General features: G+C 43.0%; 1 protein-coding gene across 2 annotated transcripts; it reads left to right on the top strand.

Moving 5' to 3' along the window:
• Positions 1–2,500: 2,500 nt before the first annotated feature.
• On the top strand, positions 2,501–36,533 carry LOC137637705 (uncharacterized). 2 transcript variants are annotated; one of them, XM_068369857.1, is made up of 3 exons: positions 2,507–2,627; positions 3,363–3,468; positions 34,193–36,533. In XM_068369857.1, the coding sequence occupies exon 3, from the start codon at positions 34,220–34,222 to the stop codon at positions 36,068–36,070; it is 1,851 nt and encodes a 616-aa protein (XP_068225958.1). In that variant the 5' UTR covers positions 2,507–2,627; positions 3,363–3,468; positions 34,193–34,219; the 3' UTR covers positions 36,071–36,533. The 2 variants fall into 2 exon arrangements, with proteins under 2 accessions (XP_068225957.1, XP_068225958.1); XM_068369856.1 differs by lacking the exon at positions 3,363–3,468 and having other exon boundaries at positions 2,501–2,627.
• Positions 36,534–55,000: the final 18,467 nt, after the last annotated feature.

The raw sequence follows: 55,000 nt of genomic DNA on the forward strand, positions 1-55,000 counted from the left end.
ATGTTGAACAAGCTGACATAAGTCTATTTTTTTTTATAGTTGTTACTGTTCTTACAATATTTTATTTCAATTATTCATTACTTATCTTGTAGTTTATCTATATCCTTATTTCATTTCCTCACTGGGCTATTTTTCCTTATTGGAGCCCTTGGGCTTATAGCATCCTGGTTTTCCAACTAGGGTTGTAGCTTAGCTATTATTATTATTATTATTATTATTATTATTATTATTATTATTATTATTATTATTATTATTATAAGTAGTAGTAGTAGTAGTAGTAGTAGTAGTAGTAGTAGTAGTAGTAGTAGTAGTAGTAGTGGTGGTGGTAGTAGTAGTAGTAATAATAATAATAACTTCAGGAGTTCAAACTTTCAGCAAATCATTTTTTTTTGCACAGTTTGGCATAAGTCTTTCTTCATACTTTATTACTGACCTTATATTATTTTATATTCTACAAATATTTTAATAAAATTTAATAGGAATTGTAAGATGTAATGACACATAATATAAATAACACGTTCTGTATTTTTGTAGACATCTGAAACTAATTATAAAGATTTTTCGTAGGGTTTTGAAAGATATTTTTTTTTATTATTGATAAACACTGTTTGAACTTTTGACATTAGATTTACCATGTAAAAACAATCTTACACACACACACACACATATATATATATATATATATATATATATATATATATATATATATATATATATATATATATATATATATATATATATATATATATATATAGGGTATTTATATCGTATGTTAATTAGGGTATATTTTGTAATGAATTAAATGTATTATATTAAGAATAAATTTCTTCCATGACATGTAGACCAATAAAACATTTTAGGAGAATATATAGGTTCTATTTTCACAGAAAAAAAAACTTTTTAAAATAAACTTTACACATTAAAAGTTTCTTCACGTAAGTTTTTACACAGAAAAATACTTTTTTATATAAACTTTACACATTAAAAGTTTCTTCACGTAAGTTTTTACACAGAAAAATACTTTTTTATATATATTTTACACAATAAAAGTTTCTTCGTGTTAGTTTTTGCACAGTGCTCATGCTGGTGTAAGTAAATTTAATTACATAGTTGTAACTTACACCATACTTCTAATAGTCAGGCGTTCTAATGAGGCTCAATACTACATAATATTCTAGAAGTTTTATTCCAACTGTGACCAAGTTGTGGAATGATCTTCCTAATCGGGTAATTGAATCAGTAGAACTTCAAAAGTTCAAACTTGCAGCAAATGTTTTTATGTTGAACAGGCTGACGTGTCTTTTTATAGTTTATATATGACATATCTGTTTTGATGTTGTTACTGTTTTTAAAATAATCTATTGTTATTTTTCTCTCATCGTTTATTTATTTCCTTATTTCATTTCCTCACTGTGCTATTTTTCCATGTTGGAGTCCTTGGGCTTATAGCGTCATACTTTTCCAACTAGAGTTGTAGCTTGGCTAGTAATAATAATAGATAATAATAATGAACTACCTGTAAAAAACGAGTTTATTTTTCAGTAAAAGGCAAAAGAAAAAGAGTAGCTGTCATATTAAGTATTTAGCAATGTTCATCATTATCAGCATTCAAGTATCATTTTTAAGATTTTTAAGTTACATTCATATAATTTTGTAATTTCTTTATATTTTCCTGGAGCCTTGTACCTAAATACTATCATCTTTCCCATCTAGTTTGTCAAATTTGTGACCATTTTGGTCATAAATTTGACAATCTAAGTCACGTAAAAGAAAGAAAAGAATATCTACTATGGCTATATGTTGATGTTATATTGTAAACAAACAAAAATTAGTAATAACTCTAACATTAGGGATTTTTTATAAATTATTTATTGTATTTAAGATTATACAAATATAATATATGTTGAATTATTATTATATCTTCAATAATTTAGTTACAAAATGATAGAAATACAAAGTTATATATTAATTTTAAAATGCAGATAATTTGAAACACGACTATTATTCCCAGATGAGTTTCGTACATTGATGTTATATTGTAAACAAACGAAAATTAGTATTAATTCTAATATTAGAGATTTTTAATAAATTACTCGTTGCATTTCAGATTATAAGAAAATAATATATGTTAAATAAACTATTTATACTTACTTATTTTATTACAATATAATAGAAATACATAGTTATATTTTATTTTTAAAATACAGATAATTTGAAACAATACCATTATTCCTGGACGACTCGTGTCCAGAGTTGCCAGGTTTTCTAAATGAGAAAAGGTCAAAAGGTCAATTTCTAATCAACAGAGGCTTTAAAAGGCCAACCCATTAATAGAAAAAGGTCAAAAATATAGTATTGAAGGCTCGGATTTTTTCATATTACTAAAGGCCAACCTATTTAAATACAAAAGGTCAAATTTGAGTATTTTTTGGCCGGTAAAAAGGCCAAACTGGCAACCCTGCTCGCGTCCATTTGACATGTGGTGTCTATCCAATCTTTGAAATTACTTCAATACGTATTCGTTGTTTTGATTCGAGTAATTTCACAGTAATTTCGTACAAATTACCAAGTCTCAAGAAATTATTAGGAAATTACACTAGTGGGGAACTAGTAATTGTGGTGTTCAGGTAAATTCATTATTTAAATGGTGGTAATGTGTGGTATAAGCTTTTTAATATTGCTTTTGTTAGCCTCGTATATCGAGCTATAGCTCAGCTGATATTTTTTTATATATTATTATTATTGTTGTTGTTGTTGTTATTATTATTATTATTATTATTATTATTATTATTATTGGGTAGTTTGTAGCACTACGGCCAAGCGTCCTAATTTGCTTATTATCGCTCCGTCTGTTATCTTGTATAGAATAAAAACGTTTGGAAATGATCTACGGATCTTAAATATGTTGTGTAAGGGGGGGGGGGTCCGGGGGGGCGCAGCCCCCCAGGGTAAGGAAACAGCTTTTAGCATAGGCTAGGTGGGTTTTTTAAGTTAGCTTCTCCCGTCGTACTCGTAGGTAAGGAAACTGTTGTGTAAGGGGGGTCCGAGGGGCGCAGCCCCCCTGCGTAAGGACACGGCTTTTAGCATAGGTTAGGTGGGTTTTTTAAGTTAGCTTCTCCCGCCAAAATTGTTTTTAGAACGCCGGCCACAGTTCAGAATATTCCAGTTTTCTACGAACTCTATTTTAGAATGACGGCCACAGTCCACCCCACTTTATAATATTCCCATTTTCTATGAATGAAAACGGATCTGGCCGTCACCCTACAAACGCTCCTAATATAGTTCACTTATCACTAGGTAGACGTTGAAGTCTTCCAAAATTGTCGTAGTTCTGGGTATTGAACGTTCAGTTTTGTTCACAGTTAATATTCTAAGAAGATGCCGGCCTTTCCACTGAGTACTTTTTATTGGAACTGTTCGCCGTGGCTGTGGTAACCTCGGAGGTAACTTACTTCTTACCTTTGACAGGTAAATATTACGCACGTGCAAACTCAAGGCCTATTAGGCAATTACTAATTTAAGTAATTTAATTCATAAGTTTAATTTTATTATTCATTTTACTTATCATTAACACTAATAGTTACTATATTAAGTAGCATTAAGTTATTTACTTTTAATTTATTAACCCTTTTACCCCCAAAGGACGTACTGGTACGTTTCACAAAACTCATCCCTTTACCCCCATGGACGTACCGGTACGTCCTTGCAAATAACTGCTATAAATTTTTTTTTTTCATATTTTCAATTAATTTTTGAGAAAATTCAGGCATTTTCCAAGAGAATGAGACCAACCTGACCTCTCTATGACAAAAATTAAGGCTGTTAGAGCAATTTAAAAAATATATACTGCAAAATGTGCTGGGGAAAAAATAACCCCTTGGGGGTTAAGGGTTGGAAATTTCCAAAGAGCCCGGGGGTAAAAGGGTTAAGAAAAATAGGTAAAGCTTCGAGTCGAGCTAACGACCGAACGGCTATTCCCCACAGTCGGACACAAATATTTACGTTAACTGTAATCCTTATAAGGAAACCGTTTTGCTTTCCATTTCTTTTGCAACTCGTACCTCAATAATTTATTTTTGGTTTCTAAGATATTATTATTATTATTATTATTATTTTTATTATTATTTGCTAAGCCACAACCCTTGTAGGAAAAGCGGGATGCTATAAGCCCAGGGCCCCCAACAGGGAAAATATCCCAGTAAGGAAAAGAAACATGGAAAAATAAGATTTTAAGTGGGCTGTATGTATGATAGCGGCCACCTGTATATTTGATTACAGCCAACTTAGAACACGGCTGTGTAAGGGGGTCGCAGGGGTGTGTTAGGCCCCCCCCTCCCCCCTCGGCAGGTAAGTAGGTAAGGACACGGCTTGTAGGATATATTAAGGGGTAAAGTTGAGGTTAGTTGATGTCTATTTTTAATCCAAACGGGAGGAGCTGACCGCTGATGTAAAGGCTCTGAAGAGAAATTAGATTGAATGGTGCGCCCGAGTGTACCCTCAAGCAAGAGAACTCTAATCCAGGACAATGGAAGACCAAGGTACAGAGGCTACGGCACTGCCCAAAACTTAAGAACAATGGTTTGATTTTGGAGTGTCCTTCCCTAGATAAGCTGCTTGCCATAGCTAAAGAGTCATTCTAACCCTTAACAAGAGGAAAGTAGCCATTGCTTTACTTTACTTTTAGGGGTTTATATCTCGCCCTCCATCAGACACTAAAAGTCTGTTCAGGCGGGCCTTGGTGTGTGAAAATAATTCTTTCCAGTTAATATTTTGCTCTGTATCATATCAGTTATTTCGTTAGCATTTGTATTCAAGCTTAATAGTTTTCAGATCACATTGCGAGCGTAAAATATGCGCACCGGTTAATGTGTAGGAGAGGGCCGCATGAAGATATTAGTGATATTCAATGTATTTTTACTAAAATGTGTAGGAATGTATGTAAATAGTGGTATACGATTGAGATAATGAAATTCAATAACAGTCGAAATATCGATGATGAAACTCATACTACTCTTGTCTTCCTCCCAGAATTTTTCTAAGCCTGTTGTTGTTGACTGTGTCTTGTTTTTAGCCCAAATGAGCCCTGTAACTACTATATTCCGCACACAAACTAATCCACTGTGCCGTCTTACACGTTTGGCCCCAAAAATCACTGTGGCATTAACCCTTTTACCCCCAAAGGACGTACTGGTACGTTTCACAAAACTCATCCCTTTACCCCCATGGACGTACCGGTACGTCCTTGCAAAAAAATGCTATAAAAATTTTTTTTTTCATATTTTTTATATTTTTTTTTTTTTTTTAGAAAATTTAGGCATTTTCCAAGAGAATGAGACCAACCTGACCTCTCTGTGACAAAAATTAAGGCTGTTAGAGCAATTTAAAAAGTATATACTGCAAAATGTGCTGGGGAAAAAATAACCCCTTGGGGGTTAAGGGTTGGAAATTTCCAAAGAGCCTGGGGGTTAAAGGGTTAAATGGGGTCGCAAGAGGGCCGAGGGGCCCCCCCCCCCCACCCCGGTTGGCCTAGGTAAGGGTACAGGGCACCAGGTTAGGTTAGGTGGTTGTATTAGGTTTGATAGTGCCCCGAAAATCACTTCTCTCCTCCTCCCCCCACCCAAAAACTCCGTTTCCCACTGGGGTCACCCGTAATTGTAGTAGTAGGCTTATGCTTACTTTTTTTTTTAGAAAATTTAGGCATTTTCCAAGAGAATGAGACCAACCTGACCTCTCTATGACAAAAATTAAGGCTGTTAGAGCAATTTAAAAAGTATATACTGCAAAATGTGCTGGGGAAAAAATAACCCCTTGGGGGTTAAGGGTTGGAAATTTCCAAAGAGCCTGGGGGTTAAAGGGTTAAATGGGGTCGCAAGAGGGCCGAGGGCCCCCCCCCCCCCACCCCGGTTGGCCTAGGTAAGGGTACAGGGCACCAGGTTAGGTTAGGTGGTTGTATTAGGTTTGATAGTGCCCCGAAAATCCCTTCTCTCCTCCTCCCCCCACCCAAAAACTCCGCTTCCCACTGGGGTCCCCCATAATTGTAGTAGTAGGCTTATGCTTACATTTCATGTGAAAGATTTAAGTCTTAGTTTCTTTTTTATTCATTTCCTCATGTTTTTCTTCGATGTGCAACAATAATCTGGTCGTTTTTTGCCGTTTTTCGTCGTTAATACTTGAAAAACGGGTGCGGCCTTCTCCTGGACATTTACCTGGACACCTACTAACCTAAACTCCCCCCCCCCCCTAACCTAACCTACAAGCCATGTCCTTAGCTACTTACCTCACGGGCGGGGCTAAGCCCCCTTGCGACCCCTTTTACACTGCCGTATTCATAGTCAGTCGTCATCATACATTCACCCTCAAGACTGCCTTTGCACCCGTTTCATAAGGATACAATGTCCTAGGTTAGGTTGTGCAGGAAATATGGTGCTCGGGTAAAAGTTTAAGGAGCCTTTGTATATCAGTGGCCAGTTCCTCCTGCGTGCATAGTAATTGGACACCAACTAACCTAAAATTCCCCACCTAACCTAACATATAAAATGGGTTCTTTCTTACTAACCTAATAGGGGGCTAACGCCCCACCTTGTGACCCCGTTACACTGCCATATTCTTTGTTAGCTGTCATCATACATACAGGTAACTATCATACATACATCCCAAATTTGCCATTAGCAAGTCTAGGTAGTAGGGTGGCCTGGGCACCAGCCACCCGTCTAGGTACTACCACTAGAGAGTTATGAGGCCTTTTGACTGGCCAGACAGTACTACATTGGATCCTTCTCTATGGTTACTGTTCATTTTCCCAATGCCTACACACACACACACACTGAATAGTCTGGTCTATTTATTACATATTCTTCACTGTCCTCATAAACCTGACAACATTGAGATTAGCAAACAATTCTTCTAAATCCGAGGGGTTAACTATTGCACTGTAATTGTTCAGTGGCCACATTCCTCTTGGTAGGGTAGAAGAGACTCTTCAGCTATGGTAAGCAGATTTTCTAGGAGAAGGACACTCCAAAATCAAACCATTGTTCTCTAGTCTTGGATAGTGCCATAGCCTCTGTACCATGTCTTTCACTCTCTTGGGTTAGAGTTCTCTTGCTTGAGGGTACACTCGGGCACACTATTCTATCTTATTTCTCTTTCTCTTGTTTTGTTAAAGTTTTTATAGTTTATATAGGCGATATTTAATTTAATGTTACTCTTCTTGAAATATTTTCTTTTTCCTTAAGTTTACTTTCCTCACTGGGCTATTTTCCCTGTTGGAGCCCCTGGGCTTATAGCATCCTGCATTTCCAAATAGGGTTGTAGCCTAGCAAGTAATAATGATAATAATAATAGTTTAAGTTTACTTTTCAATTGCATCGGTATGTATTTTAAGTATATGCCATTTTTTTTTTTACATCTAGTGTATATCAGCGATCATAATTCATATTTGAGTCGGGTCAAATGCATGTATGTTTGGCCTCGAGGGCATTGTGCGACTGCGGTTATTATTCCCTCGCTTCTGTTACATACAGTATAAGATATTCATCGGTAGGTAGGGGATTCAGCATTATGAAGCTTCATCTGTGGTGGAATTGTGGGAGGTTCGGCTGTGGCACCCTAGCAGTACCAGCTGAACTCGGCTGAGTCCCTGGTTAGGCTGGGAGGAACGTAGAGAGTAGTCCCCTTTTTGTTTCGTTTCTTTGTTGATGTCGGCTACCCCCCAAAATTGGGGGAAGTGCCTTGATATATGGATGGACATTAATTTTTTGAGATTTAATTGCTTTTATTCATGCTATGGACTGTGATGTAACTTAACCCCAATGGTATTTGATATTTATAACCAATAGTAATTAATCTATACTGTTATCCATTCTGCTATTGATTCATGTAGATTGGTCGAATTTTTTATCCCAGAATAAACTTAACCCTTTTACCCCCAGGCTATTTGGAAATTTCCAACCCTTAACCCCCAAGGGGTTATTTTTTTCCCAGCACATTTTGCAGTATATTTTTTTTAAATTGCTCTATCAGCCTTAATTTTTATCATAGAGAGGTCAGGTTGGTCTCATTCTCTTGGAAAATGCCTGAATTTTCTCAAAAAATTATCAAAAATATGAAAAAAAAAAATTTTATAGCATTTTTTTGCAAGGACGTACCGGTACGTCCATGGGGGTAAAGGGATGGCTTTTGTGAAACGTACCAGTACGTCCTTTTGGGGGTAAAAGGCTTAATTCTAAAGCAACAGCTAGATATATAATTGAACGAGCTACGATTGAATTACAATGACAAAATAAACTTGAATTCCAAAATAGCAGCCGAGTAAATAATCTTGTGCGCTATGCAGGAAAGGGACGTTCATAATCTTACTTGCCTTATCCTCTGCCTCCGCTGAGCCCTGGAAAGGCAATGTCTGCTATCTGCCTAATGGATCTATGTTTTTTAATGTAATCGATGGATAGGTTTGCTTAAAAGCAAATTGGTGTTACAGGCTAATCCACACACAAACAAAGCCACTCCAACACCTTAAAACTTAGCAGATACCTCACACGTCTCGAACTGTCGACCCAACCGCGCCAAGACTTCTCGCTGCTTGGAGGAAGGATGTTGGTGACTGGTGCAATACACGAACATACGTTACAAGGGTCTAAAGCGATATCAGGCAGAGCAGCCGATTGGGACTATGGTCTACCCCACAACCAGAGGAAATTCCTTCAAACAGAAGGCAACTGTGCTTACCCCATACAAAATGGGAAAAAGCACGTTAATAATATCTTGGGCACACAGGATTTGCATCCGTCTCCTCCATTATCTGGACGACTGGCTAATCCTAGCGAACTCGGTGGCAACCCTTCTTCAACACAGAGACAATCTTCTGAGGCTTTGCCAAGAATTGGGGATGATGGTAAACCTCGAGAAGTCCGCCCTGCTTCCTACGCAGAGACTGGTATACCTAGGCATGATAGTAGACACCAATCTCCACAAAGCCTTCCCATCAGACGACAAGATAATGAGGCTGAGAGTTGTTGCAAAACCCTTTCTCAGACGGGAAGAACTTCCAGCCCAGATTTGGTTACGTCTTCTTGGACACCTTTCATCTCTGACCCGTCTAGTTCCCAACGGTCGCCTCAGCGTTCGATCTCTCCAGTGGCGACTCAAGTCCCGATGGAATCGTGCCTTTGACTCCTCGGACATCTTGCGGAACAAACAAACCTACGAAAGGGAGTGGATCTTCTCGTCCTCCCCCCAGATTTGATGCTGTTCTCAGATGATTTAAAAAAAAAAAAGTGAGTGGGGGGGAGGTGCTGCACCGCACGACCTCAGGCATCTGGTCAGAGTCAGAAGAGTACAGTACCTCTACATAAATCTCTTAGAGATGAAGGCCATCTTTCTGGCCCTTCAATAGTTCCACCAGTTCCTGGCGGGCCACTCAGTGTTGGTGATGAGCAACAACACCACAGTAGTGGCTTACATCAACAAATGAGGTATCTTTACGCAGCCCCTATCCCATCTAGCAGTAGAGATGCCGAGATTGGTCGAGATTCACTCGATACCACAACCTGAGCAGAGCATCTCAGATAGTGAGCACCGAGTGGGCTTTGGATCATCTAGTAGCCAACAAAGTCCTGACTTTGTGTGGTTCTCTGACTGTGGATCTCCTCGCAAAGGCCCTGATCTTCAGACTCCCGTTGTACTGCTCCCCAGTCCCAGACCCCAAGGCTCTCTGGCAAGATGCATTCCAACAACATCGACGTTTACGCCTTTCCCCCGTGCTGTCTAATGAGGAGGGTACCCAACATGGCCAGAACATCGGTCAATCTCTCAATGACTCTCATAGCTCTGCTGTGGCATCATGCAGAATGGTTTCCAGACCTTCTGCACCTCCTGACGGAGTCTCCAAGAGAACTCCCTCCACGACACGATCTACTCAAACAACCACGTACCAACATCTTCCACAAAGTCATAGCTTCACTATGACTTCACGCCTGGAGACTATCCAGCATCTCACTGAGAGAGGATGTTCACCTAGTTGCGAGCAGGATGTCTTGATACCTGCGGAAATCATCAACATCAGTCTACCAGGCAAAGTGATTGGTGTCGTGGAAGGGGTATCTCTCCTCTCGATGCTACTATTCCAGCAATAGCAGAGTTCCTCGTGTATTTGCGTGAGGAAATACGCCTTTCAGTCTCGGGGGTTAAGGCTACCGCTCAGCCTTATGCCTAGCCCTTAGACTCAACAGAATGGATATATCTTCATTGCTAGAACTTACCTTACTCATATGGAGATATGAATGTACCAATCCTTAGTCTGAAGTCTGACCTCCCCCATGGAATGTGGTTCGAATCCTCGGGTCTCTAAAGAGACCATTATATGAACCATTACGCCAGGCAACAGATCGCTACCTCACTTGGAAGACGGTGTTCCTACTAGCTGTAGCTGTGGCCAAGCGAGTTAGTGAACTTCATGATCTCTCATCGACATCGCCCGTTGAGATACTACCGCTAGAGAGTTATGGGGTCTTTTGACTGGCCAGACAATAGTACACAGGATCCTTCTCTCTGGTTATGGTTCATTTTCTCTTTGCCTAACACACACCAAATAGTCTGGCATATTCTTTACACATCCTCTTCTGTCCTCATACACCTGACAATGCAGATTACCAAACAATTCTTCTTACTGCACTGTAATTGTTCAGTGGCCACTTTCCTCTTTGTAAGGGTAGATGAGAATCTTTAGCTATGGTAAGGAGCTCTTCTAGGTGAAGGACACTCCAAAATCAAACCATTGTTCTCTTATCTTGGATAGTGCCATAGCCTCTGTACCATGGTCTTCCACGTTCTTGGATTCGAGTTCTTTTGCTTGAGGGTACACTCGGACACAATGTTCTATCTTACTTCTCTTCCTCTTATTTTGTGAAAGTTTTTATAGTTTATATAGGATAGATTTATTTTAATCTCGTTGCTCTTAAAATATTTTATTTTTCTTTGTTTCCTTTCCTCACTGAGCTATTTTCCCTGTTGGAGCCCCTGGGCTTATAGCATCCAGCTTTTCCAATTAGGGTTGTAGCTTAGCAAGTAATAATAATAATAATAATGGGGGAGAGGTAATGTTCAGCTTCGTCCCTGAGTTTGTAGCCAAGGCTCAGAATCCGGGTGTAGCTGATCCCCGATTCGACTCCTTCCGGATTTCGAGTCTCCGTTCTGTAACTGATGACCCTGATCATATCTTACTCTGCCCAATGAGGAGTTTGAGGCTGTACCTCAAGAGAACAGCCGCAGTCCGTCCCTGTGTGTCTGTACTTTTCGTCAGCGCAGGAAGGAACAAGAGGAGGGTCACTAAGAATACCATCTCTGCCTGGATTCGCAAGGTCATAGACCATGCCTTGAATCCGGACCCTCCTCCTTCACTTCGCCCCAGAGCCCACGATGTCAGGGGAATAGCTACGTCTCTGGCCTTCAAAAGAAACTTCTCGGTGATGTAGGTTCTACAGGCTGGGGTATGGAAACGTCAAAATACGTTCACAGCCCACTACCTGTAAGACGTGACCCACAGGAGACGATACGTTCTCTATCGCCCCTATGGTGGCTGCACAACAGCCGGTTTAATACCCCAAGCTCCTTATTGAACAAGTAGAAGAAGATTGGGGGCACTGTTACCCGGTTTAAGTCTGCGTGAATGAAAATTTTTGACTGGCTCTTATTCTTTTCTTCATCCTTCCCTCTTTTGGGGAAAGCATTATCCTGGATTCTCTGCATAAGCTGACCTCAAACCACTGCAGGTAAACCATGCTCCCTTCTCCCCCCACCCCTGGGGCCCTCCCCCCACCCCTGGGGCCCTGCCCCTAGGGCCCTCCTCCCACCCCTGGGGCCCTCCCCCCGCCCCTGTGTTCCTAGTATTAAGCTAATACTGCTGCGTCCCTATGTCCTGGCGAGGTGGTATTGGGAAAGTCTTGGTTAACATGGTTATATCCTATAGACTCTGAATAACTTATGCATTGACAGTCGTATTGCTAGTATCTCAACACACAGCTTGTTTAGGCAGCAGACCATGCTTAGCAAGGTTAGCGAGATGTTAGGGTATCCTTATTTTTGTACTATCCTGCATATAAGGAAACCCTGGGTAAAGCTAAAAAGCCAGATTGTCAGGGACATTCTCCCTCCCTTAAGGAGCGAGTCAACCCCCTATAAATAGGGTTGGTTTGAATTCCAGTTACGGAACAAATGACATTTGGAAATAATTTGTATTTGTTCCAACACGGAAACTTACCTCGAACTACTTTCTTAGGAGTACCTGGAAATCTCCTCTCATCCGACCAGAGTTTTGTGTAGTTTACCCTACTTCCGTTTTCTGTGAAGGCTAACCTCAGGCGGAAGGATATGTGCCCTGAGGCTAGTCTCGGGTCAGAGAGCGTGCTAGCTTGGGTCTCGACCCTCAGTAAGTTCTCTGGTCGCATCGTGATATCATCTCGACGCTCTCCTTATCTCAGTGCGACCCTTTGTGTCCCCGACTCCATTGTGTCCCGCGTGGTTCCCACGTGTTATTCCCTGTGCTTTCCCTTTGTGTCCCCGTGTGGTTACCTTATCCTTCCCTCGTGTTATCACGTGTTATCCCTGTCCTTATTACCTTTTCCCGCTGCGTTCCTGTGTCTTGCGGTGTTGCGATAGTGCGTGATGGAGCATCCCCGCCGTTGTCCTGGGCTGGGAAGTCGTGTGGTGCGTTTCTTTCTAAGCCGGAGGTAGACCCTCATTCCTTGTGCTCGTCGTGCAGGGGTAGAGTGTGTTCTCCGTCGGACACGTGTCCGGAGTGCGTTTCTTGGAGTGAGGTCCAGTGGGTACGATTCAGTACCAAGAAAAAGAAGTCTGCCAAGCGTTCGCCCAAGAAGGCTCACACCTCGTCGCCCTTTACGTCTCCAGAAGGACCGTCGAGTAGGGTTTCCCTTCCATCTTCCCCTACCCAGAGTAGGGGACGAGGTAAGTCCGTTAAGGGAAGAAGCCAGAGGTTCTTCCCCAAGAGTCTTTTATCCATGATAGTGGGGTAGCAGCATCTCTCCAGCCAAGGGGGGGGGGGGCCTGAAGGTGAGTTTAGTGGGGGTCCTAGAGACGATGCCCTGGTGCACGCGGGTCACGTCTCTTCGGATGATCCCAGGTGGAGTAAAACTGTCCCTGTCTCTTCGCCTGCATCATGGGCAGGTTTTTCAGGTACCTCCGCAGCTGAAGGCGCCCCAGAGAAGGAAGACTCACCGGCGGCGGATCCCCTTGAATGGGTCCCTCCTGGGACGCCCTGTAGGTCCCCGTTGAGGTTGGAGGAAGGCCTCGGATCCTGGTTCCCCAATGTAGAGCTTCCACGTTCTCCCCCAGCACTGCCGTCGTCAGTTCCGGAAGTGTTCCTGCAGCCCGCGCTCTCCGTAGGACAACAAGCCGTTCAGACGACCACTCTCCGGGCCCCGGCCCCTCGGACGGGCTATGAAGAGTCCTCCGATTCATCGGTTGCTACAACCCCCTATTCCTTGCAAGGAGAAAACCGGAGGAATTCCCGACGGAAGCGTGAGAGATCCCGGAGGAGGCACTCCCGTTCTCGGTCACGTTCCAGGTCTCTACACGGGAGGAGGCGCTCCAGGTCTCCTAGGAGAAAATTCAGGAGGAGCAGATCACCAGAGGAGGAATGGGTGGTCATCCCCCGCAGTAAGCTTGTGGACCTTACTTCGGTCCCGAGCACTTCAGGCTGGCGACCCAGAGACAAGTCTCCAGGAAGGTTCTCCTCCAGCCACAAGCTAGAACCACGGAGGGACCCGGCCTCGCGGACCTCCTCCGACAGGCGTAAGATCGCGAGGGTTCCGACTCAATCCGCCCAGCGGAGGGAGTCGCCCCCTCGGACGGGCAGCCTCGTCGTGCCCTCAAAAGTGGCACCACGGACCCTGGAGAAGGAGAGACGGCTTCCTCCGTTGGGCAAGCCCATGGAAGCCGCGTCCTCCATGACTAAGGACAGACAGAGGACGGAGCCCCTCACTGCCACGGCAATGCCCGTCATGCGTCCAGAGCCTTAGGCGGAGGCATCCATCTGTGGGATTCCCTCTAGAGAAGTAGGCCGCCAGACGGAGGACATCGACGACGACGTGGAGGGCGCCCCAGCGGAGGACTCTGCTTACAGGAGGGTGATAGGCCTCATTAGACAACACTATCGTATTGAGGAGCCTGAACCCTCCGACGAGGATCCCTGGCGCTCTAGCCTCAATAGACTAATGGAGGCCCCCGCCCAGCGGAGGGCTCCGTTGGCTCTTCCAGTGGCCAAAGACGTGAGGCTCGGTAGAGCTCACGTCAACAAGATTGTGTCTCGCAGTGCAGAGGCCCCCAAGTCTCATAGCTCCTTGAAGTTGCTCCAGGGACTGAGGTCCCAGAGTAAATTCTACCTTCTGGAGGGTCAACGTCCAGGGGCCTGCAAGTTGGAACCCTCCCTCGAAGTTTTAGGCCAAGGGGCCCCGGAAGACAGGGCCTCATCAGCCCCAATCTGCTTCTCCCAGTCAGAGGCGACTATGATGGAGGAGATGGCAAAAGACCTTGCAAACGTCGCCTCTTGTCGTAAGTGTTCAATCCTCCTACGACCTTTCAGTTCCGGGGAATCAGGCTCTCCTGAAGGAGCTAATCATCTCGGGAGGTAGGGCATTAAAGTTCTTGTCCTACCAGTCCCTAGCCCAATCAGCCAACTGGGTACTCAGGAGGAGAGACACCGTCCTGAGAAAGCTGTCGAAGAGGATACCGGACAGGGAAGCGAGGGCCCTGAGAAGCCTGCCCCCATGGGAAGACGTCCTCTTTCCCCTGAAAGAGGCAGAGGAGATCATGGAGAAGGTCTTGAAAAGGAAGGAGGTGAGTGCTCCTAGACCTCAAGCACCGAGGAGGCCCATCCACAGGAGGCCCGCGTCCGATGGTCCTGCTACTCCTCGAGCCTCTTCTAGCCAGTACAGGAGAGACTCCCCAGCGGCTTCTTGGTCACAGCGGTCTCAGCCCTCCCGTAGGGGAGCAGCATCAACCCCAGCCTCCTTTAGAACTTCCTTCTCGGCCTCCAGGAGGGGGCGTACAGGTAGTTCCTCCAGAAGAAGATAGGAGAGAGGCCCAAGCCTCAGGTGGGGGGGATGCCTCAGACTTTTTTGGCAAGCATGGAAAACCACGGAGCAGACACGTGGACAGTAACAGTGTTGAAGGAGGGGTACAGGCTACAGTTTCTGGCAGAACCTCCGCCCCTGATCCCGGCCATTCGGGCAGAGTGGTTGGCTCCCAAGGACCCCTTGAAGAGAACAGCCTTACCTGAGGAAGTTTCCATGATGCTGGCGAAGGGAGCAATGGAAACGGTACGGGACCCGGGCCCGAGCTTCTACAGTCGGCTCTTCCTGGTGGAGAAAGCAACGGGAGGTTGGAGACCGGTCATAGACCTCTCGGCTCTCAACAAGTTTGTGTGCAAAACCGACTTCAAGATGGACACCCCGAAGTCGGTCCTAGAGTCCTTGAGGGAAGGGGACTTCATGATGTCCATAGACCTCAAGGTCGCTTATTTTCAAATCCCAGTCCACCCCTCCAGCAGGAAGTACCTTCGGGTGAAGTGGGGTGCCCAGACCTTGCAGTTCAGGTCCCTCTGCTTCGGACTATCCTCAGCGCCTCAGGTCTTCACGAGGATCTTCGCGACAGTCTCAGTGTGGGCTCACGAACGGGGCATCCGCCTGAATTGTTACCTAGACGACTGGTTGCTCCTTTCATCCTCAGAGGAAGTTTTGAGGGATCAAGGCGCGAAGCTTCTGCAGTTCTGCAAGATTTTGGGCATCACCATCAACCTGGAGAAGTCTCATCTGTCACCCTCCACCAGGATGACTTATCTAGGGATGGTCCTGGATTCCCGTTTAGTGAGAGCCTTTCCGTCGGAAGAGAGGCTGACCAACTTGGACAAAATCCTCCGCCCCTTCTTGGCGGGACAACCCAGGAGAGCAAAGGACTGGCAGAGGTTAATAGGTCACCTCGTGTCATTGGAGAAACTGGTTCCCCAGGGGAGACTCAAGCTCAGGAGCGTCCAATGGAACCTGAAGGGACTCTGGAACCAGACGGATTCCCTCCACAAGGTGGTTCCAGTTCTCCCGGAAACGGAAGAAGTCCTTGTGTGGTGGCAAGACCGGACAAACACCCTCAAGGGGATGCCCTTCGCAGCTGAGCCCCCCGAGATGCTTCTCTTCACAGACGCTTTCAAGGAGGGATGGGGTGCCCATCTCCTCGGAAGGTCAGCAAGAGGCAGTTGGACGGAGGAAGAAAAGGCACAACACATAAACATCGTGGAGATGAGGGCGGTTCGAAAGGAGTGCCTACAGTTCGTCAACCTTCTACGGGGAAACACCGTGGCGTTGATGTGCGACAACGCCACAGTAGTAGCATACATAAAGAAGCAGAGAGGACTAAAGTCGAGGGAGCTGTGCGATCTCACGTTGGAACTTCTGGATTGGGCCACGACAGAACAGATCACGATTGCAGCGAGGTTCATTCCAGGGAAAAGAAACGTCCTGGCCGACGGACTCAGCAGGATGGGTCAAGTGGTGGGAACCGAGTGGACCCTGCACTCAGAATCTGGTAGGCAAACTCATCATCCAGAAATGGGGTTCGCCAGTGATGGATCTCTTCGCAACAAGACTGAACGCACAACTCCCCGTATTCTGTTCTCCTGTCCCAGACACAAAAGCGGCGTTTGAGGACGCTTTCCAACACCGGTGGGACAATCTGGACGTATACGCCTTTCCCCCTTTCGCGTTGCTCAGACAGGTGCTCAACAGGGTGAGGACGGCCCACAACCTAAAGATGACTTTGGTAGCGCCCTGGTGGCCGGAGAGAGAGTGGTTCGCCGACTTAAAAGAACTAGCGTGTCTTCCCCCGTGGCCTCTTCCAGACAGACCAGACCTGCTGCGGCAACCCCACTTCCAAAGGTTCCACGACAATCCTCGATCCCTCTGCCTTCACGCGTGGAGGTTATCGAGCGTCTCCTGAGGAAGGAAGGCTATTCAGCTAGAACAGCCGAAAGGGTGTCGGGATATCTGAGGCGTTCATCGGCAGCGGTGTACCAGGCTAAGTGGACCACCTTTACGAAGTGGTGCTCCTCCAGAAACATCAAGCCGTTGAGGGCCTCTATTCCGGACATCGCGGACTTCCTGGTACATCTCAGGGATGTAGTCGGTATGTCTATCCCGGCCATCAAAGGAGTCCGTGCAGCTTTAGGACAAGTCTTCCTACTGAAGGGCATTGATCTGGGTTCCTCGAGACATATCTCAATGCTCATCAAGAGCTTCGAACAAGCATGTCCCCCTCAAGCCATCAGGGTGCCGCAGTGGGATGTGGCGTGGGTCCTGAAGATGTTAGTGAACCCCCGTTCGAACCCCTGAAAGACATGGTGGACAGGGACCTCACCCTCAAGACTGTCTTCCTGTTGGCACTGGCATCAGCTAAGAGAGTGGGTGAGATTCACGGGCTGTCTTACGAGGTCTCACACGCGAAGGGTTGGCGTGAGATTTCCCTCAAGTTCGTCCCGACTTTTGTGGCTAAGACCCAGAATCCAGCAGTTTGGGATCCCAAGTTTGAGGGCTTCTCAATACCAGCAATTCCTCGTTCGGGCAATCCGGAGGACTTGAAGTTGTGTCCTGTCAGAGCCATAAGGAAATACCTGGAGAGGACTTCTAATCTCCGTCCTGGTATCAAGAGCCTTTTTGTCTCCACAGGTACAGTGAAAAAGCCAGTTTCGAAGAATACTATCTCCTTCTGGCTAAGACAGGTGATTACCAGGGCCTATAGCAGTGCGGGCGTTCCCCTGCCGGGAAAACCCAGGCCCCATAACATTAGGGGTCTAAGTACCTCCCTAGCTTTCGGAAGGAACATGGCAGTGGCGCAGATCCTAAGAGCAGGCACCTGGTCTAACCAGTCTACCTTCACAACGCACTACCTGAAGGAATGCTCGAGAAAGTCCCTAGACGGGTTCTCTATAGGAACTGTCATCTCCGCGCTCTAAGCGATTTAACGGTGTAGCCCCAGGTACAATCGTGGGTAGTAAGACCAAGAGACACAGGTTCGTTTCCTTAAAAACCCCCTTGTTCTTCCTTCCCCCTCTTTCCCTTGGAGATAGACTCAGGTAGAGCCTGCACAAGACCTCAAGTCACAACATCATCAAAGGACACGTCTCCGAGGAATTCTTGCACAGGTGAGTTACTTAGACACTAACATGAGCTCTTTGTGTAGTTTTCTCCTATGTTTCGTTTTCTGACCGTCTCTGAACCTAGCTACCTATCTAGGTTCCATTGCATCCTGCTTAGCTAGATTTAGGGGTCAAAAAGGACACTCCCACCTCCTAAAGTGTAAGTCTCCTAAGAAAGTAGTTCGAGGTAAGTTTCCGTGTTGGAACAAATCACAAATTTTAAGTAATTTGTATTTTTCCTAACATACTTACCTCGAGCTACTTTCGGGTAATGGCCCGCCCTTTTGTCCCCAAGTGTCTTCCTGACCCTTTAAGTAATTAAACAACCAAGAACTTACTGAGGGTCGAGACCCAAGCTAGCACGCTCCCTGACCCGGGACTAGCCTCAGGGCACGTATCCTTCCGCCTGAGGTTAGCCTTCACAGAAAACGGAAGTAGGGTAAACTACACAAAACTCTGGTCGGATGAGAGGAGATTTCCAGGTACTCCTAAGAAAGTAGTTCGAGGTAAGTATGTTGGGAAAAATACAAATTACTTAAAATTTGTGATTTTTCCTAACAATACAAACCAGTAGCTATTTATACAAACTTACTATTATTATTATTACTTGCTAAGCTACAACCTTAGTCGGAAAAACAGTACAGTATATACTATAAGCCCAGGGGCTCCAACAGTGAAAGTAACCCAGTTAAGAAAGGAAACAAGGAAAAATAAAATATTTTAAGAACAGTAAAAACATTAGAATAAATATTTCCTATACAAACTATAAAAACAAAACAAGAGGAAAAGAAATAAGATAGAACAGTGTGCCCAATTGTACCCTCAAGCAAGAGAACTCTAATCCAAGGTAGTGGAAGAACCGCCAACCCTATCCCCCCCTTGAAGTCCTACCTCCAAGCAAAGTGAAGCATAGTCACAGGTACGTGAGGCCCCTACCCCCCCCCCCCCCCCCCCCCGCTAATTAGCGGGATGAGTAATTAACCCTTTTACCCCCACCGTAAGGTTAAATTTCGAGCACATTTTGCTATATAATTTTTTTAAATTGCTCTAACAAGCTTAATTTTTGTCCTAGAGAGGTCAGGTTGGTCTCATTCTTTTGGAAAATGCCTGAAGTTTCTCGTAAAATTATAAAAAATATGTAATTAACAGTGTTTTGCAAGAACGTACCGGTACGTCCTTTGGGGGTGAAAGGGTTAACCCTCGCTAAATTTTAATGGCTTGTCCTTTCAGCTTGGCCAAGAGTAACCCCCATAAATAGGTACAGGTTTTTTCATTTGGAAAAATACAAAATCCAAATTTATATTATTTATTGTATTTGTTTTAAACATTTCGGAAGGTATTGTCTGTCAAAATAACTATATAATGTTTAGGTAGTAGGGCCAGTCGACCCAACATCCTGTCAGCGACAGTATGTTTTCTTTAACCCTTTTACCCCCGGGGTATTTGGAAATTTCCAACCCTTAACCCCCAGGGGGTTATTTTTTTCCCAGCACATTTTGCAGTATATTTTTTTTAAATTGCTCTAAAAGCCTTAATTTTTGTCATAGAGAGGTCAGGTTGGTCTCATTCTCTTGGTAAATGCCTGAATTTTCTCAAAAAATTATCAAAAATATGAAAAAAAAAATTTTTATAGCATTTTTTTGCAAGGACGTACTGGTACGTCCATGGGGGTAAAGGGATGGCTTTTGTGAAACGTACCAGTACGTCCTTTGTGGGTAAAAGGCTTATCTGACGTTTAACGGAGGTAACTGTGTTCAGCCTAAAATCTTTGACAAGCTTCGTGATGGGTCGCCATCTTCTCACAGCTGTTTCATATACAGTTAACCCTTTTACCCCCCAAGGACGTACTGGTACGTTTCACAAAAGCCATCCCTTTACCCCCATGGACGTACCGGTACGTCCTAGCAAAAAAAATGCTATAAAATTTTTTTTCTTTCATATTTTTGATAATTTTTTGAGAAAATTCAGGCATTTTCCAAGAGAATGAGACCAACCTGACCTCTCTATGACAAAAATTAAGGCTGTTAGAGCAATTTAAAAAAAATATACTGCAAAATGTGCTGGGAAAAAAATAACCCCTTGGGGGTTAAGGGTTGGAAATTTCCAAATACCCTGGGGGTAAAAGGGTTAACATAACAATAATAAAGTAGACTATAGGAAATTATGACAATAATGTTTCGCGCCTGGTGTGCGCAGCACATTCATGTACCACCAGGATGAAGGATCAAAGTATTTGTTTATTCCTGGTTTTAACACATCCCTATCAGTTCACATTTACTTTTTTTTATTGTATTGATAGAAATTTATAATTTGTATTTGTTCTGTAACTGGAATACAAACCACGCTATTTATTAGGGGTTACACTTTGGGCGGAGCTGAAATGACGAGCCATTAAAATTTAGTGAGGGTTAACTACCCACACCGCTAGTTAGCGGGGGTAGGGGAAGGTAGCTTGCTACCACTCCCGTTCACACAACTGTGATTTAGTCCCTATACTGGTTGTTTCCGCTCTTCCTCCTCGCCTATTCTGGACTGCCATTAATTTTTGTCTTTTAACTTATTTTTTCTTATACATGTATATATATGAAAACATTCTTAATGTTTACGTATATGTATGTGTATGGAAATGTGATAAGTTTCCTTTTCAGTGTTTGTGCTGTGCCTGTGATACATATACGACAACGACACTTGCGTACATTAGCACCAGACCAAGGCCAGCACAGTTCCACTTCGTGGGGAACGACCTCTCCCTCCCTGGTCCATCAGTCTTCCCTTCGACATATAACTGTTGACTCGGCCGCCACAGGGGAATCGTCATCGCCTGGACCCTCTTCATTCAACTATTGTCTTCGCCTTTTCAATTGTCCCACGGGAAACATGGATTACTGAACGAAGGGAGTGTGGCCTCTCAGAGATTGACTACAGTCTTTCTCTCCTCAAGGTCGTTCACCTCAACAACAGTGTACTATTGGGAAGAGCTCCTTTCCCGTTCTCGGGTTAGTTACAGTTACTCCGCTCCCCCTGTCTCTATTGGATGTCGACTGGGGAAGGAAGGGCGCAATACTTATTTCATTTTGATTCCCTCGGGGTTCCTCTTCTGAGTTCCTCCCTAGAGAATTTTCTGTTAAATAACTAGTTGTTCCGTAACTGACATACAAACCACGCTATTTAATAGGGGTATTACTTTCGGCGTAGCTGAAATGACGAGCCATTAGAATTTAACGAGGGTTTACTACCCACACCGCTAGTTAGCGGGGGTAGGGGAGGGTAGCTTTCTACCCCCCCCACACACACCTGTGCTTGAGCTCACTTTGCTCTCGGCTCGGATGATAGAGGGACGTGTCCTCTCTCATCCTCGCCTCTCTCTTGGCAGCCATTAATGCTTTTTTGCTTTTTCTTTGACAGGTTTGTGTGTGAAGTTGGCCTCTGCGATTATGCGCACCTGTCCTGGATTACCCGACCGCCCCTGCAGAACATTCATGTCGGCGGTCTAGACAGACCCTCACACCCTTTGCCCTTACTGTAGAGGCCAACGGTGTGATAGTAATAATAAGTGTGGTGAGTGTAGGGAGTGGTCTACCTCCCGGTGGGAGAGGTTTTCTCGGCGACGTAAGAAGAAGTCCAGGCGGGATATTTCTCCTTCGAAGGTTTCTTTGAAAGGAGAAAAACCCAAGGACTCTTCTTCCTTTGCCCCAAACCTCCTCGGAAGCTCCCACTCGATCGGTCTCTTTCGAGAGACCGTCGAGTGGTAGCGTAGACCGTGGTTCTGTTTTCCAAACTCGGGGTTTGAGAGGTGGCGTTGCCTCCCCTAGCGAGGCAGCTCCACCTCCCCCCCGGGGGAGGATGTGTCATTAACCGATATATTTCAGCTTTAGTCTTCCTTGGGGCTCGAGGGTTCGCCCTCCAAAGAAGCTCTCCTTGACATCATCCGATTGGGTGCCGCTGTCAAGCAATCGCCGACTTTGGCACAGGTTGATCCTCTGTCAATTGTCGACGTTGTGGTGTCAGAGGTATCCAATGCGGTATCTCCTAATACCTCTGCCTCTTTACATCCCGCAGTAGCTGAAGGCTTAGTTTCTCCCGTTCCTGCTCAACCAACGAGGGAGAAACAAAGTCCAACAGTCTCTCCTGCCAGTGTTTCTTCCCCTCGGGGGAATTCACTTACAGAGACTCCTCTTCGGAGGACTGCAGAAGGTCCGCTTGCTAATCCAATGGCCCCCAGAGGGCGCATCCGTCGCAAGGCTGGCCTTCCCCTTCTCCAGAGAGGCCTTCCTTCACCTTTTAAAGCGGTGAGGAGGCGCCTCTTTGGTTCATCGTCGTCGTTGCAGTTCGCCGCATAGGAGCCTCGTCAATGTTCACCAACTGTTCCTGCTATGGTCCTGGACCTCTCAGCGGATCGTTCGCAATCCCCTTCGGTGGAAGGTCGTCCTTTCAAAAGACACATCAACCTTCCACCTGACAGACCTGTTGACCTGCCGTTGCCGTTCCTGAGTGCTGATGCGCTTTACGCGTCCACAAAACCTGACTACCATGCTCGTCAGGCACCGAACCCTGTTTCAGGGCATCAAGGGCATAAGCGCCATCGTGTGCATACTTCCCCTACGCGCCATGATGGACATGCGCGCCAACGTTCTCCTGCGTGCCAGGCAAAGCGCGCCAGCGCTTACCTGAGCGCCAGTGCTCACCTGAGCGCCAGTGCTCACCTGCTCGCCAGCGTTCACCTGCGTGCCAACAACCTCCTGCGCGCCAACGCCCATGCACAGCCGTCTCTCCAGCGCGCCCACGATCTTCGGATCTGGGTGAGGATACGCGCGCGCGCCTGCGCGCCAGGGGTATCTCTCTTGCATGCGCGCCCTACGACATCTTCTGGGTCGTGCGAACTCTCGGCCGCACGCCTGCGTGTCCAACGACCTGATCCTGCGAGCGCACGAACATTCACCCGCGCGCAATCAGTCTCCTGCGCAAGCTCCTTTGAGCCCACAGTCTCCTGCGCGTGCTCCTACGCGCCATTGCTCTCCTGCGCGCGCTCCTACGCGCCATTGCTCTCCTGCGCGCGCTCCTACGCGCCATTGCTCTCCTGCGCGCCATTGCTCTCCTGCGCGCGCTCCTACGCGCCATTGCTCTCCTGCGCGCCATTGCTCTCCTGCGCGCGCTCCTACGCGCCATTGCTCTCCTGCGCGCGCTCCTACGTGCCATTGCTCTCCTGCGCGCCATTGCTCTCCTGCGCGCGCTCCTACGCGCCATTGCTCTCCTGCGCGCGCTCCTACGCGCCATTGCTCTCCTGCGCGTGCGCCCTCGCGCGCGCCATCAGTCTCCCGTGCGCAACCCCGGGTATTCTCCATCGCGCGAGCACCATTACGCGCCCCCACGCGAGCGTCAATACCCTCCCGCACGCGAGGCTGCTGGACAGCGCACGGCAAGATCGCCATCGCCGCATTCCTCTCCCCGCAAGCGCAGAACAGCGTGCCCTGCGGCGAAAGGGAAGCATCCAGAAAGTTCCGTGAACCCTGTTTCTTCTTTTCAGGCGAACCCCCCTATGGAAACTCCTCCCAGGGATCCGTCCTCCAGAGGGATTGTCTGACAGCGCAGCTATCAGTCAACAGCCATGGTTCGGTGCGCTAATCAGAGCAGTTACACAGGCTGTCAAGCCTGTTCTCTCTTGGCTGTTTCTACCCTTCTGAAGAGAAAAAGGGGAGTTTCGGACGCGGTGACTTCTCCAAGAGCTAAGTTGTCTCCTCGTAAGCCTTCGATGCGAGCTCCTTCGCCCCCTCAGACTTTTTCTCCTTCCCAGTCGGACAAGGATTTCCCGTCCTCAGGGGAGTCACGTGAGGTGGGACATTTCCCCATCGCACCAATGAGGGAAACCCCACCTCGCGTTGAAAAGTCTTCCCGGGTAGGGGCGGAGAAGAACTTGCCTCCCTCCTACATCCTTCCCAGGAAGGAGTCGAAGGACTCAAAGACAGTGCCAAAATCCTCGTCAAGGGTTAAAACGGAGCCAGCTAGTCTCTCGGAGAACGTCCGCGAATCTCCCCAAGAATAGCATTTGGGGCCAGGAGACTTTGCTGCAAGTCCGACATCCGGAGGAGAACTACAAGAGTCAGAGCATGCATTTTGGCAGGTCCTGATTCTTATGAGGGCTCTCAATGGGTTTGCCGACCCAGAGATGCCTTCTCGAGAGGGCAAAGACACGGACTTGGACCGCGTATTTGGCACTCAAAAACCTTCTAAGGCCAGTGTTGCTCTGCCCTGGTCTCAGGGGTTTAAGAGTACCAGGGACAAGATCGCTGTCCAGCTCTCTGAGTTGGCCTCCTCCAACTGTTCCAGTGCCGGCAACAAGCTTCTCCCCCCTCCTTGCGTACAGCAGAGGAGGTACTTCGAGATCTTGGAGGAGCCTTGTTTAGCTCTTCCTCTCCACCATTCTTTGGAAGAGCTTACCAGGGGAGTCCCTCTTGAGAGAGACTCCAACCGGCAGGTCTCGTTCTCGGCAACCTAGATCCTTAACCAGGAGAAGGTTGCGAAGTGTGCTATGCAAGCCACTTCATGGCTGGATATCTGGTCAGGGACCTTAGGTATTCTGATACGCTCTGAGGACTTCTCCAAAGAACGTACCAGGAAAGCTATGGAGACGTTCCTCCTCTCAGGCACTCGCACCATCAAGTTTCTGGCCCACCAAGTCTCGAACTTGTGGGTGAATACCATCCGAAACGTCGGGATGCGGTGGCTGAGAGGTTACATCAAAAAGTCCCTAGCACCGAGATAAATAGGCTCAGGCATTCTTCCTTAGAAGGAACGAACTTGTTTGAGCCTAAGGATGTTGAACAGGCTGCTGAGAAGTGGAGGAAGTCCTACCAATACTCCCTCCTGCATAGGGCTTTGACATCCAAGCCCCATAAACCTCCAGCACCCCAGCAGTCCCTTCCTACCAAGACCACGAAACTGACAGTAGCAGCGAAGACATTGGTGTGTAAGCCCTTTCCTGTCAAGGACAGGAAAGGCAAAAAGTCCTCCAGGGGAGGTAAAAATCCTAGAGGGAGCAGCCGAGGCCGCAAATGCTAGGATTGGCAGTCCCCTTGCACGTCCACCAGTGGGGGGATGCCTACAAAGTTGCGCAGACAGGTGGCAGGAACTCGGGGCCGATTCCTGGACGATTTCCGTAATCAGTCAGGGATATCGCATCCTGTTCACAACTTCTCTACCTCCCCTGACAGCGGATCCAGTGTCGTTGAGCTCCCTTGCCATAGGATCAGCATGGGGGCAAGCCCTTCGGGCAGAAGTCCAGACCCTGTTGAAGAAGGGCACTCTCCAAGAGGTCCTCGACGGGTCCCCAGGCTTCTTCAGTCGACTCTTTCTTGTAAAGAAGGCGTCTGGAGGCTGGAGACCAGTTATCGACCTCTCGGCTCTGAACAAGTTTGTCAAACAAACTCCGTTCAGCATGGAGACCGCAGACACTGTCAGACTAGCAGTGAGACCTCAAGACTTCATGTGTACACTGGATCTGAAGGACGCGTACTTCCAGATCCCAGTCCATCCGTCTTCAAGGAAGTACTTAAGATTCAGCCTAGACAACAAGGAATACCAGTTCAAAGTGCTGTGTTTCGGTCTCTCCACAGCACCGCAGGTTTTCACCAGTGTTCACCCTAATATCTTCGTGGGCACACAGGATCGGCATTCGTCTTCTCCATTATCTGGACGACCTGCTGATCCTAGCAGGACACCGGGACAAACTTCTGAGACTTTGCCAATATCTGGGGATCATGGTAAATCTCGAGAAGTCCTCTCTGCTTCCCACTCAAAGACTGGTATAACTAGGCATGATCATAGACACCAATCTCCACAAAGCCTTCCCATCAGATGACAAGATAGCAAGGCTGAGGAAGGTCGCAAGCCCTTTTCTCAGACGAGAAGAACTTCCAGCCCAATCGTGGTTACGTCTCCTCGGTCACCTTTCATCTTTGACTCGTCTAGTTCCCAACGGTCACCTCAGGATGAGATCCTTCCAGTGGCGGCTCAAGTCCCGGTGGAATCAAGGTTACGATTCCCCAGACGTCACGATCCCTATGGGACCTACGGAATGGACGGACCTCCAGTGGTGGGTGACAGACGAGAACTTACGAAGAGGAGTGGATCTTCTCGTCCTCCCCTCAGATTTGATGCGGTTTTCGGATGCCTCAAAGAAAGGGTGGATGGCCCATGTACTGCACCACATGACCTCAGCCCTGTGGTCAGAATCAGAAAAGTGCCTCCATATAAATCTTCTAGAGATGAAGGCCATCTTTTTGGCCCTTCAACAGTTCCAACAATACCTGGCGGGTCACTCTGTGGTGGTGATGAGCGACAACACCACAGTAGTGGCTCACATCAACAAACAAGGAGGTACCTTTTCAAAGCAGCTATCCCATCTTGCAGTAGAGATACTGAGATGGACCGAAGTCCACTCGATTCTGCTATCGGCACGTTTCATTCCAGGCAAGAGGAATGTGTTCGCCGACAATCTGAGCAGAGCGTCTCAGATAGTGAGTACCGAGTGGTCTTTGGATCATCTAGTAGCCAAAAAAGTCCTGACTTTGTGGAGTTCTCCGACTGGATATGTTCACAACAGCTCTGAACTTCAAGCTTCCGCTGTACTGCTCCCCAGTCCCGGATCCCAAGGCTCTCTGGCAAGATGCCTTCCAACAATGGTGGGACAACATCGACGTTAACGCCTTTCCCCCGTTCTGTCTGATGAGTAGATTGCTCAACAAGACCAGAACATTGGTCAATCTTTCGATGACCCTCATAGCTCCGCTATGGCATCACGCGGAATAGTTTCCGGACCTTCTGCAATTCCTAACAGAGTTACCAAGAGAGCTCCCTCCACGACACAATCTACTCGGACAACTACATGCCAACATCTTCCACAAAGCCGTAGCTTCGCTACGACTTCACGCCTGGAGTCTATCCAGCATCTCCTCGCTGAGAGAGGATTTTCGCAACAAGTTGCGATTAGGATGTCTGTACATCTGCGAAAATCATCCGCAGCTGTCTACCAGGCAAAGTGGAAAGTCTTCTGTGGTTGGTGTCGTGGAAGGGGTATCTCTCCACTCGATGACACTATTCCAACAACAGCAGAGTTCGTCTTGTATTTGCGGGAAGAAATGCGCCTTTCAGTCTGGGCAGTGAAAGGCTTCTGCTCAGCCTTAAATCTAGCCTTCAGGCTAAAAGGAATGGACATTTCTTCTTCGTTGGAACTTTCCCTACTCATACGAAGTTATGAATTTACCTGCCCTCAGTCGGAAGTGAGACCTCCTCCATGGAACGTGGTTCGAGTTCTCAGGTCTCTTAAGAGACCTCCCTATGAACCATTACGCCAGGCTTCAGATCGCCACCTAACTTGGAAGACGGTGTTCCTACTAGCTTTGGCTTCGGCCAAGCGTGTTAGCGAACTTCATGGTCTCTCGTATGACATCGCCCATTCAAGGGGATGGGGGGAGGTAACGTTCAGATTGGTCCCTGAGTTTATTGCTAAGACTCAGAATCCGGGAGTATCGGACCCTCGGTTCGACTCCTTCTGGGTTTCTAGTCTCCGTTCTGTAACAGATGACCTAGACCATCTCCTACTATGCCCAGTAAGGAGCTTGAGGCTATATCTTAAAAGAACGGCTGCAGTCCGTCCTCATGTGCCAGTTTTATTCGTTAGCACAGGGAGGAATAAGAGGAGGGTCACTAAGAACACCATCTCAGCATGGATTCGTAGGGTGATTCATCTGTCCCTGAATCCAGACCCTCCTCCATCACGTCGCCCTAGAGCACATGATGTCAGGGGCATAGCTACATCCCTGGCCTTCAAAAAGAATTTTTCAGTGACGCAGGTCCTTTAAGCTGTGGTGTGGAAGCGGCAGACAACCTTCACAGCCCACTACCTGCAAGACGTGACCCACAGGAGCCTCGATACGTTCTCTGTCGGCCCTGTAGTGGCTGCACAACAGCTGGTTTAAAACCTCAAGGTCCTTATTGGACAAGTAGCAGAAGGTTGATGGCATTGTTACCTGGTTTTAGTCTGCATGAATGAAAATGTTTGACTGGCCCTTATTCTTTTCTTCATCATCCCCTCTCTTGGGGAAAGCAGCATCCTGGGTTCTCTGCATAGCTGACCTCAAACCACTGTAGGTAAACCATGAACCCTTGTGTTCCTAGTATTAAGTTAATACTGTCACGTCCCCATACCCTGACGAGGTGGTATTGGGAGAGTCGTAGTCTAAGTTTCCATCTAAGGAACTTCAGGTCAACTTCCTAGGACGAGTCACACTTCATTATACCTTCACACACAGCTTGCGTAGGCCGCAGTCCTTGCGTAGCAAGGTTCTAGTGAGGTGCAGGGACTCCTTATTTCATGGGTGCTGACACACTCAAATAACAAGTCCCCGGGCAAAGCCAAAAAAGCCTGTACTGGCTGGGACGTCCACCCTTCCTAATGGGTGAGTCACCCCTATTAAATAGCATGGTTTGTATGTCAGTTACGGAACAAATGACAAATTCGTAGATAATTTGTATTTTCCTAACTATACAAACCTTAGCCCTATCCCCCTTGAAGTCCTACCTCTAAGCAAAGTGAGCTCAAGCATGTGTGTGGGTGTGTGGGGGAGGGGGGGTTGGGGGGGTAGCAAGCTACCCTCCCCTTAGTTAGCGGTGTGGGTAGTAAACCCTCGTTAGATTTTAATGGCTTGTCATTTCAGCTACACCGAAAGGAATACCCCTATTAAATAGCTAATGTTTGTATAGTTAGGAAAAATAAAAATTATCTTCGAATTTGTCATATTTTATTTTTTCCCAGGTAACTATTCAGTTTTTTCTTCGTTTGCCTAAGAGTGCCGACAAAGCAGAGCTGTTCTGTTCATGCCTGGGGAATCTGCTGTCACTGCCGTCCCTCAGAGGACGTTGTCATGGGCGTCATCCCTTTTCTTAGAAGTACTCCCGTGACAACACGACCAGCTCTTCAGATCATGTTAGAATGCTAACCAGGAGGTTCGCCTCCAGGGGTTGGACAACTTCCCTTCCGAGGGAACGTTTCCTCCCCAGGTGTGAGGGAGAATTTCCCACATCTGGATAAAAAAAAAGAAAAAAATTTCATCGTCTCCGACTGCTGTTGCTGCCTTCGCCCAGACTTCTCTCCCCCCTTGCTGGGTCTCTCTTCCTTCAGGGGCGGAGCACAGTCTTAGGCAAGTCTCTTCTACGAAGTGTTCACCTCTCTCGTTCGCGAGAGAGACCACTCATAGAGACTCCTCTTCAGGGGATCGCTACTGTTGAAGGTCAGCTTACTGATCCACTGGCCCTCATGGGCGTCATCAAGTCTCTTCTACGAAGTGTTCACCTCTCTCGTTCACGAGAGAGGCCACTCATAGAGACTCCTCTTCGGAGGATCACTCTGCTCATCAGTTCCTGATCATCCTACCAGCGCAACCTTGCGCTGCAACTTAGTCCGAGGACTTCGGTCCTGGACTCTTCCTAAGGCCAGCTTGCTGGTCCACCGGCCCTCATGGGCTTCATCAGTTCCTGATCATCCTACCAGCAGACCTACCAGCGCAACCTTGCCCTGCAACTTTGTCCGTGGACTTCGGTCCTGGACTCTTCTATGGATCTTTCACGGTTGCCATCAGTGGATGTTCGCCCTTCCAAAGGGCACATCCCAGTTCCTGATCGTCCTGCCAGCTGACCGGCCGATCTACCTACGCAACCTTACGGCGCTGGTACTCCTTTGGACTTCGGTCCTGGACTCCTCCGCGTACCTTTTATGGTCCCCATCGGTGGATGTTCGCCCTTCCAATGGGCACATCCCAGTTTGGACTTTAGTCTTGGACTCCTCCGTGGACCTTGTACAGTCTCCATCATGGAAGTTTGCCCTTCCAAAGGGCTCATCCCAGTTTCTGATCGTACTTCCAGCTGACCTGCCGACCTACTAGCGCTACCTTACGCTACAGTTAGTCCTTGGACTTCGGTCCTGGACCCTTCTGAGGATCACCAGCTCCCTCCTGCCAGCATTATCATGCGCACCATTACTTCCGCGCACGCGCCCCAAGTTCCACCAACAGTCTTCCGTGTGCGCACGCCGACAGTTTTTCACGCTCGCGCTGACAGTCTTCCAAGCGCCGATGGTCTTCCGCGTGTTCGCGCTAATAGTTTAGCTCGCGCGCCGACAGTCTTTCGCGAGCGTGCCCCGATGGTTTAAAGTGCACAGGCGCCGACGGTCTTCCGCGCGCCATTGCTCTTATGCACGCGCACGGGACGACAATCTTCCGCGCACGTGCGCCGACGGTCTGTTGTGCGCAGGCGCCAATGGTCTTCCGCATGCGCGCGCCAGCAGTCTTCACATAGTACTCTCACGCACGCGCCAATGCACCAGCCTTGCACAACCAGTCACACGTTTCGGCGCATTCTAGGGAGACTGCACAAACTACGCAGTACCTTACTGCGCGCCAGCGCTCTTCCTCACTTTCCTTCACCCTCCTGCATATTTGCGGTCTTGGATCCAATGCGCCAGCTCTTGCCAAAGAGCCAGTGCTTGCAGATCCAATGCGCCAGCTCTTGTCTATGAGCCAGCGCTTGCCTGTTCTCCAGGCAGAAATTGAGCACCAGCGTCATCCTGTGTGCCATCGCTCCAGTACTCTCCAGCACACTCGTGCAATAGGCAGAAAAAAGGAATTAAACTTTTTGGACAGGTCACCATTGCCCCATTCTTCCCCGCAAATGCATAACATTGCCACCGGGAAAAGAGGAAAGAGGTTTCACAGAAGGATTCAATATCACTAAGATTCCATCTTACAAGGGGAGTCGAAACGGGGAATCCTTGGTCCCTGTCTCTTCTAAAGTTTCTTTTTTCCTTGACAGACCATCTGTCTCCTCCGTTTCTGGACGACTGACTGACCTTAGCAGACTCAGTGGCAACCTTGCATTAGTACCGGAACTTCTGAAGTCTTTTTACCAAGATCTAGTGATCAGGGTAAACCTGCGGAAGTCTTCCCTACTTCCCTCCCAGAAGAAGACTTGTGTATCTGGGAATGATTCTAGACACCAATCTCCACAAAACCTTCTCAAAAACGAGAACAACTCCCATCCCAAAGTGATTTGAGTCGGACTGGAATTAGGCCCTCGATCCCCCAAACATTCTGACCCCCATGGGACCAGAAGTTTGGACGAACCTCAAGGGGTGGGTGTCAGTTGAGAATCTACAGAGCGATATAACCTTCTCATCCTTCCCCACCCCTCGGACTTGATGTTGTGCTTAGAACACATCAAAAGAAGAGAGGAGGGACCATAGTGCTGCACCACACGACCTCAGCCCTCTGGACAGAGTCCGAAAGTACCTTCACTTAAATCTCTTATGAGATGAAGGCTAACTTTCCGGTCCTTTAGCAGCCTCATCGATTCCTAACAAACCACTCAGTGATGTGATGGACGACAACACCACACACCACATAGAGACTCACATCGGCAAGCAGGAAGGAACTTGCTCGTAGCCTCTTCCCATCTAACAGTATAAACACTAAGATTGGCCAAATTCCGTTCGGTACCACTATCAGCCCGCTTCATTCCAGACTAGAAGAACGTGCTCGCCGACAATCGGTGCACAGCATCTCAGATAAGGTATACTGAATGGTCTTTGGATCGCCTTGTAGTCGACAAAGTCCCAACTTTACGGGGTCCTCCAACTAGGGATCTATTCGCAACGCTCCTGAATCTCAGGCTGCCGTTGCTCCCCAGCCCTAGACCCCAAGGATCTCTGGCAACAACGGTGGGTACAACAATGACGTTTACGTCTCGTCCCTGTTTTGTCTGGAGAAGGGCACTCAAGAAGGCTAGAACATCGGTCAGCCTCTCAAGGACTCCCCTAGCTCCGCTATGGCATTACGCAGAACGGTTTCCAAACCTTTTGCAGCTCCTGATAGAGTCTCCAAAAGAACCCTCTCCACATCACAGATAACCCACTTCGACATCTACCACAAGCTATAGCTTTACTATGATTGTACGCCTGGAGACTACCCAATACCTCTTTGCAAAAAGGTTGTCTAGGTATCTGAGGAATTCCTCAGCATCAGTCTACTAGGCAGTATAACGTCTTGTGTGGTTGGTGTCATGTGAAAGTGTCTCTCTCCACTCGATACCTCTATTCCAGCAATAGCGGAATCCTCGAGTATATATAAGAGGAAAAGACCCCCTATTCAGTTTCGACAGGTAAAGATTATCACTTAACCTTAATCCTTCACCTTCAAACTGAAAGAAAGGGACATTCTCTCATCGATAGACCTTTCTTAACTTATACGGACTTACAACTTGCCCTTCTCCAGTCGGAATTGAGACCGTCCTCTCGGATCATGGTTCAAATTCTCTGATCCCTAAAGAGACCTCCTTATGTTCCACTTCACCAGGCAACAAATTTTGTCCTGATTTAAGAAGACAATGTTCCTACACACTTGGACAGCAACCATACGAGTCAAGGAACTTCATGGTCTCTCTTTCGACATCGCCCATTAATGAGATGGGCGAAAGACAATGTTCAGTTTTGTCCCTGAGTATGTCACCAGACACAGTCTCCAGAGGTGACGGATCCTACACAAGTCTCCACTCGGTAACGGACGATCCAGATCATCCGTTACTGTACCCAGGGTAAGGTATGAGACTTTACCTAAAGAAAACGGCAACAGCCCACCTGGGTCCCTTCTCTTGTCATCAGCACTGGGAGAGACTAGAGGAGGATCTCCGAAACATCATCTCGACATGACGACTCACAGTGTCAGGGGCATAGCTATGCCCCTGGTCCTTCTTAGCAGATTACTCTGTGACGCAGGTTTTACAAGAAAGGATGTGAATGCTCCAGGTGACTTTTACAACCTTTCTCCTGCAAGACGTGACCCACAGGAACTCGATACGATCTTATCGGTCCGGTGGTGGCTGCACAATAGCTAGTTGTATACCTCAAGCTCCTTATTGGACAAGTAGCAGAAGGTTGAGGGCACTGTTACCCGGTTTTAGTCTGCGTGAATGAAAAGATTTGACTGGCTCTTATTCTTTTCTTCATCCTACCCTCTCGTGGAGAAGGCAGCATCCTGGGTTCTCTGCATAAGCTGACCTCAAACCACTGCAGGTAAACCATGCTCCCCTGTGTACCTAGTATTAAGCTAATACTGTTGCGTCCCCATACCCTGGCGAGATGGTATTGGGAAAGTCTTGGTTATATCAGGTTTTTCCTACATAGACTCGGAATAACTTTACCTAGACATTCACACTTTTGCATGTCTCAACACACAGCTTGCATAGGCCGCGTACCTTGCGTAGCAAGGTTTAAGCCAGGGCAGGGACTCCTTATGTTTGAGTACAGTACTAACATACTCAGAAAATGATCCCCAGGCAAAGCCAAAAGCCAGATTGGCAGGGACGTCCACCCTTCCTAATGGGCAAGTCACCTCTAATAAATAGCGTGATTTGTATTCCAGTTAAGGAACAAATGACAAATTCGTAGATAATTTGCATTTTTCCTAACTATACAAACCATAGCTATGTATACAAACTTGCCCGCCAACCCTATCCCCCTTGAAGTCCTACCTCCAAGCGAAGTTAATAAATCACAGGTGTGTGAACGGGAGTGGTAGCAAGCTACCCCCCATACCCCCGCTAACTAGCTCGTCATTTCAGCTTTGCCGAAAGTATAACCCCTAATAAATAGCTAAGGTTTTTATTGTTAAGAAAAATACAAATTATATACGAATTTGTCATATTCACTTTGTTCATTTATTTTGAATTTTCCTTTGTTTGATATAAATTAATTTTACTCTATAAGTCATCATCCCTCAGTTTTGTATTTTCCACATATGGATAGTCATGCTAATTCTTGTTTCCGAAGGTGGGTATGATGCATCTATGCTATAAATAATAACATTTCTGTGATTACCTTCCAATGTGTACTGTATTTTTATTGACCTGATCTTTTTTGAAGCATACTTATAGCAATCTGTGTGTGTGTTTCAGTCTCACTGGACCAAACTGATCTCCAAAATGCCCCAGCCAACCATCCGCGTTCGGCCCTGCAAACGGTTGGATTCTCTGAGTCTGTTGGCTTTGGAAGAGGTTCTTCTTCGAGGGCTTTTCTTGATGGGCAAGAAAGACCAACGTTTCGACACTGCAATCATCGCGGCACCGGCACACCAGGACGTCCTTTCTTACCTGTGCGCGAGGAGTCGCGCTCGCCCCTTCAAAGAATTCGAGGCCTTTCTGAGTCAGAACCTCCTGGAGTCGCAGTGGCAGACCATCGTCGACGACCTGATAAACCTGATGGCTACGCCCGTGTTCGATAGCAAACGTATCGCGTCGTGCAGTCAAGATGAATTTTTCCTGTTGTATTCTGATACAGAGTTGAAGTTCAAAGCCCTAGAAGTTACAGCAAAAGCCAAAGAAATGAGTGAAGTTATTTACTATTTTTTGAAATATTTACTTTCAGACTATGTTACAAAGCTTGATTGCAGTTGGTTTTACTCATTAACCAGGCAGTGGGTTGCTAGAAATCGGAGAATTTTCCTTTCGTGGCCTGAGATTAAACGTGGAAAACAAGATATAATGTTTTTTAGACACTGTGATTTTTTATCCGCAAGGACGCACTTCGATAGAATGCAGTTCGATTATTTGAATTCTGTGAGCTCGGGTATCCTAAAAGCCGTTCCTCATTTTGGCCGACTTAAAAAAATCAACATCGACCACGTTGCATCTGGGGAGCTGATGTGGGCGATTGGGTGCCATTGTCCTAATCTTGAAGACATAAGTTTATATGTTAAAGCGCATGATAGGACTAAATACAGTACTCTTTTTGAAAAAAAATTATTATGTGGAATGACGTCGTTGTACGCCCACAAAAAGATAGTGCATACATCTTTTCCGGGGAGACCGGTTGGGTGCCCCAGACTTCTTAAAATTTCCCTGCCCCGAGTGGAGGACGAGACAGCTCTGGCAAAATTAACGGGGCTGTTACTCTCTTATCTTCCTCACCTGGAAGAACTTACGGGTTGTAACTTGCCAGAGGCGTTAGGGGCGGCGTTCATGCTTGCTTCTCCGCCTACACTGCTGGCTCTGAGGAGCATTGAAGAGTTACGTTATCGTGAGGGTCTTCAGGCAATCTGCAGTTACATGGATGTGAAGAAGCTTCTTCCGAACGTGACCAGAGTCTCGATGATGTACTACAAAGGAGTGAGTAATTTAAGTTGGTTGAGCAACTTTCCGAAACTAGAATTTCTAGGGATGTCCAGCAACGATTCGTGCGAAATAGAATTCGGTCCTCATTTGAGACACTTGAAAGAATTGAGAAACAACTTCCTGTGGGACGAGAAGAAACTCGCCGGGTTTTCGCGGCGCGCTCCTTCCCTTGAAGTGTTCCATCTCCTCGAGGGATCCCTTGTGAAGCGCAAGAAGTCTAGGGACCCATTGTCCTTCCCAAATATGAAGGAGGTCAGGATAATAAAGCCATCCAGATGTGATGGCGACTTGTACGCATCACTCTTGAAAAGTTGCAAAAACCTAACGTGTATTACGTTAGAGATCCTCAAGTGTGAATATTTGGCTTGGTTCAATGATGAGCTTGTCGCCAGTGTCGTTCCGTCGCTGAAGAAACTACAAGTGATTACGGTTAGATTCCTCGCCTCGAGTATGTACGACCGTCATCCGAATAGTAGCACTACTCTTTCGAAGTTTGAACTAACAGAAGAGAGCTTTTACTGTTTTATTAAGGGGTGCTCAGATTTAATTTCAATAGGCAATATCTTCGATTGGACCATTCCCCACAAAAAGATATTAGACATAAAGAGGGAAGCCAAAGAAAAAAATTGGGCCCTTAACATATTGCCTTTGGATGACTTGTGAAATCTGCTTTTGTTGTGTGAATAACTTGCAACCATATGATTTACTGTGTTCATTTTGATTTCCCTCGGGTGTAAAATGTTAACAGCGGAGTTTCTGGCTAGAGATACTGTACTGTGTATGTATGTATGTACTGGGGTAACTTTTGACTAATTCCTTCAATATCCTTTGTGAAGTGTGCAGAGGATTCAACCTGCTTGAACTCTGAGAGATAATGTCCATTGTTTATAGGTCAGTGAAAAATATTTTGCCATTCAGAGGCAGCTTCTGTATTCAGACTTTATTACCACTGTAAAATTATCTATTTAAAATGGTATTCCAGTTTTCAGATAACTTTGGAGCAAAGAAATCTGCTGTCTTTATAAAACACAAAGGAAAAATATTATTTGGCTCTACACCTCAAGAAGCATCATAGTCCATCAACAGAGCTTTAATCTCACGAGATCGAAAAGCTAAACTAGTTATTCTAGCCTCAGGAAAACAGGAGTAAGGAAGTTCAAGTTTTTCAATATTTGTACTTTTCACTCAAGAGGGATGATTAGGAATAAAAGTTAGGTATAAAAGTGATCTCAAATTTCTTTAGTTCCGACACGAATACAAAAACCTCTTTCTTCACGTAGGAATGTGATTTCAGAGAAGCCGAAACACGGCTGTTAAAATTTCTAACGAGGTAACAACAATTGACTGGTTTGTTATCAGTCGGCAGTTGGAAAGCACTCCGCCCGTGCTGGCTCGCTGGAAAACCACTTTGACTTCAGCCGTTATAGAAGACAGCCATTTATCTACTCTTGCTGGAGACTGGGGAAAAATTCAGCTTTTAAACGTTACTCTTGGTGTCTATTGGTAAGACACTATGTACTCTCGGGGGATATTGTCCTTGAAGACCTAGAAGTTAGACTACCCTGAAGTTAAAGGACCAAACGCTGCAACGTAGGTAGACTGTTCATGTCTGTGTTTACATACGCTAGCATCTGGTGTCATAGCAAGTGATGTTGATTCAACGTTTTCAACCTTGCCTATTGGGAGCAGGTTGCACTCTAATGTCCGGTGCTAGATTTCATGTGAGACCAAGCATGAATACTACTTGCCATGCCCTCGTCCCTCTTACGGTACATTCTAGGAAATAAACTAGCCAGTTGGTTATGGGCCTTCCTCTATCCTTAGGATAAATCTCCTGTTAACCCTTTTACCCCCAAAGGACGTACTGGTACGTTTCACAAAAGCCATCCCTTTACCCCCATGGACGTACCAGTACGTCCTTGCAAAAAAATAATATAAAAATTTGTTTTTCATATTTTTTTATAATTTTTTGAGAAAATTCAGGCATTTTCCAAGAGAATGAGACCAACCTGATCTCTCTATGACAAAAATTAAGGCTGTTAGAGCAATTTAAAAAAAATATACTGCAAAATGTGCTGGGAAAAAAATAACCCCCTGGGGGTTAAGGGTTGGAAATTTCCAAATACCCCGGGGGTAAAAGGGTTAAGGAACTAGGATCTGTAACTTACCCCATCCCAGCTCAACTACCCCGTAAGTTCTAGGTTTAAGTTGCAAGTGGCTACTCTGTGTGTTGGCAAGGGGTAGTTCTTCCCTGCCGGTAACTAGTGCCACCTACTTATAAATTTTAGCAGCCTAATTCTAGCTATGCTGGAATTATACTCTTACTCAGGTTTGTTTAGTTAAGAATAATAGAAATTACTTTAAAAAAACAGAATTACAAATTACTTTGGGAAAACAGGAGAAATACAAATTACTTTAAGAAAACATGTGATATATCTTTGATTTTTACTTGCGTAATTTGCTTTGAAAGACATTCTTTTCCATTGAGAATTTGTTTTGTGTGTTTTTTAATATAAGTTGTTTATCAAATTGGCAGCATTTTGATATGTAAATACTATATACCTTTGGATTATGTTGAGTTCCAAATAACCTTTCAAAATTGTGATGTGGCGGGATGCACGCTAAAACAATCACCACACCCTTGATCTGAACAGACAACTTTCTCCTCAACACAAACTTCCCCCTTACGTTATGAACTGGGCTCTTGGACAGAAGGGAAATTAAAAACAAAACATAACCTTAATACTATATTTCTTTAAAACAAAAATGCTGGATACAGAAACCATCCACAGTCAAATAAAGTCCTCAGATCGATAACTAAACTTAACCTAAACACTAACTAAACTTAAACTTAAATTCACTATAACCTAAACTTCAAAACATAAATATTATGTGTGTGTGTTTGCAAACACTTTCGCAAATAAACAGCCTCGAGAAAAAACACTTTAAGCTAAATATACAATATCGGCAACAACATTCAATTAAACCCACCAAAATACACTAACGAAACTTAGAATTAAACGTATAACAACAACAAAATTAATATATGTTTACATATATTATGAGGACATCAACACTGTTGTCCACACAAAGCTGAACTCTTTCACAGCACACTACCATAGCTTTGTGGTTAACAGTACGCTGTGTGGTAATTTGCCATAACTACCTCCCTAATTGAGGTCGTGGTTATCATCATCATCAACAGCAGCAATCGAAACTTCAATCAGTCCGGGTCATCAACAATTATATGATTCAGGGCAGTCGTATCTAGTTCTTTATTATAAGCCAGGTCATCGACAATCAATTCCACATTCAAGAAAAAAAAAATCTCCAAAAGAGGAATTATGGCCTGAAAATAAAAAATACTAAGAACACTCCTAGCTAACTAAACTATTGCGCTATAATCAAAGATAAATAATAAACTTTCTATCTTTCAGAATCACCCCTAACAAATATAAACAAAATTGTACTTACTGTTATGAAAAATAAACGCTTCCAGCATTCACAAACACACTGCCTCTGGCTGCAGTCAAATCAAGAAAAATAGCATTCGCTCAAGACATTCACCACTGTACTAAGCTAGCTAAAAATGTAAACAAACAACCTCAATTATTCCAACAGTCTTTCAGCAGTTGAGATCTGTATGATGAAGAAAAATTTGTAATAGGAAAACAAAATGTTGTGGCAGACTGTCTCAATATGGAAGTACAGATTCTGTTATTGGAATACTTTTGATACTGCCCCAAACGCTTCAGTAACTGAAAGTTTTATTGCAGACTTCTAAAAGATTCATTTGCTATTAGTCTTAATCATAGTGACTTAGAGGAAATGTCTGAAGGTACATACACTTCCTCCTTTCAGTCATATTTACGAGTAGATAAAGTTGGAGACTCCAGGAAATGTCTGAAGGTGCATACACTTCCTCCTTTCAGTCATATTTACGAGTAGATAAAGTTGGAGACTCCAGGAAATGTCTGAAGGTGCATACACTTCCTCCTTTCAGTCATATTTACGAGTAGATAAAGTTGGAGACTCCAGGAAAGGTCTGAAGGTGCATACACTTCCTCCTTTCAGTCATATTTACGAGTAGATAAAGTTGGAGACTCCAGGAAATGTCTGAAGGTGCATAGACTTCCTCCTTTCAGTCATATTTACGAGTAGATAAAGTTGGAGACTCCAGGAAATGTCTGAAGGTGCATACACTTCCTCCTTTCAGTCATATTTACGAGTAGATAAAGTTGGAGACTCCAGGAAATGTCTGAAGGTGCATAGACTTCCTCCTTTCAGTCATATTTACGAGTAGATAAAGTTGGAGACTCCAGGAAATGTCTGAAGGTGCATACACTTCCTCCTTTCAGTCATATTTACGAGTAGATAAAGTTGGAGACTCCAGGAAATGCCTGAAGGTGCATAGACTTCGTCCTTTCAGTCATATTTACGAGTAGATAAAGTTGGAGACTCCAGGAAATGTCTGAAGGTGCATACACTTCCTCCTTTCAGTCATATTTACGAGTAGATAAAGTTGGAGACTCCAGGAAATGCCTGAAGGTGCATAGACTTCCTCCTTTCAGTCATATTTACGAGTAGATAAAGTTGGAGACTCCAGGAAATGCCTGAAGGTGCATAGACTTCCTCCTTTCAGTCATATTTACGAGTAGATAAAGTTGGAGACTCCAGCTAGAGCAAGATGGCATTGAGCACACGTCTGAGGTCCCAGCAGGGTGGGTTTGATTCTCTCGACCTATTTTGGTGGATTGCCTCTGGATGATTATTAAATGAACTGCATGTTCACGGATTCTGTCAACTCGGGACACTATCTCAAGGCCTTAATGGATTATTTTTCTTCTATTCAGCCCCATTCTTCATCCATGTAGACCCTCAATCACTCTTCTCCCTGCCCATATTTAGCAAACTTGTTAACTATTGCAGCCCATGGGGTGCCAATCCACTCAATGCCTCTATACCTTTGATTGCAAACTTTTTATTCATTTTCATCTCTGGGAGAAGCTGTTGATTTATGCAATCAAGGTCTTACAGATCAGCTGTTTCCAAAGTTCTTAAACTCTGGGGAGACCACGTACATTTGTTCCGGTCTTTTGAGTAAGGTCCTTCTCCTTTGATGATTCAACCACTGAAAGGGAAAGGGACCTTTTTTAACCCTTCTACCCCCACCATAAGGTTAAATTTCGAGCACATTTTGCTAAATATTTTTTTTAAATTGCTCTAACAAGCTTAATTTTTGTACTAGAAAGGTCAGGTTGGTCTCATTCTTTTGGAAAATGCCCGAAGTTTTTCGTAAAATTATCAAAAATATGTAATTAATAGTGTTTTGCAAGAACGTACCGGTACGTCCTTTGGGGGTGAAAGGGTTAATATTCATATACTGAACGGGGTTTTCCAGGAAGTGTGTTTCTGATGTTGGTGACTTTTTTTTTTTTATACTCTCCTTGGTAGCTTCACCAGCTCTCTCAGCTATAATGCTATACATCCTGGCAACGTCTCTCTGTGATTACCGGTTTCCTGCTGGCATTTTCTTGTTGAGGTAAATTATTTAGTTTTATGCTCTTTCAAGCAAAGTTGCTCAATACAGTGTCACAATACAATTGTCCAATACCCAGGGCCATAACGTTTTACACCTTTGTCCAATATGATCCTTAAACCAAAGTAGAATAGTATCACCGTGTAGCTATTCTAATGATGTTTGGAATTTAAAGGTTACCTTTACTCTTGAGGAACTTAAAAGAGGGCCTTGATCTCTTGCACAAGCAGACTCTCCTGTAAAGTTTCCTTATTACATACTTGAGGAGTCAGCATGCAAAATATAGAATGGCAGCTCCAGATCGAAATGAAACTTTTTTTTTTTTTTCTCGACGAGCAGCATCATCTCTTACACGGTGTTCCGTCCTCATGAGCTCTTGCTGGACATTACTTAATGAACTATGAATACAATCCTCCGAGTCCTCGGTTTACGATGATTTTGACTCGCAACTTTAAGTAGATACAACACAGCTCCCATGAAGGAATTGCATAGTTTTCTTTTGCGGTTTATTCTTATATTTACATGCCCTCCATGTTTTTATTATTCCTAGTTATGTCTCGTTGTTACAAAGTGTGATATTATGTAATAGATTAGTGTAACTTTACTTCTGCATTAGCATATGTGAGTGACTTTGGTGCTTCCATACAATACTGTATTTAGTTGTGTTCAGAAAATACTTTGCAGTACTAGCTCAATATGAAAATAATTTTACAACTTACGAGTTGATGTAATAGCTGACTTGCTGACATAGACTGAAATGTTATAGCTTTTCCATTTACTTATCAGAAATTAGAGTCGTAGGTGTGAGTGAACATTAGTCTGTCTGTTGAAAGAAGTCGACAGTGTTTCAATTTTTCATTTCTTTTGACTCGGGAAGGTTATTGTCCATGCTGTGAACTATATCATAAAACCATTGGCTTGAGAAAATAGCATGAGGTGTTTAGAACCTACCGTACTATAGTGTATTTTTTGTTCTGTAATTTTTTTTTATTATAACCTAAATGATGTTATAGTATGGTAACATTCATTGGTTCTTCAATATAGGATAATCTTTGGTTCATAGCTTTTTCCTACTTTGTATTGGATATGTATGTTACTGAACATTTCAGTTGATTGTTATGTAAATCAAAAGTGAATAGAATTTCTTGTACATGTTTATATAACTTTCATTATATCTATTTTTGTGAATTATGCATAATTTATAATTTATTAGCATCTAACAGATCTTATACATGTAATTTTTTGATTAGAATTTACTTCATCTTCTTCTTCTTCTTCTTCCCAGCTGGTTCCCATTTTTATATGGGGTCGCCGTTGCGGATGAGCCGTTTCCATCTTTTTCTATTCTGCGCTTCTGCCTCATCAATCCCTTTCTCCTGCAAGTCTCCTCTGACACAGTCCCTCCATCTCTTTCTTGGTCTCCCTCTTCTCCTTCTTCCCTGAACCTCCATCTCCATAGTATGTCTCCCAACGTGGTCCTCATCTCTCCTCATCAGGTGTCCATACCATCTCAGCCTCCCTTCCTGCACTTTCTTTGATATTTCCACCATGATTATCGATAATATGATTTTTCCTGTAGAACTTTTGTACAGTATTATCATTTAATCATTTTTATTTGTCTGTAACCCGAGGCATTGTAAAAGCCATGACTAAATCTATATACAGTGTAGCATTGTTTCCTAGAATTTATTATTGTGTCAAGCAAGGTACTTTTATGTTAAAGTCTTGACCTGTTGTTAATTAAATTTTCTTGTCTTGCATGATTAACCCTTTTACCCCAAAAAGGATGTACTGGTACTGTACGTTTCACAAAACTCATCCCTTTACCCCCATGGACGTACCGGTACGTCCTTGCAAAAAAATGCTATAAAAATCTTTTTTTCATATTTTTGATAATTTTTTGAGAAAATTCAGGCATTTTCCAAGAGAATGAGACCAACCTGACCTCTCTATGACAAAAATTAAGGCTGTTAGAGCAATTTAAAAAATATATACTGCAAAATGTGCTGGGAAAAAAATAACCCCCTGGGGGTTAAGGGTTGGAAATTTCCAAATAGCCTGGGGGTAAAAGGGTTAAGATGAACAATGAGAACAGATTACTAGTGACATGATTTATTATATCTTTAGATTCCAGCCGGATTTACTGTATCTTGATCTTGTGATGTAAATAAACAGGGTGGATTTATAAAAAGTATTTAAAAAGTAATCATATTTTTCTAGAATAAACATACAGTGATTTGAAGTGGTTTTTATTTCATTATCATCATCATCTCCTACTACGCCTATTGACGCAAAGTCCCTCAGTTAGATTTCGCCAGTCGTCTCTGTCTTGGGGAGGATAGGAGGATAGATGTGAGAGAGGCAAGAGAGCGTGCTAGAAATAGGAATGAATGGCGAGCGATTGTGACGCAGTTCCGGTAGGCCCTGCTGCTGCCTCCGATGCCTTAGATGACCGCGGCGGTAGCAGCAGTAGGGGATTCAGCATTATGAAGCTTCATCTGTGGTGGATAATGTGGGAGGTTGGGCTGTGGCACCCTAGCAGTACCAGCTGAACTCGGTTGAGTCCCTTGTTAGGCTGGAGGAACGTAGAGAGTAGAGGTCCCCCTTTTTTTTTTGTTTCATTTGTTGATGTCGGCTACCCCCCAAAAATGGGGGAAGTGCCTTGGTATATGTATGTATCATCATCTCCTACTACGCCTATTGACGCAAAGTTCCTCAGTTAGATTTCGCCAGTCGTCTCTATCTTGAGCTTTTAATTCAATACTCCATTCATCATCTCTTACTTTGTGCTTCATAGCTCTCAGCCATGTAGGCCTGGGTCTTCCAACTCTTCTAGTGCCTTAGTTCTAATGCTGCACTGAGCGACTATTTACAGATTGCTTCTCTGTTTTCAGTTATATTCATTTCTATTGTCTTTATGTCTTTGGCAGAATTGTGGAAGTTTATTTGATAGCCTTGAAGTCTCTTTTGAATGTAGACTATTTTGGATATCCTAAAATTCCAAATGAAAAGTAATGCAAGCAAGTGAAAGGTAAGAATCTGGTGCAACAGTTGACTGACTGCACTTCTTGTATCTACATTTTCTTTCAGATCAGTAGACATTTCTTCCAGTAGAATAAGCAAGTCATCAAAGTGGTGACTAATTAGTTAAACTGCTGCTTCTCTTGCACACCACATATTCTTTCCAATGATCCTACACCACATATTCTTTCCAATGATCCTTTGCTGCACACCAAATTTGTGCCCTGCAGCTTGTTGTCCTAATATTGTAACTGATACTACAGTACATTAGTGGCATAAGCCTTTTTTTTCTAGCTGATTACATATTACTTCAACTATGCTTGCTGCATATTATTGTTTGACTCCATTGAAACCAGGAAATGCCACTTTTACAGTTACTGTTTTTGTCTCAAAGTTTATATCAACAGATCCCAAAGTTTCATGCATCTTATCTATGGGCTTTGCCGGGAGTAGGAGTAGAATCAAATAAAAGCCCAAAGTACTTTGCTCGGGGAATATCATCAAATACTTTGTCCCTTGAAGTTGATGATGAGAGTTGCATAGAGAGTTGTTTCAAGGACTCTCTCTCTCTCTCTCTCTCTCTCTCTCTCTCTCTCTCTCTCTCTCTCTCTCTCTCTCTCTCTCTCTCTCTCTCTCTCTCTCTCTCCTTTCATGCAATCTGATGATACTTTCTATTTTTGCACAGTTAATCATGATAATATATATACACATAGATGTGTGTATTTGTGAAGAATACAAATACTACCTCTCTATTTCACTACCTCTACTCTCAATACCTCTCTCTTTCACTACCTCATGTCTCACTGCCTCTTTTCTCACTACCTCTTCTTTCACTACCTCTTTTCTCACCACCTCATCTCTCACTACCTCTACTCTCACTGCCTCTACTCTCACTACCTCATCTCTCACTACCTCTCTCTTGATACCTTTCTCATTACCTCTCTCTTACAAATTTTTCTCACTACCTCTCTCTTACTATCTTTTTCACCACCTCTCGCTTACTATTTTTTCTCACTACCTCTCTCTTACTCTCTCTCTCTCTCTCTCTCTCTCTCTCTCTCTCTCTCTCTCTCTCTCTCTCTCTCTCTGAGATCCTTAGAATGTTACTGTGTGAAATCCATTATAAGTATAACTTAACACACAAGTGTAGTAAGAGAGATAAATGATAAGAATATAATATTAAGTAATGAGAAGAAGCAAATGGAAATTAATATCATATTAGCAAAAGAAAACACCATTTCAAGAGTTTCATGATCAAACGAATATGTTTTTGAGCGAAACTTTCTGGGAAAAACCTTGATACAAATATGGCGTTTCATTGTGATTCAATTTTCTCATTTTACTTCGTTTAGATTTAGAGCATAGGCCGAAGGTAAGGGCAATCTTACCTCCATATGTAGAACAATCACGGTTGGTCTTTGGTCTATAGAAATTCTCTCTCTCTCTCTCTCTCTCTCTCTCTCTCTCTCTCTCTCTCTCTCTCTCTCTCTCTCTCTCTCTCTCTGTCATCATTATTACCTATAATTTAAGACCCAGGGCTAACAGACATGCAGCCTTAAGTCCGTATGTAGCCCAGGCCAGGGAAAGCAGGTGACATTGTGGGACAAGATGGAGACATTTCTCTTATGTTTGAAGTTTGCACGAAATCTCTCTCTCTCTCTCTCTCTCTCTCTCTCTCTCTCTCTCTCTCTCTCTCTCTCTCTCTCATTAAAGACAATAAATGCATGAATATGAATACATTTTGTTGTATATATATATATATATATATATATATATATATATATATATATATATATATATATATATATATATATATATATATATATATATATATATATATAAAAGTTATACACATCACTATCATCGAATTATCCTAATCTGCACCTGATCCCGGATATGGTTTTCCAAAAGTTAAACCTTTTATTTCTACAATTACGAACATTCTGACTTTAAACTATAAATACGAATTTAAAAAGGAAGGAGAAATAGAACATTTTATTTCAGAGACAAGAAGTCATGTAACAGTTGTTCTTGGTAATATTATCTCTCTCTCTCTCTCTCTCTCTCTCTCTCTCCTCTCTCTCTCTCTCTCTCTCTCTCTCTCTCTCTCTCTCTCTCTCTCATATATTATAATTAATCTCCTGTGTATTACCTTTATTGTAATTCATTGAGTAGTTTTAATTAACCTTTCCGTCACTTTAAAAGTTAAAGAGAACGTCTAATAGCATAGGCCTATTCACTCCTGCAATATGTAGTTCTGAAACTAAATATTCCAATATATGTTATTTAAGATGGTTATGTATATGAATTTAATCATTCATTGATATCTTATCCATATTTCCTATTAGTAAATGTAGAAATAAAAGATCTAAGGACCGATTTTCCTGTCATTTGGTTCAAGTTGACTAGGTGATATAAAAGGAGATTGGTTCTGTATAGCATCAGAGAGAGAGAGAGAGAGAGAGAGAGAGAGAGAGAGAGAGAGAGAGAGAGAGTTGACTAGGTGATATAAAAGGAGATTGGTTCTGTATAGCATCAGAGAGAGAGAGAGAGAGAGAGTTGACTAGGTGATATAAAAGGAGATTGGTTCTGTATAGCATCAGAGAGAGAGAGAGAGAGAGAGGAGAGAGAGAGAGAGAGAGAGAGAGAGAGAGAGTTGACTAGGTGATATAAAAGGAGATTGGTTCTGTATAGCATCAGAGAGAGAGAGTTGACTAGGTGATATAAAAGGAGATTGGTTCTGTATAGCATCAGAGAGAGAGAAAGAGTTGACTAGGTGATATAAAAGGAGATTGGTTCTGTATAGCATCAGAGAGAGAGAGAGAGAGAGAGAGAGAGAGAGAGAGAGTTGACTAGGTGATATAAAAGGAGATTGGTTCTGTATAGCATCAGAGAGAGAGAGAGAGAGAGAGTTGACTAGGTGATATAAAAGGAGATTGGTTCTGTATAGCATCAGAGAGAGAGAGAGAGAGAGTTGACTAGGTGATATAAAAGGAGATTGGTTCTGTATAGCATCAGAGAGAGAGAGAGTTGACTAGGTGATATAAAAGGAGATTGGTTCTGTATAGCATCAGAGAGAGAGAGAGAGAGAGAGAGAGAGAGAGAGAGAGAGAGAGAGAGAGAGAGAGAGTTGACTAGGTGATATAAAAGGAGATTGGTTCTGTATAGCATCAGAGAGAGAGAGTTGACTAGGTGATATAAAAGGAGATTGGTTCTGTATAGCATCAGAGAGAGAGAAAGAGTTGACTAGGTGATATAAAAGGAGATTGGTTCTGTATAGCATCAGAGAGAGAGAGAGAGAGAGAGAGAGAGAGAGAGAGAGAGAGAGAGAGAGTTGACTAGGTGATATAAAAGGAGATTGGTTCTGTATAGCATCAGAGAGAGAGAGAGAGAGAGTTGACTAGGTGATATAAAAGGAGATTGGTTCTGTATAGCATCAGAGAGAGAGAAAGAGTTGACTAGGTGATATAAAAGGAGATTGGTTCTGTATAGCATCAGAGAGAGAGAGAGAGAGAGAGAGAGAGAGAGAGAGAGAGTTGACTAGGTGATATAAAAGGAGATTGGTTCTGTATAGCATCAGAGAGAGAGAGTTGACTAGGTGATATAAAAGGAGATTGGTTCTGTATAGCATCAGAGAGAGAGAAAGAGTTGACTAGGTGATATAAAAGGAGATTGGTTCTGTATAGCATCAGAGAGAGAGAGAGAGAGAGAGAGAGAGAGAGAGTTGACTAGGTGATATAAAAGGAGATTGGTTCTGTATAGCATCAGAGAGAGAGAGAGAGAGAGTTGACTAGGTGATATAAAAGGAGATTGGTTCTGTATAGCATCAGAGAGAGAGAGAGAGAGAGAGTTGACTAGGTGATATAAAAGGAGATTGGTTCTGTATAGCATCAGAGAGAGAGAGAGTTGACTAGGTGATATAAAAGGAGATTGGTTCTGTATAGCATCAGAGAGAGAGAGAGAGAGAGAGAGAGAGAGAGAGAGAGAGAGAGAGAGAGAGAGAGAGAGAGAGAGTTGACTAGGTGATATAAAAGGAGATTGGTTCTGTATAGCATCAGAGAGAGAGAGAGAGAGAGAGAGAGAGAGAGAGTTGACTAGGTGATATAAAAGGAGATTGGTTCTGTATAGCATCAGAGAGAGAGAGAGAGTTGACTAGGTGATATAAAAGGAGATTGGTTCTGTATAGCATCAGAGAGAGAGAGAGAGAGAGAGAGAGAGAGAGAGAGAGAGAGAGAGAGTTGACTAGGTGATATAAAAGGAGATTGGTTCTGTATAGCATCAGAGAGAGAGAGAGAGAGTAGTTTATCTCTCTCTCTCTCTCTCTCTCTCTCTCTCTCTCTCTCTCTCTCTCTCTCTCTCTCTATTGTTTGTAGACGCATTTATCTTATGAATATCTTCATTATTGTAATTATGTTATTATTCATAACCATTATTTGGTATTTCTTAATAAATATGAACATATTTGGACAACTCAGATATAGACATGAAGTAAGAATCCAAGAAGTTAGACAGCATAGATGAGAGAGAGAGAGAGAGAGAGAGAGAGAGAGAGAGAGAGAGAGAGAGAGAGAGAGAGAGAGAGAGAGAGAGAGAGAGAGTCTGATGGCAATCGCTACATTTTCTGATACTTAATTACTTTTCAAATACTCCTCTGTTGTGTTTAAATACACCATTCAATGCTTGATGGTGTGCTTCCATTCAAGGTAACATCAACCCCTCCATGAAAAATTACCAGTGGTTTCATAAGTACAGTGATTGAAGGTAAATATATAGAATATTATGATAGAAAATACAGCACCGGATATACATTGTATTGAATAATACTAGGGGAAAATACCTCTGATCTAGGGATATTCCAGTGCTTGTCTAGGGATGTTTTTGACTGCTCTGGAAGGAGATTCAGTCCGCCATAAACCCGGTCGGAAAAGGACTTGGGTTTTAACTAGTGCTGTGAAAAATAGAAAGAAAAGGTAAGGAGTCATTTAACGGCTTTCTTTCTCTTATTTCCTCTGTGATGTTTAATCACCATAAACTCTAAAGATTCATTTCCTTAAATTGGCGAAGAAAGTTTACATGGAATTTGTGAGAGGTTTTTGTATGCGATATTCCAAGTGGCTGTAGTCATCATTAGTGTGGTTTTGAGTTCCAAGTAGGAACACTATAATAGATTTCAATCGCAGTTGTTGATAAAGGAAGAAATTGAGTAATTGCCAGTACCATTGAAGGGCCACAGGTCTAAATTCTCTATTGGCGCCAGAGAGGAATTAAGAGGGCATTATCTTAGAATTTTTTTTATTAATGTTTTATTTAAAAAATGATTTTTAGTTACATATTTTCTTTTTGAAATTGGAGGACAATTATCTTAACTTTTTTTTGTGCATAGTCTACCAGTGGTTGAAAATTGTTAAAAGAAAAAATCTCTTAATTTATGCATATTTTTGTATGTAAAAGTTTTTTTTAATGTTTTATTTAAAATATTATCTTTAGTTACATATTTTCTTTTTAAAATTGGAGGCCAATTATCTTAACTTTTTTTTGTGCAGTGTCTACCAATTGTTGAAAATTGTGGAAAAAAACTTAGTTTGTGCATATTTGTTTTCTGCAAAAGTAAAAAAATAGTTTCGTCAATATTAGATGCTAGGTAAAGGTAGTTATTGAGGAATTGTGTATGAATAAACTTACAAAACAATTCATCAGTTGATATATAGATACAATCTTGAGCAGCTGAACGTACACATCGTATATAAATCAAATTCATTTATTATTTTATCTATGCCAAAAATTAATGCTTGTACTAATTCATCTTGCACAACCCCTTATTATTATTATTATTATTATTATTATTACTTGCTAAGCTACAACCCTAGTTGGAAAAGCAAGATGCTACAAGCCCAGGGGCCCCAACAGGGAAAATAGCCCAGTGAGGAAAGGAAACAAGAAAAAATAATATATTTCAAGAACAATGACATTTGAATAAATATATCCTATATAAACTATGAAAACTTTAACAAAACAAGAGGAAGAGAAACGAGATAGAATAGTGAGCCTGATTGTACCCTCAAGCAAGAGGAAGGAAGTACACACAATTTCTGATAGATAAAAACAACTATTAGTTTTAGATATCTTCCTTTGGTCTCAACCAACGGCAGTCTTAGGAACTTCATCATCTGTACAGCTCTGCATTCTTGTGAAATAAATGAATTTGTTCAAGATTCTTCCATTGGTGCCTACAGGTTCAGGTAGCCTCTGTGTCTTTTAGTTTTGTGTGTTCCTTATTTTCACTAGTTTTTCTCTTTTCATCCACATTTGTTGTAGTATACTTTTCTTATTTTCAATATTCTCTTCACAAAAGAGGAATTTTCCAATTGTTTGTGCACTATCTTCTTCGTATGGTTGTTGAAGCTCAATTGCTTTTATTCTTATATCACTAAACTGTGGCCTACCATCTATGGGTGTTGTCAGCCTAATTTGACAGATGCTGGCAGTATCAGTCACACTTACCAATCTCTCTCTCTCTCTCTCTCTCTCTCTCTCTCTCTCTCTCTCTCTCTCTCTCTCTCTCTCCCTCTCTAGGACGAAAATTAGAGTGATATATTCATAACAAAAGACTCACAATTGGGTGATCCTTTCAACTACAGTATATATTTTAATCTGGAATAATCCTGTCTCTCATTTACTGGACATTCTACCTCAAAAGTTCAATAGTTACAAAGTTTTGAATCTAAGTTGACCTGTACAAGCAATAGAAACTTATTCTGTACCCATAATAGTAATTTGTCTCTCTCTTGAATTCTTATATGGCTTAATAGTATCATTATCATTAATTGCTAAGCTATAACCCTAGATGGAAAAACACAATGCTATAAGCCCTGGGGCTCCAACAGGGAAAATAGCCCATTGAGGAAAGGAAACAAGGAAAAAATAAAAGTCTAAGAACAGTAACATTAATATGAATATCTCCTATATAAACTATAAAAACTTTAACAAAACAAGAGGAAGAGAAATAAGATAGAATAGTGTGCCCGAGTGTACCCTCAAGCAAGAGAACTCTAACCCAAGACAATGGAAGACCATGGTACAGAAGCTATGGCACTACCCAAGACTAGAGAACAATGGTTTGATTTTGGAGTGTCCTTCTTCTCGAAGAGCTGCTTACCATAGCTAAAGAGTCTCTTCTACCCTTACCAAGAGGAAAGTAGCCACTGAAAAATTATAGTGCAGTAGTTAACCCCTTGGGTGAAGAAGAATTGCTTAGTAATCTCAGTGTTGTCAAGGGTATGAGGACAGAGGAGAATATATAAAGAATATGCTAGACCATGCGGTGGAAAAAGAACCGTAACCAGAGAGAAGGATCCAATGTAGTACTGTCTGGCCAGTTAAAAGATCCCATAACTCTCTAGCGGTAGCATCTCAACGGGTGGCTGGTGCCCTGACCACCCTACTACCTATACATACATACACACATATGTGCTGTATATATATATATATATATATACACACAAATATATATATATATATATATATATATATATATATATATATATATATATATATATATATATATATATATATATATATACAGTACATATTCGAATATAAAATGTTATTTTAAGACATATTCATATAGACACATTAATTTTCCTGTCCAGGTATTATCATCACTATCTTTTTTACTCAAACAACGATCTTAATTTGCCCAAGATGATATAAAAATTTCAAGCTGCTTTCTAAAGATGTTCCCCAAGTATGCAATTGAACCTAAATATGATCTACACATTATCTTTGAGGAAGACAATAACCACATCATTGATGTTCCCATTCAATACAGAGGGATTAAATAGAGACACATCAGATAGGCATCATAGAGGACAACACTGAATCCATTGCTTTGATTACAGTCCAAGTCTGCTGCAATAATAGTGTGTAGTTGTATTTAGATATTCTCCTTAGCAAGTCCAAGTTCGAAGAGATGAATGTGTTATAAATAGCAAGTATTTTTGTAAAATAGATACTCTCTTTCTCCATACACACACACACACACACACACACACACACATATATATATATATATATATATATATATATATATATATATATATATATATATATATATATACATTCATCTGATCGCCTATAGCAAACCTACCTAGTATGGGTAGGCCTGATTAGCACAGCTTTGCTGATCTTGTTGATACACAAAACATTCCAATACGTAAAGTTATCCCTGGTCCGAAAAGGATATATATATATATATATATATATATATATATATATATATATATATATATATATATATATATATATATATATATATGAGAGTAAAACGTATTATCTAAAACCCATTATTTCAAACTTCTGATACATTTTATGAATCTTAAACAGTGAGATCATGTAACAGTTAAATTACATAATGAACTCTCTGCCTTAACCTATAATAGTGATGATAATATGAAACAATATATTAACTCTTGTATTAACCCTTATATTAACACACCATCCCAGACAAAGATATCAAAACCTTTGGTACATTTCAAAATTATTCATAGAAACAAGATGATGTTTACAGATATAGATTATTGCTAAACTATTAATATTGATATATCTTTTGTCTTACAAAAATATCTGGTATTTGATAGTACATCTAGGTTTTTTACGTAATGAAGGAGAATTAGTGTATTGCTTAAGGTTGGTATTATTATTATTATTATTATTATTATTATTATTATTATTATTATTATTATTATTATTATTATTATTATTATAAAAATAAAGCTACAATCTTCAATGTTTTTATTAGTTTCTTATTAAGTAAATTGACGAAGCCTCCTACGAGACTGATGAATTCAGAAATAAATTAAATTCTTGTTACTTTCTAATTCTAATTAAGAATTTGAGCTATTTGTCCATTCCGTTGTCTGTGTACAACTTTGGGAAATCTTTGAAGATGTTACCAACCGAAACTTGAAATAGTTCGTACGACACTAACGAAAATAGTTCAAATTTGTATGAATTCTTGTACACTGAGAACCATTTTAGATATTATTTACTTATTGTATAGATATTTATTGATGTAATAAAAACGTTTTAACTGTAAACATATAAAATAATACGTTAAGACAAAGTTTAATCCACTAATTAATCGTATGAAATCATTCTTTCCCTATTTCATCTGCTCAAAACTTACGATGACGTCATCCCAACACCTTATTTTAGTGTCCTTGCAGGAGTCAGGAGTACCAACCTATGAAACCTCAAAAGTCGATTAATCACAGAAAATACGATTTATTGAGCTCATTTATCAACACCAATTATTAGAATTCATATAAAGAATATAATTTAGGATTCGTGATACGTAATCATACAAGCCACTTATATATTATTATTTTTATATTGCATCGTATTCTGTTGGTAATCAGGGTCTTCATTTCGCTTATGATGGGCCAATGCATTATTAGTTTAGGGGAAAAATAGAGTCCGCCTTACTTAAAATGTCGTTAGTTTAATCATATTAGCCTTTATATAAGTATTCAGCAGAACAGTTTAGGAAATTAATTCTAACTGCAAATACTGAAATTTATTTGAAACTATAACTTCCGAGAAAATTGCAAATATGACTATTTTCTAACACCCTTCCTCCCCTGCAGTTAACTAGAACAACCAAGCTTCTCTCAGAGGCCAATAGATGGAGTTGGAAACTTGTTTATAGTTATATGAATGCAATATATCATATGACAATAGAAATTCTAATTTAGTGTGGTAATAAAGTTTTGTTTTGAAGCTTCCATTTTTAGCTTGTTGCCTTTCTTAAGGTGTTCATTTCCATTGTTGGTTCCAAACCAAACAAAAACCCAAACTGAACCAAAGCAAATCAAACCATACCAAAACAACCCCACAGTACAACCAAAAACCAAAGCAAACCAAAAAAGAAAACAAAAACAAACACCTAAATCAAACCAATCCAGACCAAACTTAAAACCAAACAGAAATCATAACCAAACTAAAACCAATTAATAAAACCAAAACCCCAGCCAAAACCAAAACCAAAATGAAAACCAAACTAAACCCGAGACAACCCAACCCACCATAATCCAAACTAAACCAAACCAAACCAAAAACCAAACCTAAACAAAAACCAAACCAAACCCATGCCAAACCAAAACAAACCTAACTGAATCAAACCAAACCAAAACCAAACAATAACCATAACACAACCAAAACTACACAAAGCCCTAAACTAAACCAAACCAAGCCAAACTAAAACCAAACAAGACCAAACCAAACCACCAAACCAAAACCGATCCCAAACCCAATCAAAACTTAACCAAACCACCAAACTAAAACCAAACCAAAACCAAAACCTAACCCAAATCCAAACCAAACCAAACCAAACCACCAAATTAAACCAAACTCAACCACCAATATAAAAATAATCCAAAACCAAAAACTAAAATCAAACCAAACCAAACCACCAAACTAAAACAAAACCAAAACCAAACCACCAAACAAAAACCAAAACCAAACCAGACCAAACCACTAAACTAAAACTAAGTCAAACCCAAACCCAATCAAAACCAAACCAAACCACCAAACTAGAACAGAACCAAAACCAAACCACCAAACTAAAACAAAACCAAAACCAAACCACCAAACAAAAACCAAAACCAAACCAGACCAAACCACTAAACTAAAACCAAGCCAAACCCAAACCCAATCAAAACCAAACCAAACCACCAAACTAAAACAAAACCAAAACCAAACCACCAAACTAAAACCAAAACCAAACCAGACCAAACCACTAAACCAAAACCAAGCCAAACCCAATAAAAACCAAACCAAACCACCAAACTAAAACAAAACCAAAACCACACCACCAAACTAAAACAAAACCAAAACCAAACCACCAAACAAAAACTAAAACCAAACCAGACCAAACCTCTAAACTAAAACCAAGCCAAACCCAAACCCAATCAAAACCAAACCAAACCACCATACTAAAACAAAACAAAACCACCAAACTAAAACCAAAACCAAAC

The sequence above is a fragment of the Palaemon carinicauda genome, unplaced genomic scaffold (assembly GCF_036898095.1).
Source record: "Palaemon carinicauda isolate YSFRI2023 unplaced genomic scaffold, ASM3689809v2 scaffold931, whole genome shotgun sequence".
Lineage (NCBI taxonomy): Eukaryota > Metazoa > Arthropoda > Malacostraca > Decapoda > Palaemonidae > Palaemon > Palaemon carinicauda.

Excerpts from the sequence above, each read along its gene's own strand:
- LOC137637705 (XM_068369856.1), top strand. The coding sequence starts at position 34,220 with ATGCCCCAGCCAACCATCCGCGTTCGGCCCTGCAAACGGTTGGATTCT.